General features: G+C 32.1%; 4 protein-coding genes and 2 long non-coding RNA genes across 7 annotated transcripts in view; 3 read left to right on the forward strand and 3 right to left on the reverse strand.

The window, feature by feature from the left end:
* The first annotated feature begins 11117 nt into the window (after window positions 1–11117).
* LOC120342333 (heat shock cognate 71 kDa protein-like) lies at window positions 11118–17664 on the forward strand. Its single transcript, XM_078110433.1, has 12 exons — window positions 11118–11208; window positions 11513–11642; window positions 11983–12089; window positions 12926–13171; window positions 13528–13651; window positions 14103–14256; window positions 14552–14699; window positions 14868–15044; window positions 16377–16541; window positions 16831–17061; window positions 17178–17378; window positions 17557–17664. The coding sequence occupies exons 1-12, from the start codon at window positions 11143–11145 to the stop codon at window positions 17662–17664; spliced, it is 1857 nt and encodes a 618-aa protein (XP_077966559.1). The 5' UTR covers window positions 11118–11142.
* A 7336-nt stretch (window positions 17665–25000) lies between these two features.
* Window positions 25001–28278, reverse strand: LOC144420974 (uncharacterized). Its single transcript, XR_013474822.1, has 5 exons — window positions 28156–28278; window positions 27503–27676; window positions 26946–26985; window positions 26427–26493; window positions 25001–25123 (listed from the first exon to the last, which is right to left on the reverse strand). It is a non-coding gene; the product is annotated as an uncharacterized LOC144420974 (long non-coding RNA).
* Window positions 28279–32876: 4598 nt separating this feature from the next.
* On the forward strand, window positions 32877–35268 carry LOC120343298 (uncharacterized). Its single transcript, XM_039412436.2, has 6 exons — window positions 32877–33153; window positions 33489–33619; window positions 33781–33872; window positions 34127–34186; window positions 34545–34619; window positions 35089–35268. The coding sequence occupies exons 1-6, from the start codon at window positions 33049–33051 to the stop codon at window positions 35226–35228; spliced, it is 603 nt and encodes a 200-aa protein (XP_039268370.2). The 5' UTR covers window positions 32877–33048; the 3' UTR covers window positions 35229–35268.
* A 7783-nt stretch (window positions 35269–43051) lies between these two features.
* LOC120343472 (uncharacterized) lies at window positions 43052–46016 on the forward strand. Its single transcript, XM_039412657.2, has 6 exons — window positions 43052–43187; window positions 43480–43610; window positions 43919–44010; window positions 44238–44309; window positions 44598–44672; window positions 45676–46016. Exons 1-6 carry the CDS (start codon window positions 43086–43088, stop codon window positions 45813–45815), a joined length of 612 nt encoding a protein of 203 aa, XP_039268591.2. The 5' UTR covers window positions 43052–43085; the 3' UTR covers window positions 45816–46016.
* An 8202-nt stretch (window positions 46017–54218) lies between these two features.
* On the reverse strand, window positions 54219–55980 carry LOC120342910 (uncharacterized). The gene is made up of 2 exons (XR_013474884.1): window positions 55719–55980; window positions 54219–55305 (listed from the first exon to the last, which is right to left on the reverse strand). It is a non-coding gene; the product is annotated as an uncharacterized LOC120342910 (long non-coding RNA).
* Window positions 55981–67864: 11884 nt separating this feature from the next.
* LOC120342406 (uncharacterized) overlaps window positions 67865–72089 on the reverse strand; it is an 8466-nt gene continuing 4241 nt past the window's right edge. The window contains exons 6-11 of one of the 2 annotated variants that reach the window (XM_078111164.1): window positions 71258–71391; window positions 70633–70805; window positions 70060–70180; window positions 69473–69569; window positions 68411–68532; window positions 67865–67995 (exon numbers count right to left, since the gene is read on the reverse strand). In XM_078111164.1, coding sequence (XP_077967290.1) covers window positions 67904–67995; window positions 68411–68532; window positions 69473–69569; window positions 70060–70180; window positions 70633–70805; window positions 71258–71391 — 739 coding nt within the window. In that variant the 3' untranslated portion in view covers window positions 67865–67903. Of the gene's footprint in view, window positions 67996–68410; window positions 68536–69472; window positions 69570–70059; window positions 70181–70632; window positions 70806–71257; window positions 71392–72089 lie in introns of both variants that reach the window. The other variant, XM_078111163.1, reaches the window with a different exon arrangement.

Consider the following 72089-nt stretch of genomic DNA (forward strand, 5'->3'; position numbering starts at 1 on the left):
GCTATGGGGTGAAATTGGTTTTGGGAAGTTGAAAAAAAAATTTCACCGTTCCAGTTTTTTCTTTTTTTTAGTTTATCCTTTCCAATGAGACAAACCATCGTCTGATATTCTTTAGCGTCAGTCCACTGTAAAATATTCCTAACGTTAGCGATTGGCTGTGCCTTCCGAATTTTGCCGTGGGATGGTCTGAAAGTATTTGTTTCCTATGGGGAACAATGGACCGGGGTTCAGTGGGACATGCTCTACAGGGCACAATTCGACAGTGTTTGATTCAATAAGTGCTTAGAGACTTAGAGATGCGTCATATTTTGTGTAATATAATGGTTTCTTTCGACCCATGGCCCAATATGGAATATATTCGAGAATCAATAATATTATATATAAGGAAATAATCAAATTTTTTTGCAAAATGTTTTGTCAAAATATCTGAACTATTTTAGTTGAACATTGATTTTAAAAATATTAAATCTTCAAATTTGAAGTCTCCCCGTACTTTAGACGATTATGCTGATTAATTGCTTATTTTTAAGGGCATACTTCGTTGAATTTTGACAGACTGACCCATTGTGCCCCAGGGTCTGTCCGATTGTGCCCCACAAGTGGGGTACAGTGGGACACTTGACAGACGTTTTTCAAAGCATTTTGGTAGTAAGATGTGTGTCGCAAAGAATTTTCTTTGTTGCTGAATAAAAACTACATTTACCCCTCTATGCATTAGTCCCGCAAACTTAAGAGAATATGCAGAATTAACGGCTCAAAATATGCAAAAGAAAAAAAGTGTCCCAACCTTCCCCACTTTCCCCTACTGTCGGATTAAAATTTTAGGCTTGATGGTGAAAGTTCTTGGTGTTGACAAGCGCCACACTAAATGGCTTGGTGGCCGAGTTGTATAGCCAGATGGCCGTCTGTTGCACATCTCTGGTATAGTTCGTTCATATTTAATTTTACCAGTAGCCATAATGATTTTGCATTCTATTGTGCATTCTACATTACTACTCTACTCATTCGTTTATAACTAGCTTGGACTGAAGTACTTTAGCATGTGAGAGTGTTTGTATGCGACAAAGAATGTAACAATAGCAAGCGGCTGTGCAAACAGGACTGAGTAATTAACTCTAGTGACTGTATCATATTTATCACATAAAAGCATTCACAAAACTAACAATCGCTCTGATAAGAGTTCAATTTGGTGAATAAAAAATCCGTTTGCGATTGAAACGTTTCACTATTATATTGACTGTATCAGTATCCAAGCAAGGACATATTTTTTGGCCTTAGAAGTTTATATCTTTGGGTCAAGACGTATCAAATACACAGGATTTTAAACTACAATACATTATGCAATTTGCTGAAGAATACTTTTAAAATTATATGCTATTAAATGCCAATGCAATCTAAAAAAAACTAAATAAATAAATATTATAATCCCGCTTCCTTGAAAATTGGTAGCGTGTATATTCCGTGAGGAAAAAAATACATCAGTGAACAATTCTGGATTGCATCCTTTAACGCTAGATTTTCTTATTGAGTACACACACACGTTCATTACAGATATCTTAAATTATATATATTTGGTGAGGAAAGTATACATTTTTGATCTTTCAGGACCTTCCCCGAAGCCGTGACTAAACAAAAAATGCTTTTAACAAATGCTTATGCTTATTTTGTACCTGTTTTCAAATTTGAGGCGAACTTTCTGGCACAAATCGCCTCATTTGTAATTACCAATCATCGAATTAGTCAAATTACATTTGAAACATGACTACTTAGCTTGAATCGCTTGGAATGTCAATCGACAAACAACATATAGTTTATTAGTTTACCCTCGTGATATAGCCCACTCTTCTTTAAATTAATTGTTTATTATCTGGCTCTGATGTCGCAATTTGATATTGAAGTCTCGATTTTAAGAATAATCTGCATCAACGTCTTAAGAAGGGAAGTATAAAGCTAATTTGATTGAACATTACAAAATGTATTAATGTTTGTTTATGGGGCCAGTCTCGCTGATTTTAAAATTGTGCGTCCTAAATTTATTCATATGTTATGACTGTTATTACTCATACTGACCTCTGGCACCGAGTGGATAATGAGTCGACAAATTTTATCTGAATTTTATCTTTGCCATCTCAAAATAAATATAATAAAACTTCAATTAAGTTCTAGATATTTATTTCTCCTATGAATAAAACATCTTGCAAATCACTGACTCTATCTTTTCAGAGTAAGCTCTGCTTCATTATGGACAGAGATTCGTACATAATCTGAACCTTGTTTAAAAATCTAATTAAAAGGGAAAATAAGTTAAAAGTTGATACCTCGCTCTTTTCGTCAACAAAACATTGTCATAGGCAGAATGTAACTCTATGGTAATCCTGCTTTCATGATGTCGAATTAGCATTTATAAACTGTTCGTTCATATTTCATTCACTGGTACTCATAACGGTATTGTGCTTTCAATTGAGCACCCTATACTATTACTCTGCTAATTAGCTAATACATGGTTTGGTCAGAAGTACTATAGTCTTGCATACCTTACTCGTCAAACAATGTAACGATGACAGGCGTTTGGGCCAACAAATGTTTGTCATAATATATTTAAAATCTAGACTCGTAGACAAGAAGCAAACAATCCAGCTGACGAATTGTATTGATTGTATAAACATCCCACAAACATATTTTGGTAGTTGAATTCTATATTTTTGTGCCATTCGGAATCAAGCACTCAGAAATCTTCAACTACGTTGAAAAATTTTATTTTATGCAACTTCTGCAGAACTTCAATAAAGTATAAACTACAATTAAATCAGCATTTTACAATTCATCTGATATAGAGATCATTAACACATATTATAAAATCCCACTTACTCAAATATTGATTGAGAGCAATCTCAGAAGAAAACTATATCAATGAATTGTCAGAATATTAAATCTTTCTGGAAGGTTAAATTGTTGGGTATACGGGCAACATACCTATATACGGGCAATATACCTATAAAGTTAATTACATACGCACAAACAGCCAATTTTTGAGAATAAATTGCCCGATCATATATATATTTAGTTTTGATACATATTTTTTGCGATCTTGCAAATTTATTAACGCCGTTAAAAAAATCCTAGTATCTCTTATAAATTTCCAGGAAGTACAACTTGATTTAGTACTTATTAAAATATATATAAAGGATATTAGTAAATCAAAAATACATATTCATTGCCCTGCTTTATTATTAATTTAACTGTGATCTTTTTAATCTGCGGTTGTGTTGACGGAATAAAAGCAATACTACTCAGAAAATATGATGACAATCCGTGAACACAAAAATGCGTGGTAAAGTGTCCGATTATATTTTGTTTTGATTCGCATTTTTGTGAATTCGACAAATCTGAGCTGTTCGCACAACACATACGGCAGTACTGTCCGTACCAATGTGGAGGCAGTAAAGCAAAGATGTCCTGGTACGGTAGCATCCAAAATTTTGGATTTGCAATGTCTAAAAAAGCGCTTTTAATCGGTCGGACCATCATAAAACAGAACTTATGGTGTTCTCCGTATTATTTTTATTAAAAAAAAAATTTATTTCTCGTTGTTCGAACTCGCAAGAAACACCACTTCGGTATCTATCGAACAGTGTGCAAACTCGTGTTTTCGTCGGTGAGTTGTGAAATCCAATCATCTGATTTAAGCGCAAGTGATCTGTCGCCTGTTACCTGTTGCCAAATTTTCGAATAGTAAACTGCTATTCTAATAGTTGAATATTCGAATATTAGCCTAGCTCTACTCAGAAACCAGTGAATATTGACTCAATGGATGTTATGTGAATAAATTTGCCTTTTATGTTTTATTTAAATTCTAACGTAAATCGTGACTGATGAAGTTTCGCAAAAACGTTTGAATTTCTGTTGCGGACTCATTCAAACGCTCCGCGGACTCATTTGAGACCGCGGACTCGGGTTGGAAAACACTGGCATATATATCAAACTCAATAAGCACATACGACCATTAACGCACATTAAGTGATGTACCTACATATACAAAAGTCAACGCCATATGCATATACAGGTAACTAATATATATACATAATCTGCAGCGAAATCATACACATTTAGGGCTGAACACATATGCATATACATCCAACTCGTAGACATATCGAGTATAGACATATGGAAACTAATGTTATATGTGCAGCATATATACAGTACAGCCAAAAAGAGTTTGTTAATATCTTAAAATTGCCACATTGTAAATGAACATTTTTGAGATGAGAAAAGCATGGCCTCAAGATGACACTGCAATGCATTTCAATATTCTTTTTCAAATAAGGGAATTCGCCTGTGTTTGTTTTGATGCATGTTGTTCTGAAGGTTTTAGCTTAGATTATCGTAGATTCTTCTGATAGACTAAAATGTAGAGTAAAAAATAGATGCCGATATTGGTAGATTATGTAAAAAAGAGTGTGTAAAATCCCATTTTTAATTATTTGCTTTGAGAATTGCTCGTTACTATAGAATGTCAAAAACATCATTGTGCTTGTTTGTGGGTAAACACACAGCTGTTTAGAATGCTTGAGTATATTTATGAATTTAACATATAGACATCATAGATCACAGCACTTAGCAACATGCTGTACAAGCAAGAGAGAGCGTAAGCAAGCAAGGTCAAAGGTGACAAGTAAAGCATTAATAATGATGTCATAAATTCCATCTTACAAGCAGTGGTCGGCAAAGTTTTTCAAGTGAGGCCCAACAAAAAAATTGTACGTAATGTTGGATTTATAAAACTTTTTCGTGTTTTACTGCCCATAATTGAAATTCATTGCAGGCTCACTAAATGCTCGACGGCACATATTTCACAATATTCCTTTTACGCAAGATTCAATATCGGCACCTATCTTTTACTCTATATTTTAGTTTATTGAAATAATTTAGGATTATTAGTACGCATACCTTCAACCTAATAAGTAGTGTTCAATTGAACTCTCTTTCCAATAAGTCCAAGCTATAACCTTCAGAACAGCATGCATCAAAACAAAACACAGGTGAATTCCCTTATTTGACAAAGCATAATTAAATGCAATGCAGCGCCATCTTGAGGTCATGCTTTTTTCGTCACAAAAATGTTCATTTACACGGTGGTAATTTTGACAAGTTAACAAAACTGAAACACGTCATATTACTGCGCCAATTTTAATATTTTTAATTTGGCGGAATGGTATCATTAAATAAATTTAATTTGGGGACCGGCGACAAAATATTCAAATTAATGAAACATAAAATAAATTATGATTTAGGATTCAAAGAAGCAACCAAATCGTACTTTTCATTGCAAGCCTTAGTGATGATGCTGAATAACATGGCCCAATTTTATTGTAATTGTATATCGTAAATTACTCTTATCAATACAATGGGACAAACATAGCATCCACAAAAAGCAAAACGTTGTATACTCTCTTATTGAAGATTTCCGCTGGTAGTGGAAAAAATTAGAAGAATAATATTACGACGACGGTATGCATCGAACACTAAAATCTGATGCTTTTTATTGTCCGGCACAACGATGTCTATTCCCCTGCGTTCATTCTAACAACTGCTAGAATAATAAATATGCAATATTAACATACATTGACCGAATTGCTTAAAATTGACCAAGGCACAACTAACAGGAAAGAGACAGGATACCACTGTTTGTATTTTGCAAACCATCTTTGTTTTCGTATCATCGCATCCACGACTGTATATTTTGAAATGTTTTTCATCATTTTCTGTGAACATTACTAACATATACAAACTATAATGTGTGGAACTGTTTTCAATCCTACCGGCCATATACAACAATTGCGTCCCTTTATACTTCTATGTTTTCATCAACTAATGATTGATGAAGTAATTGTTTAATTTATTACCGACATGGGGGAGATGGTAAATAGTGGCACGGATACATTCAAATATACATTAATAAAATCATTCAAATTATTACAATAATTTATCAATTGTTATCTAGGCAGCTTTAGTCAAGCAGTTATAAGAATTGAATTCATATCAAATAATTCAGCATATAGCTCTAAAAATTAGAACTCTGCCGATGATGTAGATTCAATGTTATTTTTACTACTAAGATACAAATGCTTGCAATTAATGTTTTTAATATTATTTCAAACTTTGGTAATTCACGCCCCAATCATTTTCTTGATAAAAGAAGGGTTAAAAATGCGATAAAAATGTCTGAATTAGCTTAGTCAGTAACTAAAAAGAGCTGAAATGCAAGAATTCATATCTATGTCTCTTTTCAAAATTTATTAAATATTTAATGAAAGTTCAAAAATCGGCCAGGAAAAAAGAAATGTAATAGAATCCGATCCTAATCCTCTAAATATTTGAATATATATATATATATATATATATAGGTATATATATATTTATAGGTTAATTTTAAACCCAAATTTAAAAATTAATATTTAACTGATAAACACAAAACAAATTGATTATTTTCGCCGATTTATTTTATGTGCGAAATGATAAGCAACTAACCATGTAATTAAATTTTTAAATGAATGTAAGCGAAAATGAATTTTTGTCAAAACGAACGCGAAATATAATTGCATGATAATATGGAAATATGAAAATATTTGTGAGATATTTATGGACAAAATTAAAATTTGAAGGTCATATATGCTTCCAGTGCTTCCCAATGTAGTCCGGGTGAAACAACATGGGTCCACAGCGCGACCACAGAGGGTTCACATATAAGGTGACACGGTGACAAAACCGCCTCAATCTGAATTAAACCTAAGATTCAAGGGAAACAATAAAATATTTCAATAAACCATAGCGTTATAACTACACCAATTAAAGTGCTTTGATCATGGAATATTTGAAAGAATCGAAAGGAAAATGCAAACTTAGTATAACCAGAACCAAATGAAATGAAACGTTCCGACTTGACTAGACGAACAAGGGTCACATGCATACCTTCTTGGCATTCTAAAATTGAAAATGGTAATAATACCGAGTACACTAAAATTAGGTAGATTTATTAAGATGGCAAGGGATTTAATGCACATATAGCTAGGTTTTGAAAAAAAAAACTAGATTACAATGCAAGATCGCAAGTGATGCATAAACGTTTATATGAAATAAAAATGAAAATAATGTTTTAACTCTAACTAATTGCCCTCATTCATTTTGACAAATTATTCATACGTTTTTCTCCTGATTGTACTCGCTTTTAAATTGTTAGCAAGTTGGTTTTCTTAATAGCATGAATATGAATTCTATAATGGTGATTGAATTAGACCTTTAATATTGGTAAAGTTCTGCCACAGAGTGCATAATATAAAACTTTCAACTGTAGTTAAGAGTTCTGAGTATTTGATATATCGCTTGGCACAAGGACAAAATGCTACGACGAAGAAGATGCCGCCTTTTAAAGTCAATACATTTGTGACACATTTTATTGGTACATCGATAAGTTTGTCCTATATCTGTTGAGTTGTCTGCCTGTTGTGCAGTAGTCTAGGTAATGAATATATATGACAGTACAAACACAGAGATACTGCCCTATTTACTCCGTCCTGTTGGTCCCACATCTTGTCATCGTTACATTGTTTGACGGGTAATGTATGCTAGAGTACTGCAGAACAAACCAGGTATTTAACTAAAGAGCAGAGTAGTAGTAGAGGCAGATCAATAGAATGCATATCATACTATCATAAGTACTGGTAAAATGAAATATGAACAAACAGTTTAGAGATTATAATTCAACATCAATGAGGCAGCTTAGAGTCACATTCTGTCTATGAGTTAGATTTTATGTCGAATCGAATTATGTATAAATCTCCATAAAAAATGAAGCAGAGCTTATTCTGAAAAGATAGAGTCAACGATTTGTATGATGACTCATTCACAAGAAAATGAATATCTAGTTTTCCGTTAAGATTGAATTAAGTTTTATTATATTTATTCGGAGGTGACAAAGATAAAATGTAGATGAAATTCGTTAACTCCTTATCTACTAGGTGCCACAGGTCAGTTCGAGTAATATAAAATAAAATTCAGAACCACATTTTTAACCTCAGCTAGACCAGTCACTGGCCCAATTACTAGCTCCATAAACAAACATTAAAATAATTTGTAATGTTCGACGCTAAGACGCTAATGCTGATAATCTAGACTTTAGTATTAAATAGCGCCATTACAGCTAGATAATAACCAATCATTAAAGAAGATTGGGTTATATCACAAAAGTAGACTATACCTTGTTTATCTATTGACATTCCAATTGATTCGAGCTAAGTAGCCTATTCATGTTTCAAATGTAATTTGAGTACTGATTGCTTGGTAAATACAAATGAGGAGATTTGTGACAGAACGCTCGCCACAAATTTAAAAACGGGTACAAACTAGAGATGTACCGATACCACTTTTGTCGCCGATACCGATACCGATCCGATACCAGCTAAAAACGCCGATACCGATACCGATACGCCGATGCTACAAAAAGGCCGATATTCCGATACTGATACTATGTAATTATTACTTAATTAGGTATGCTGTGTAGGGCAGACGGGTTAAAAAAATGGTCTTTGGGCGTTGTTCATAGTACACATTATTTCAGATCGAAAAAAAATATATATCACATAATATGAAATTATTGTTTGGTATCAATATGCTGTAACTGATTAAGATACATCGTACAGTAACGCTAGTAATCTCGGTGTTCAATTAGAAAACTCATAAGCCGGGATGTACAATTTGAATTTAATGTTAATATCGCGAGCTTCGAATATCGTTATTCGTGTTTAAAAGAATATCGAATATCACCCACACATTCTAGCGCCGCCGTCCTACGTTCAAATTAAAAGCATTTTACAAATATTCTATTTAGTGGCTAATCGTAATCGTCGACGCAATAAGTCGTAAGTAAATATATTTTGAGACAGTCTAGGGCTAGGCGGTCAAGTCAATATATCTATAAAGAAATCGTGTAGTTAAGCAGAATTAAAATTAATACCTGTGTAGTGGGATAATTGTGTCGGAATTTAGTTTATCGATGTCGACGGACTAAATGACACTCGTACTTGACGACAAACAGTCTATATAAACAGAATTTATACCCGTGCCAAAAGTCCATGTGCCGTTGACCCTTTCCGTGCGGTGGGCACGAATACGTACCCACGACAAAAGTCGCTAGATTGTGGCGGGTACGTTGCTGTACTCCACTGTTTTATTTAGCAATCGGTCGCAAACTGTTGGTCTAGTTTTTCCGGGTTTTAGTTTATTGATAAGAAGTCTTCTTCGAGATTAACATAAGCGACGGTAAATCTCGCTTTTGTTTAGACGGGAATTTTATTTTCGGCGGAACGAGGGAAATTTATGCAAATTTCGGTGTGTTTTTGGGTGGTAATAGAAGACATATTATCCTTTCCATCGACCAAAGTATTTTGAATTGGATCACGAAATTGCTACAGCAATATTATGCTATTGTTTGCCAACCACGAAGCGGTAACAGTAAAGGATTTAGCGAACATTTCTATTTTTTTATCACGGTTTGAAGTTTCAACTCTCAAGAAAAAAAATGCCTTCTTTCTATCCGGTTTGTGACTCAGACCACCCCTTTAAAAAAAACTTTTTTTTACTCGCCAATTGTAAGCTCTTTAAATAAGCTTTCCAACGAGCCGTCAGTGGGCAGCAGAGGATCATTAGTTTTTTGTTAGTAGATCGATTAGTTGTGGGGGTACAAATGTATAAAATCGGCGTAGCAAATACGATTATTTAATAAAAAATAAAAATCGCATGGAAAGGGTTAATAAGGAAGGACCCCAATTCCACTGTATGATTTAAAACTGGGCGCCTAGTTGCTTTTTGTTATGTGCTATGTTGATATATTTCTTCATAAAAACTATGTAATATTAAAAGTGTCAATATATAAATTTGACAGCGAAAATAGCCAAATTAGTTGAGTTAGTTTAGCTGATAAATCTAAGCCTTAATCTAACCGATACCGATACATGGCCGATACCGAAAAAATGGCCGATATTGCCGATACCGATACCGATACATCGGTACATCTCTAGTACAAACTAGGCTTACTAGGGTGATTTAATTAGCATTGAACACTACGTTCGGTAATATTCTCCAGTACAGTTCATAATGTCATTGTATCTGACATATTCTGTGTATTTGGACCGCTTGGCCTAAAAATATAAATCTCCAGGACCAAACGGCTGATCTTGCTGGTACGTTGATGCATTTAATACAATAGTGAAACATGTTAATAGCTCTCAATCAGCATAATGAACTTTTATCAGAGCAATTGTTTGCTTTGTAGATACGTTTACTTAATCAACATGGCAGTAGAGTAAGCAAGACACACGATAATTTACTCCGCCCTATTTGCACAACAGCCTGCCATCGTTACATTCTTCATCGCATACAAATACTTATGCATATAATGTATGCTAAAGTACTTCAGTCCAAGCCAGGTATAAACGAATGTGCAGTGTAGTAGTAGAAAGGGCACATCATATCATTATGAACACTTGTAAAATTTAATATAAACGAACTAGAGTAGCATTCTACTCGTGACAAAGAATTGCAGGAAAGAGCGAGGTTTAATCAAATTATAGTTATTCCTCCTTAAATTGGTTTTTCTAACGGGTATAGATTATGTAAAAATCTCTATATTTTTAAAAGTTTTTTGTGCATTAAAAGCGTGCAATTTCAATAAATCTAGGTTGCATTGGTGAAAAAAGCACTTTGTCTATAGTACAATAAAACAATATTAGGACTTACAGAATCTTATTAAATATAACAATATAGAAAATATTTCTAAGCCTGAAATTTCAGATTTGATTATCGAGAGCGGTTTAAACTGAAAGTTTCACTCTTCTATAATTTAAAAAAAAATCGAGTGGTAAATTTCAAATAGCTGAAGCTACTTTTTATGTTATTCATACACATTCATTGGTTCAGAACCAAACTTTGGATATCATTTATTCTTTAACCCTGCTAAAACGCTTAACTCAATTACTTGATTACTTTTTGTAGATAATGATGTATCAACCGTCATTGATTTACAAATATTTACCAACTTGTTTTTTTTTTAATATGTTTTTTTCAAGTTTTGTAAATTAAAAATATCCAATGCCAGCCATAGGAATTGACCTCGGAACATCAAACTCCTGCGTTGCCGTTTACAGGAATGGACAGGTATTTTTGTTAAACCTATTCATTAATACACTTTTTCAATATTAATAAAGTACAAAGACACGTTAGATCCCAATCAGCAGACATGAGTATGTTCACGTTTAATGCACTCCACATTCTCACTCACATAAGAGGGGACCAAATATAAGCGCAGTATTTAACCCATATCAGTGATGAGAGTAGTATACAATGTGTGGCAAGGTCATTAACTTTTATTTCTTGTTTGAGGTCGGTCGAATGGTTCAACGATCATTTTCTTCAAATAATTGATTATCAGAAAACTGTTAAATTTAATTTTTGTACGCAGACCCACATCATTCAAAACGATCAAGGAAGTAGACTTACTCCGTCTTTAGTGCAATTCACAGAACATGATCGTCTCATAGGCGATGCTGCTAAATCATCATTGTCATCCGATTTTGAGGATACAATTTATCGTAAGATATTGTATATACGCTTATTCATGCCTTCCGCCTGAACCTAGGCCATGTGCAATGTATACTCGTAATTTTTATCGGATATACTTATATGTTCATATTGATATTTGTTATCCATTTGTTGAAATGTAAAATTTACATAAATTTGTTGTTGAATTTTGGAATACACAGATTACGTCAATGTTACTAAAACTTGTAAAAATTGTAAAATTTTGAAGAATTTTCATGCTAATTTAAATTTACGTGTGTAAAGCTGGGAATATTTTCTACAATTATCATACAGAATTATGTAAACCTAGATAGCATAACGATGACTCTACTTTTTTCATCATTTATTCAGAGATTAAAAGGCTAATTGGAAGAACATATGATGACCCTGTGGTGCAAGATGATATAAAGACATTGGGTTATAAAGTCATCAATGACAAAAACAAACCTCTTGTTCGCGTAAGTTGCTGTATTCAATTTCTAATGGCTAGAAGGGCTTTCTAACGTGTTTCCGGTGGACCCCCAAGGGTCCACAGCGCTAGTTGCTGAATTTCTGCTCTTTTCATATGTTGTTGAATAAACTGAAATAAACTAAATAGCACCTGCTAGATTAGTGCTTGGATTAGTAATGAGCATGCATTTGAACAATAATGCCGAAATGAAGCTCCATATGAGTGACTTGACCTCACGGATCTCGATGCGTGTGAATAAAAACCAGCCGCGAGGTTCTAATGAAACATTTCCTGGTCGTTTAATTAAAATCTTTCATTTTATTTAGTTAAGAAAAAACTTTTTCTTCCGTATACTGGTACAAGAGACCAGCGGACAGCACAGTGATTGCTAAATCAAATAAAGTGTCTTGCTTATAGAATATTTAAATTGGAATGCAATGAATATGCAGACTTAATTCACAAACAAAACAAAATAAAATTTAATGATTCTATTATAGCTATATCATTTAAAGTGCTTTGCTCATAGATTATTCAAAATTAGAATTGAAATGACTTGCGAACTTAATAAACGAACCTAACGAAATGAAACGCTCAAACTCGACAAGCAAGGTTGCCCAAAATTGAATATGGTAATAAAACCGAGTCGAATAAAATAAATAGTTTTATCAAGGCAGCAAGTGATTTAATTTTATATCTCCATCAATGAATACTCGAGGTCAATACGACTTTGAATAGAAATGTTGGCGCCCAAGCAAAAAAAAAGTTGGGAAGCTTTGATTTAAATAGTTAGCTCTAACTTCATTATTATTACTTATTCATAATGCACTTATACATATATCACAGGTGTCATACAAAAAGAAAGTAAAATCATTTACTCCCGAAGCGATCAGCGCAATGATTCTAGAATCTCTCAAGCAAACAGCTGAAGATTTTATGGGCAAGCCAGTTACCGATGCCATCATTACAGTCCCAGCTCATTTCAATGATGCACAGCGTAGTGCAACAAGAGATGCAGGAAAAATAGCAGGCTTGAATGTTTTACGAATGATCAACGAACCCACTGCTGCGGCTATAGCATACGGAATAGAGGTATTTTAATTTTTTTTGTTTTCAAGCACCTCCGGTATTTATATTTTCAAAATACTATGTTGGAAACATTCTGAAAAGAAATGCTAGTATGTATCTATTCATTTTGTCATCAGGGTTATGTTCTGAGAACAATGACAGAAACACGAGCAAATTTTTAGATTCGAATTTTAAATTATATAAGAACCATATTTTGTTTAGAATATGACTCTAAATCAGCAAGTGGCATAAAAATGTTCGTAAGGAAAGTTATTGAAAATAAATTTCAAAATAGTTTGCTTTGGTTGGACTTTTCATATCATCTATCCATCCAATAGTCAAACAACGTTTTAATTTTATTAAAACATCATCTTATTCAGACCAAAGAAAAACAAAACATTCTAATATTTGATCTTGGGGGAGGAACTTTTGATGTCACAATTGTAAACATTGAAGATAATATATTCGATGTTAAAGCCACAGGGGGTGACACACATTTGGGAGGTAAACTTAAATACACGCAGCTTCGTAAATAAAATATGTGACCATAGCGGAAAAATTAAATTTCTAGCATTGGCGCACGTGTTCCATTTTTGAAAAATATATTAACTGATATAGTAAATTGATCGTTGCTCCGAACATTCACTCATACAGTATGCTCATACTTTTTTTATGTATAAATGAACAAGTTATCTTAAACTATTTCTATATATTATTTAATGGCTAGTGACGAATATTTCGGAACTATCTAAAAAGCACATTATGTTCTTCCCAAACAAAGATAAGGAACTAAAACCATAATCTTCAATTTAAAAATTACAAATATTGAGGCCGCAACTTATTGCCTGAAAAGATGTAAAAATTCCAATTATTTTCGCCTAAAGATATTTGCCGAAAAATCTTTTCGGAACATTAAGGCAAGATTGTAACATTCCTTTTACTTTCTCATTTTCAGGAAATGATTTTGACAATCGATTGACTGATTATTTTATCAAAGAATTCAACAAAGCAAACAAATGCGACATGTCGGAAGACAAACATGCTTTGAGTCGGCTGCGTGTTCAATGTGAAATAATCAAAAAACAACTTTCATCTGGGACATCGGCAAAGTACACAATTTTATATGTATTTATTTAAAACCATGGCTTTTGAATGGTGGAACTGTATATAGAAATGAAGAAGTCTCAATACGTTATCAATATTTTGAATTATGTCTAGAGCAACATTTTTTATTCATAATTACGTCAATGAAACAAATAGCTGACACAAATTACAATGATAAATTTTTGTTTGCAATACTTGAAAATCTAATTGTAGAATTTACTAAATCATTTCGAAGCATTTGCCTATAGCTAATTTCAAAATAATCTAAACCATTTTTATTCGCTTTATTTTTAATTATAGACTCAATATTGATGGACTTTATAAAGGCAAGGATCTGAAAAGCACTATCATGCGAGTCAAATTTGAAGAACTTAATAGTGATTTGTTTAAAAATACAATTAAGATTGTTAAAAAGACGCTTTCAGATGCAGGGATGAAAGCTAAGAATGTATGCTTATATTTTATTTATTTGATGTTGGTGTCTTGTTTTTATTTTTTTCTTACCAACTAGAGTCATAATGTTATGAAAAAATTCTTCTGAAATTCAGTGTCTAACTGCAACCAAAATCACAGAATGTAGCACCCAATATTTTTATAAACATTTTGTTTTTTGTAGATTTCCAAGGTTGTACTTGTGGGTGGATCAACAAGAATTCCAAAAATTCAGCAACTTTTGAAGAAGCATTTCGAAGGCAAAATCCTATCTAAAACGATCAATGTCGATGAAGCCGTAGCTTATGGCGCAGGAGTTTTGGCAGCTAAACTGTCTGGTGATACAGAAATCATGTCTGACGTAGGTTGTTTGATTACATTAATTTCATGTTGCAAATTATTCTCATTTCACGTTCAAAGCAAAATATTGGTTGATTAAACAAGAAGGTTGAGGTTGTTTTAAGACGTTTTTTGTGCGAGCAATATATTGTTACGATTGCAACTACTTTGTGTCTTTCTACAGGCATTCTACGTAGTATAAAGATAAAGCAGATGATAAAGAGCCACGTTCCGAAAATACTCAACTAACCCCGAATATTAACACTAATTGACTTGCCAGATATATTTTTTCTTTTTCTCAAGCTACCATATGTCAAAATTGCAATTACGGTAATATATTGGCGTAATGAAGTTTGCCCAGCTTTACACGACGCATCTTGAGCAATTCTTTCTACCCAGCTAGATTCGTGAATTTGGACGGTATTTGTTGTTTTGAAAGACAGCCTTTTGGGGTTGGTGACGTAGCGTATATATTATATACACTCGATAACTCTCTAGCACATATAAATATCGTTCTATTCGAGTTATGTACATACACAGTAGATCGATTCTGTGGCATGTTTGCACTTGAAAATTAACGCGAGCAATTATAGTTTTCAGGGAATTTTTAATATTTCAGCGACTGAATCTGTATCTTTAACAAGGTAGGCAAACGCTGAATGTTGCATATCATTGATTATACATTTTCTTTACACTTGTCATTTGTCACATAGATAGCTTGCATTTGCAGAATGGGTGGCTTCTCACCCATTTTAGTATTTGCCTACAATTATCAAGCTTCAAACCAGTTTTTCGCAATAACGTTTATCCATCCACTGGATTTCAATTTCAACTAAATACTACACAACATTTGGTCAAAGCATTCCCTGATTTCAACATATTTAATATTGATATGAGTCAAAGCAAGGTCACAGATCAGCTGAATAAACGAATAACATAACATACTTATGAAATGCGAGTTACAAGCGTTAGTGTTATGTCAATAATTTAGTTCTAAGTAAATAGAGGTCGATGGCTCGCTATTGTGGTTACGGAGGTGTTTTTGTATATAGGAGTTAGAATATGATTTAACAAAAACTTGTAGAAATATCAATTATTTCGTGGAAAGATAATGTGTTTCTCTTAATTGTCCATCTACTTTTAAATTCAATGCTTGTTAAAAACCGGGTCAAATATCCCGGACGTAACTGTACGCCCCACGTCTTGACCGACTATTGTGAATAGACGCAATTCAGACGCAAACAAAGGGGTGAGTGACGAGTGTAGCCAGGGTGTCAGCGAATACTAACAAACATTGTTAAATAAAGTTCCCGCACTTCATTAGGATTCCTAATCTATACAGTATTATTTTTAGGTCAAAGAAATAGATCTTCGGGACGTGTTGCCGCTGTCAGTTGGTTGGAGAAGTCGTGGGGACAGAATGAATATAGTACTTCGAAAAAATACCAAAATACCCATCACTGACACAGACCTAACACCGGCAACAACTGTAGATAATCAGACAAAAGCTACATTTTATGTAAGAAGAAACATTTTTAAAATGTTTTTGAAATATTCTTGTTTTGCGTTGCTATGAAATCATGAGGCAAGATTCTTTTGATTGATCATGATTATACTATTATTATGTATTATGTAGAATTAAATCTACATGTCGTAAGTGAAAATGGTATGATCAAAATTGCCGTTTATACCTTCCACGAGTTTTTTTAAATATACCCCTTTTAGTTATGAAATTGTAATAAAACTAAAATATTCTATCATTTTTCACAACATTAAACAATAATAATCTACAGTTTGTTTTATTCTAGATTTACGAAGGAGAAAGAGCATGTGTTAAACATAATCACCTCCTTGGCAGTTTCAGTCTTCATAATATTCCACCAAAGCCAAAAAATCAAGAGAAGTTTTCTTTGTGCTTCGCAATTGATGAAAGTGGAATACTTACTGTAAGCGCCCGTAACACCAGTAGCGGCGAGGAAAATCAAATCGTGATTTCGAATAACAGAGGAAGATTGAGTGCAAAAGAAATTGATCAAATGGTATATCACTATTTTGATAATTTTTGTCCATTTTACCAAATTCTTCAAAGTGACAAATTTAGTTGTTTATATTTGAAATTTGTTTGAATTACTAGTTGCTTTGCTATTATTAACAGAGAGAAGAAGCCGAAAAATTCAGAAAAGAGGATGAAGAGTTTAAAGCACGGAATAAAGCTAGAAATATTCTTGAAGATTACGTGTATGCAATTAAGCATTCAGTCGATAATCCTGATTTTCAAGGAAAAATGTCAGAGCAACACAAAATAAATATTTTCGAAAAATGTACGGAAATATTGAACTGGGCTAAAATACAAGAAGTAAGTCCATATTGCCTCATGTAATGTAATTCAACATGATTTAATATCTGATTATACTTTTTCTTAGGATTTTACAAAAAAGAACAAAAGTTTGTTATGTTATCTCATCCTTTTTACAAAACATAAATACCAAAAAAAAATTATTGACTTCTACTACCTATTTCTTACTTGTTTTTAGGATCCCGAAATCGATGAATGCGAAAAGAAGAAGATAGAACTTAAAAACTTATGTCGTCCAATCTTTGCAAAGTTACCTGGTGGAGAAGCCCATTTACAGACACTATAAAACTGATATCAATTAACTTCAATTATATGTTATAATCAACTTCAGTTATTAATTATATATCAAATTAAACGTTAAAAACATATAAATTAAGTTGTAAAGTGTGTCGTAGTGTATATTAGATTGATTCTTACATACAAATTTGTTTAATTTGCTGCAAGATTATATTATAAGACAGTTCAATATTTATAGTTATTGTATACTTTGTAGAAGTCAATAAAATAACATAAAAAATGAAAATAAATAATATAATAATCAGATTGAGAGAAGAGATAAAAACAATTAGATTTGCTTACTTGCTAAATTTCAAATCAAATAGATCGTAAGAATAAAGCAACCTGATTACCAAACATAAATTTAGCTAGTTCTTTATAAAAATTCTAACCAATCACAGTACATGAATATTTTAACTGTTTGAATGAAACTAAAATTTACAACAATTAGGATCTCTGAGTGTGCTCTTGATTAAATCAGATTTTTGTTATACACAGAGTGTCCATAAAGTCTTAATAAATTTTAAAATTGCAAAGAAATTTATCGATAACATATATTGTTTTGGCTCTCACAGATGTATTAAATAAATTATAAATACATAAACACTAATTGATTAATATACAACAAACCTGGTTAATATATATTGAAAACTGACGTCATAACAAAATTGAAATTGTAAACAGACTTTATGAACCCTGTACTGAAATAGCGTCTCTGCTTGTGAATGTATATACTACAAGATTTAAAAATGAATATTTATAGCTTTTAGCACACTGATCTATCTTCATGAAATCATGAATATATTAACTTTAGAAAATTCTGATTGAAGTTTGATCATTCAAGTGAGAAAATATGAAATGACAACATTTTTTTACTTAGCCACAACCGTATATAGCCTTATCGTTCTGTATGTTTTCGAGAAATCTGCTAACGACTGTTCTCTATATGAGTCGCCTATTCACTATAACAATATATATATTCATCTCTGACATTTGACTAAGCAGCTTCGGTTTTAAACAACAAGAAAGCATAATTATGCCTAATTTCATTCAATAATTCAATTAGGTCGATAATTGCCAAATTTTTGGGTTTTCTGTTCGATAACATTTCTTTGAATTACTCATAAAATAAACCTCAATCTGCCAATAAAATTTCTCAAATCCAATTTTATGATTGAAATTACATTCAAAATGAACTCAAGCTTATTTATTTACAGTGATATAGCTACCACTGTATGAATAAAAAAGCTCGTTGGTAATGCAGATGAATGTAATTCAGAAGACATAGTGTGATGTGTATTATTAAATATTCAACCTGAATCTTTATACTCAAAAATAAAAAGAATAGAATGAGAAATTCCTTTTACTTATAAAATAATATTGTACTTTATTATTAGAGCTAGAGCTTGATTGTGCTTTTTCTTCAGTAACAAACCTGGCATCTAATTAATGTTTGCAAATATATGAATATTGTTAATTGTATATGCAACTATCTATGGGATCCCATTCTATCGTAATATTTTCCCTTATGGACTGACTGTAAACCTTCCTTGTATAGGTAATGATTTTTAGAATAAAACTTTTGCCTAGGAATTTTTACATTCAAGCATTATACTTTTGGTTATTGACTAAGCGCGAATAAGATATTTTTGGAAAAAATGTAACCGCTTTTTACCCACAAAATTTATGGGTCGTCACTTTCCAGAGTTTGAAATGTATATTGGAAATTAGAGTTGCAAAGATCCATTGCTTGATAGTTTATGAAATAAAATTCAATCTACTTTACCATGAGAATTTTAAGCTTTCACAGTTTTTGCCGAATATCTTGATTTTAACAAAATCGGTATGAGTGATTATTAAACTAGTATATTAATTTGAATATTTTATTAATGTATATTCGAAAATATTTGTGAAACCAATTTCCATCTCCGGTAATAAATATAATAATTACATCAATCCCTCATTTATGTCTGCATTAATGTGAGGGGTCGCATTTTTGTATATGGACCGTATGGATATAACAGCGCTATACATGTCAAGTTGTTTACTATAGTAATAGTCATAGAAAATAGTGAAGAATATATTAATAATGTACTAAAGTAGTGTTATTTCAAACAAATGAAGTAACTTGCCTTTATTGTCCAAAATATTACACGTAATTTATACGGCATGATATTCTCTATTAAAAATTATTATAATTCCAACTATGTTTATAATTTTTACCTTTTATTAAATTGAGTTCTTAGAAATTGCACAAAGTTTACGCACAAGACTTATCTGCCATCTATATCTTGTCCTATACGTAGGCACATAAATATCTCGTAATTTTTGACATATTTTAACATCAAAGATGAAACAATGATTTTTAGTGTTGCAATTTATACAACAAACATTACCTCAACTTGTTTGTTATTACCGAAGCATGAGTGAACGTTTGAAAAAATATTGTTTAACTAGGGATTTCGCAGTTATTCGAAATAATACTACACAAAACTATCACACGATCCGTTCATTACAATCAGTAAAACTATTTATTGAATGAAATGCTTTATTGCCCAAGAAAACAAAAAATACACGGAGATATAAAATGGTGTATGAGAGTTTTATACTTAGTCTACGTCGTTAACTTTGGGTTTTTGTTTCATTGTCCCTTGATAACCTCTCATCTAAAACAATCTTTTATGTTCTATATACCAAGCATTTTAAATTTTCTCGATAAACCGAAACTTGTTCTTTTTGTTTAGAAATAAAAATGCATTAAATAGATCAAAATCTTGAAATTATATTATATTACCAGTCTATAGATCAGTCATTCTCATACTAGGCTTTGATAGCCGCATGCGGCTCTTAACAACCTTTCCAGCGGCTCTAGTTGATGCTTTAAAAATCAATTACTTTCGGAGAAACTTTTTCATTGAAAACTAATCATTGACTTGAAATTAAAATGCTATTAGTTAGTCTATTAGTTAGTCGATTGGATTCCGCCATGTTTATTTGCGTAACGTTGACTAACTTATCTGCAAGATGCAATAGTGACGCCACAGTACGCGTTTCCGCACTCACTTGGACACTTTTCGCTTGGAGAGATTTTAGACATGGCTCACTTTCGTGGATTTGTTTTTGTCGCATTTCCAAATATTATGTATAAATCGAATAAATCAATGATTATTTTAATTTCTGGAGCATTTTAATTTCGTTTCAGTAATTAGAATAGAAATCAAAGCCAAATTAAATGGCTGTTAGTCTGGGGTGGGCAAAATCGAATATTTTTTCGAATCGAATGATTCGAATATTTTTAACGAATACCGAATAGTCGAATAATGAATACTTTTATACATAACAGGGATCCAGAACGTCGGAGGTCGATACTCCCTTTGAAAATTAATAGAAATATTGAAAAGTCGGCAATAAAGCGTTTTTTTATACAGAGTAATGGTTAATTTCATCATATTATCGAAGTTTTATATTTCTAGTATACCCGTGCGTTCACATCAGCAACAGTTGTTGAAGACATTAAGGGATGATTTCAAAACCAAAATAATTTTATTCTCAGTTTTATCCTCTGTATTGGCTTTGATCTTACTTATCACCGCTTGTAAATTAACCGTGACTATTTAAAGTGAACGGTAACCGAGATGCACATATTTATTAAAATTCTAATTGAGTTCCTCACGCTTTTCTGTGGTGTTCGTGTTATTTTAGTATTAAATTGATGAACCTCGCAAATTTGCGATTGCGTGAATCCTGAATGTTGATTTAAACTAGCGATTAGATAAATTGGCCATATAGGCATTTCTAGACCTGTGTGCCTGATGAGGGTCAGACGCTAATTATAACTAATTCCTTCATGTTTTAACGCCCCGACGGGTATTATAGCTAAAATAGTTACTGAGTAATGCTCAATTTTAATCACGGAATTTGGTACTCAAACTCAGCACTTCACTTATTGATTTTGAAAAGGTCATGCCTTAATTATTACAGCCCAAATGTTTCAAAATTTAACACTTATAATCATTTTCGATGATAATAGACGCAACAATTCGTGAACGAGTCAGTGTGCATTGTTACAACAAAATTCACGATTGATTTTACGTTCTACTCTTGGCTCCACGCCCATGCATGGTCGAGTAAAATGTTTACATATTCGAAACTCACTTGGCCAAGGATGGAAGAGATCACTGTAGAGCTAATACAAAGTGCTTTAAAAAGGTAGCACATGACATTTTCTGTCTGGTTACAACTTAATGAGTGTTTTTCATACAAGTAACTCATACCAGCTTTTGGAAGAACTTTTGCTAGTCATTTTTAAATCCATGTTATTTATATAACTCGAGTTTTCTAAGGATCCAAAATCACATTTTTCACAATGAAACGCCGAAAAGTCATTATAACGTCATTCAATTTTAATCAATTTTATGTTCGAGTCATGCAAGAAATGTCACCAAACATGCGGAGTTTAAAATGTGGAAAATTTATTACAAATACTTAATCTGGTTCGACGTTTGTAACTTTACGGAACGGTCGGTACGTTTTTTTTTTGCAAAATATAGAATTGAAACGATACGTTAAGTGCAAAGAAAAGCACATAACAACCACAACGCAAAGACAACGACTTTTTAAATTTGTCGTTTTTTTTTTGATAGCAAGTGCCGTGGGGAAATTTTGCACAATTCACGATTGAGTTGGAGACTCGCGAGTTTGGTGTCCAAGCAGAGCGGCGCAGGTCACGTGGTACCGGATATTCGAATAGTAAAATGCCATTCGAATATTTTATCATTCGATCGTTATTCAAATATTTTGCTCAGCCCTAGTTGTTACGTGTGTTGTTGTTAAGATGACTTGGTATTTTAAATACGTGCTTAAGTTTGGTTGCTATTTTAACTTGCCTTGTTTGTGTGCGCTCTTCACAACATGTTCAAAATTTGGCTGTGGGACTAGAAAAGTTTGAGAACCACTGCTGTAAATCATTCAGGAGCATTTTGTTTTACATTTTTATTGTGTCTTTATTAATGTCTTGTTTTATATATTTAATGAGTTGAAAATGTATAGAGTTAATCAAATGTATAAAGTTGGTCAAATTAATTCCATGATCTAAAGTATCATTCAAAAATTTTGTAAATAAAAATTAAAAAAAATTAAAGCAATGTGTTTCCCGCTTTGAATTTTTGTTAATGATTGTAAAATATTGACAATGATATTTAGGTAGATAGTACAAACAAAGGACACCTATAGCAAGGCGGGATTAAAATGTCATTGGGGATCATATAATCCGTCAGTATACCAGTTGCTAGTTTTTTATCTGTCTGCGCCATTTTCTGATTTCACCGAGATTTGAGTCACAAAATTTACGTAAAACAAGATTATTACATTTTTTTATTGAAATTTTGACTTGTTATGGATCAGAAATATTACACGGAATGTACGTTGTTATAAAAATAACTTAATCTCTACGGCATTTTATTAATTCTTTACATTAATCATAAATAAATATTCTGACAACATATCTATTTTGGATCTTGATTATTCAAGACTATTTGTTGTTAGTTAATTAAGATACGCCCTTGTTATGAAGCACCAAATCATTAATGAACTATTACGTATACTCTGATCATAAATGACACGCCATTTTGTTTTATATACTAAAAAGCTCACGTAACATATTTTTGAAAAGCATTAGAAACAATTAATATATTTTTACTTTATTTTTTGTAAATTAGTATTCTGTTTGAATTTTGATGATGCATTAATGATACCGTAGCTTACGACAGTGGCTTGTTTTACATTTCATCAATTTATCTTTGCATTGAGTTATTCAATAACTAAATATATCACTTACAATGTAGATTTTTTTGTTTTGTTTTAGAAGAACGTGTTTTATTGTTTAAAGATTTGGTTTGATGTGTTGCTTCATGCAGGCATATCGCTATTCTCTGTTATCGAAATAAATTTACCAGGTCAATGAGTCATAAGAGATGAGAGATTATTATGGTGTCGTATTTCATAGCTCAATAAATTATTGTTGTGTTTGTAAGATATCACGGAAAGCAGGTGTATATGATTAAGAATCGAATTACAGCAATTCAAGATAAACTTCCAAGAAGAGTACATTTGTTTCGTTCCCGACTAAACATTTGATTCGCAAGATGTAGGTTGTGCAGTGACCATAAATAAGTCATTGGCATTTTCATGCTTTGAAATTTTCAATTTAATTCTGCTTCAATGATTTAAAACATTGGCACAGAATTTTGCTAATTATTGCATATTAAATTATCTAGGTGTAAGAAGAGGCTTGATAACTTGCGTTAATTTGTTATTACTTCCGATATATATTCGCTGATTTTCATTCAATACATGAATAAAAAAAAATGTAAATTGAACTGAAAATTTCGTAAATTTATTCTCATGAGAGTGAGAATCGCAATCATCTATTTTCAAGTAAACAAATTTCCTATCAAGTAAATGGCCAAGTTAGCAGTCGTGGGGAAAAGATGCAGTGGCATTAACAAGTATTTACCTAGCTTTTACCAGATTCTGTTTGATGCGATATGGACAGGAGAAATAAACATTAAACTACTAACCGAATTCTTTAGTAACGTATCCGCATATTTGGTTTATATCTAGACCTTATTTTGGTTTTACTAAAGGTTGTGAAAATGTCAAAGATATGAGATATGATTTCTCGAAATTCAAAACGAACAAACATACTTTGACCATATTGAATTTCATTTATTTTGCGCCCTCATATATAGCAACCATAAGTGACGCCGCTCAATATTGTATGATGAAAATTTTGGACTACACTTTCTAAATTAAAAAAAATATATATCCCAATACTATGTGCTCTGTCTTAAACTATAGAGTTTTCTGAGTTTTTGTTCATCTGATAATCCAGCAGAAAGCCAGAATAAGCTTAATCCCGCCACTTCGGCAGATTTAGTCATTTATTTAATTTGATGCATTCCAACATTGAAGACGGACTAACGAGAGACGATAAAACTTGCTTGCTGAGACCATTGCCCAGATAGGTTTACGCATTCTACAAAGTATTAAAAAAATCGTTTATACGGTGGATCCCGTGTTTGATTCAAGAATAGGATCATTACCTGCGAGAGGATTGCTGTACTGCGCAATTCCCGTTATTACTAATATGATCCTACTTTTGTCTAAATCCATAAATACGTGTTGCTGTATACATTTTCGGTGCGCTAGGTAACTAGATTACTCGGTGCGCCATTGTCAGACACTAGTAGCAGGCAGAAGGTCCCTGTTTGTTTACGAAACTAATAGGTTTTTAGTTTTCCATTCCTCCAAAACATCCACCCTAAATATACGTTTAAAAATCACACTCGATTTTTTGCATAATATATTTAGGTAACTTCAGGGGAGAAATTCCGTTTAATATGAGAAAATGTAATTCTGGTTAATATATAAATTCATCCATCCAGTTTGTCTCCACCATCTTTAAGCCCCTAAAATATAAATATCATAATTTAAACATTGTTATATAAAAGTAATAAATTTATAGATAAAGTAATTAGCAATAGATAATTAGATAAGTAACACGAAATGAACGGAAAAGATTATATCATACCATTGCCTTCTTTGCACATAGGCTTATATAAGTTTAGACAAGTGTATCTGTGTTTTCTAGTTAATTTGATTAATAATCTTAAAATTATTTAAACTATTTCAATGGAGTACATTTAAAAAATTTAAATTGTGGAGTTGATAATACCTAATGTAGCCCACACGATTTTGTAAGATAAGAATTAAAGTTACACCCATGATGCTGTATTAGGGCAAATTGCATATTTCATCTCCTAATTTGAAATATATTTTTTCGTATGCCGAATCCGATTGAAATTATACCCAATAAAATCAATTTACATTTGATGAGTAATATAAGTGTTTTTCTTATTATTCTGTCAATTAAATTTATTTTAATGTTATTAATTAAGGCTTAGAAAATAGGAAAAATTTTGCGTTTAGGCAAAAAAATTATTTTTTTTGAATTATTGAGTTCTTGGTATCTGTAAACGTCAAATAAGCGCAGTGTTTTTTATCATAAAATTTATGTTATTATTATGAACCAATATTGAAATATTATCTGAGAGTCAGATCCGGAGTAGAAATCGGACTCAAGTATTGGCTTTTTTATGGTTTGAATCGGAGTCGTATCGACAAACGCTCCAGTGTCGGAACTCGAGGTCGGTGTCAGAATTTTATATTTTTCAAAGTCCAGGACAGGTCAAAAAAACAGTTTAAAAATCTCTACAGTACTCAATAGGCATCAACTTGACTTGGCATTCTTAACAGTATATTAAAGTATAGGCTTGCGTAATCAAAATTTTTGTCATCAAAATTTTCTCGGAGTTCGAAGTCGTGGTCAAAATTTTTTACAAGTCGGGAGTTTCAGACTAAAGTGAATTTTTCCCGACTTAACTTACGCACCTGACCAGTGAGTTGTATAAAACGCTACAGGAAACATTTCTGGGAAAAACAACAATAACCTTTGATACGATTACGGCTCCCTCCACTATCAAGTCCAGGAATTTGAAATAAATACCTGGCTAAGTAATCCCATACTCGACATGAATTGGTAACCGAACGAGAGGCCGTTGTTCGCCCTATAAAGAAAACATCTTATCGGCTTCCCTTCTCCCCCGGAATGAATATGTAAATCATATCCTATTTACTACAAATATATTCTCAAGTTGGAATGCTTGAATAGACAAAAAAAATAAAATATTAATAATATAATATTGATCCTACTCTTTTATTGTGCGTCTCGCATGTCCGCTTCGAAAGCTTTCACGAAGTCTTCCAGCTCAGCAAGGTCCTGTGTATAAAAATCACGATTGAACGATAGCTTGTCGAATTATTGATAACGTCGACACAAGTACAGTTTATTTTATAACCATGGTCAGATCAATTAAATTCCTAAAACAAATTTTGCTAGACACCTATTATGGGGTTTTTAGTCATCAAACATTTCTTTATGCAACTCCAAGTTACTTTTTTGAAAGTTTTTTTGTTTTCATGGCTCGTGATTCCACATATTCGATATCATGACTACAACTTAACATTTTGATAAGAGTTAGTGTTGACACTTTCCACATTAATTCGTTTTCAATTAACAATATTTTTTGTCAAAGGATGGCTGATTCAGATTATGCTTTTATACTATTGTAGTATCATTTACAAAGTTGAGTCTTGTTTTTGCTGAGAATAAATTATACTTAAAACACATAAATTATCATAAGATATTAAAAGGCAATAGTGCAAATTTACCGCGTCTCCGTAAGATGTTAAGCGCCCATGTAGGATTCCCCTGTGTAGTATAAAAATATTTTTTATTAAATCAATCAAAAGATTAATGTAGTACAACTCAACAATTTTTCATTCATTGATAATTCATGGATGCCTAGTTGTGAAACACTAATCAGAATAAAATAGGAATACCACAAACGACGCTGCAAAGACAGTAATTAATTGTTTAAGGTAGTGTGGTTGTTTATGATTTATTTTTGTATGTTGCACAGGTTAGAGAAACACAGGTTAGTAATAAATTATCTGCTATTAATATTCTTGTAATATTTCAGCACAATTATCTATAAACAGTTTTTATTATAAACAATTTCTTAATGTATTCATATTTGTTTTTTATCACTAATTTAAAGGCATTCAATTATTTCAAAACACTACATTGCCATTTTTATTTATAAACAAGTTTTGACTGAAAAACGGATTATTTATTATGTTTCACCTTTCCAATTTTCCCATGTTTAAATGTACATATGTTTTGATTGGAATGAAACAAAAAAATAATTTTTTTGAATAAATCTTACCATAGTTTCCAATACAGGTTGATGATGTAGTTTGAGTATGTATGGAGGGTAGTAGCATAACTGTTGAACGGGGATAGCATTGAGAGCAGGGAATTTGTTGTGTAATAGTATGCACCGTGACACTGCTGTGCCAGAAGCACAACAAGAATCGCTAAAGCTGCGTTGACTTTCATTCTGTAATGTAAGATTGAAATCAAGTTAAAAGAGACAAATATGGAATTAAAATCCCTAATTTTCAAAATAAGATGGAAGTGTTATTAGATAAGCAGATTCAACACCGATCGTTCGACGATACTATATTTTTAACGTTGATTATGGCAGTTTCCTAAATAAACGTTGTTGTTTTTTAAACCGTCAGAAAAATAAGCGTATTAAAAAAATTATAAACAACATTCACTATCAAGACATAATATAAACTTTAAAAAGTCTGAAATTTTATTCTCTAAAATACCAAAATATATTGAATACTCTTACTCTTAATGAGTTTTGTTGGATGCTCACGTGACTCAGGTGGGTAAAATGTAAAGATATTTTCTTCCTGATAATATTGATTTCTCATTCATTTTATATTTATTTTATACTCCTAAACATTTTCCTAACCAAATATATTAGATTCAAAATTGAAAATTAACTAAACCCTCAAAATGACTTACGTCTTCCACTGTCAACTTCCGAATCTGAGATAATCTCTCCACAACGTTGCAAAGAATATGCCAGAATTGTGTGCAGTGTTAACCAATTTAAAATAAATTTTTCTATAAAATGGTTTTTAAAAAAAAGGTTTCGTATTACAAAATGTTTTAGTATAATTTAACCTTGGTACAAACGTGACTGGCTTTGACAATACTACTGAAATACCATAAAACATGTGTGGACCTCATTGTTTGACTGGAACGTAAATTTTAAAATTCAGCAATTGTGAGTAAAACGTGTTACAATACGTTGTGCTACTTTCAGGATGTAATTATATTTTTATGTCAAATTCATGACAGCAATTTCCTACTTTTTAAAAATATGTGGAAGACCCGATAGAATTTTGCAACAGTTTTTTTTCAATTTCACTTGATAACGAGCTATTTAGAAAATAATACAATAACAGCCACACTAATGATCTATTCAATTCATGCAGCGACCCTCATCCAAAATAGTCGTAATCTCACTAATCATGGTGTCTAGAAATAATGAATGAATGCATTGAAAACTGATTTCTCCATATGGATGGTTTTCAATAACTTCGTCAGGATTAATATGAGCATAGATGAGTTCTGAACATTAAAGCTCATGGAAACTTCCGTGGTATAAGTTATTTTTGATTGACAGGTAATTTAACTTTCAACGTAACATTTCGACATACTAGGACCAGTAATATTGCGTACATTTTGTCTCATTCAATTTGCGGGGCATTAGGCCAATTTCTTTTTAGTTCTTTATTTAATATATGAAACAAATCAAATGCAATTCCTGAACAAACCGTATGTAAATTTTCAAACGAAAAACCTGTAAAGTATCACAACAGTTTTCAGTGAAAAGGCATCGAATAAAATACAAAATACCAAATGCTACATTATTTCGAAACTTTCAAATTCATATTGTGGTTAACTTATTTTTGCAGTAAGCAATTGGTTGCTGAATATTATAAAAAACAAACTATAGATAATGTAAAGATAAATCTCTTCAAATTCCATACTGGTAAGTGGTAATTTAATTAACTTCTCAGTGGCAGACAGCGTATGTTATTGCCAAAATAATACTTTGACAGTTGAAATAAGGTTCATGACTATAAATTTTCAAACATACAGTGCTTTCCAAAATTTAACGGTCAACAAACAGAGGAACCATCTTTCAATTTATCCTATATTTAATTTGATTCTGCGTTTTATTTGGTCGTTTAATTTCACATTAGCCGAAATATTGTTGTGACATGTAATTGAATGGTTTCGACAAATATTTTACCACGATTGGTGTACAACACGAGCGATTTTATGACATGTAAAATTAAAAATTATTTTAGGACTGACATGTTGTGATATTTTTGCTTCGTAAAAATAATCCATTTTTCTAAAAAATACATCAATCAACATTTCAATAATTTTATTGTTTCCCTGTCATTTCAAAATTAATTTGAAAATCACAGACCTCTCAAACCACATACTGCTTTGAAATTAAGTATACTTTGTAATTTGCAATGAAACTTAAGCTTTTTCAAAACATGTTGTTGAAATGTAACTTCAAAAGTATGAATACAAATTCAATATTTGTATTTAACATTGAATAATATTTTTACTTATTTATTGAATCACATTTAACTAGTGCTGCCCGCTAGATGGTGCTGGATTTCAAATATTCGATTGTTGATTAAAATATATATACTGTATTCAATGTAGCATATAGTAATTACATAATTAAATTCAAAACTTAGTAATTTTGTTGATTTCTGCAAAAAAATTCGTTATCATAAAGCAAAAATGCTCTTTTGTTAAACTTTGAAATTTGGATCTCATTTACTCGTAGTTACTAAACAGTAACGTTTATTTTAAGTCCATCTTGATATCAAATTATGTCAATTATAAAGCTCGTAATATATCAAACAGGATATATTTCAGATTAGAAATATGACTTCAACTGTCAGATATTACAAATTTCCCCCATTTTTTTAAAAGAGCGATAAAATATGTGACATATTTTCTGTAATGATAAGATATAGGTTAACCACATAAATTATTGTTATCATTTTCCATCTATTATTCGACACAGAGTGGACATACAGATATTGTTGTCAGTATGTTGTTGTTGTTAGACTTTTTGTTGTTGTTTTTCGCTAGAAGGATTTTGCTTTTATTTTTAGGCTCTACGTGATTCGTTTTTTGTGCGATGACGTCATCAAAATTAAAATTGCGCACCATGCGGTTCCGCGTTCGCATTAGTGGTCTGACGACTGCGATAATAATCGGTATTCTACTGTGATCGATTGCATACTCGTACTACTAAGTTTTGGGTTTCGTGTCCATATTTTTGAGCATCCCTCTCTTGTTTATTATGGTAATTGAAAAAATCATGTAGAATTAATATTAAAATTTTTTACTTCAAAGTAATCAAGCAATGAATTGAAATTTAAAGCACAAACATACATGTAAATATGCAATGTGCATACCTCAATAATTCTTATAACATTTTATTTAGTATGATAAAATTAACCTACAATGCTCGATTACTTATAATTGATGCTATATGAATGTGTAGTCACAATAAATTTCGTATCAGAACATGCTCGTCATACACAACTTTATTTTTTATTGACGTTGCACGTTTTCTTGTCCCAAATATTTTTTATGCGAAATATACAAAACAAAATATCAATTCAAACCTGAATAAACCTGTTTGTAAAAACTGTCAGCTTTTTACGTCAGTTTAGTCTTAATATATCCGTTTTAAGGCCAGAATGATTGATGCAAAGAAAATATCATGAGCCAGAAAGCCTTGATGATTAAGCACTCAAACTTTTAAATTTGTTTTTGTGAAAGCGCGTTTTTTGAAAATATTAGTTTATATATAAAAAAATATAATTTTCATTTCGCAATTTTTTTTGTTGTCACTATTTGTATGTATTGGACGTATTCAAATGATCATAATACGTTGAATTGTACATAAAATTCGATTGCAATAGCAATTATTTGTTTTGTGCTAATACGAGTTAACAGAAATAATTGACAATCTAGTATCTTCTTTAAACCTGTAAAACCTGTCGAAATCGAAAACGATGGATCAACATATTTGCTTAAAAAAATTCCTAGAAATACAAGATAGCAATACTAAAATATATGGTCTCGAACGCAAAAACGAAGTAGGGTATGCAGTCCATCACATTAGATAACCGCCACAAAGCGCGCAATTTTTAATTTTGATGACGTCATCAAGCACAAAAAAGAATCCCATAGAGTCCACAGAAAGTTTTTAAATTGCAAAAAATAAATAAATAAAAGAAAAACAAATCATTAAGTACTGAAAACTTGAAAATAAAAAATTGGTCCACTAGTTAATCAAAAAATAAACATTTTTTCAGAACAAGAACAGCAACATAATATTAATAAAACGATCAACATGTCCACTTAGTTTGCAAAAAAAAACATTATTAGATACACAGAATTAAACAAACATTTAGGCATTATCAATAGAAAATAGAAATGCAATAATGCAATAAAAACCAAAAAAAAAGGAAAATTTAACTTAGTTTATCTGTTCTGTGCATAAATTTGTCTTGTATTAATATTTTTGAAAATTTTGATCGAGATATGGCCATTTGCAGTCAAAAATATACAAAACGATCAATAAAATGAAACTTTTGATTAGTAATTCATATTGAGATATTGAGCCTACCTATTGCGTTGGAAGCTGTATACAATATCTACTTAACTTTAGCAAGATGAAAATTAAAGAAATATATAATGAATGACTGACAGCTTTGTGACAAGTACTAATCTTTACAAATATGATAAAGATTTTATTTAAGCTTTGTTAAATATACATTGAAACGCTAAGAGCAGAGGTGACAAAACGTATTATGTTTTGGAAATATTATCGCCAGTGTAAGACTTCTGACAGTAGATACAAACATACTTCATATAAAGATACACAATGTCAGCTACACGGCGTCGTGTGTCATTGTTTTATCTTGACATTCTCAATGAAATTAAAAAAATGTTGGTATGTGAATATTGCTTTCTGATATTTCGTTTAGTTTAAATCTCGCGGTCGTTATTTATATCATACAATAAATCAGAATTACTAACTATGAAGACGGTGGAAATCAATGCAGGTTGAATATTTGACGAAGCATCGAACAGGGCAAGGATATATATATATATATATATTTAAATTGTACAAGTTTTTGTTTATAATATATAAGTTTTATCAAAGCAATGCCCCAAGCCTTCACCAAAAAGTGGAAACAATACTCATAGAAAGTAGCAAACGGCACGCACGTAAGGTATAAATATATGTATATATATAAATATATTGGTTCCAACGATAGTTGAATACAAATTTGATACAAATTTGATTTGATAGTTTGATACAAATTTGCTGTTCAATCGAGGTAAATGTGGATTCATATATAAATACCTTGAATCAATCTGGCAAGGACGCCAAATTGGTATAAAATATTGAGAAAAAATGTTTAAACAAACGACAATAAAACCGCGCCCTCGCATAATAAAAAGAAGAAAAGTACATGTGCATAGACAAACATTAGCCGTCCGTGATTCCTAAAAATGTAAGGTTTATTTAGATAGCTATTTCTGAAGTATTTTATTGTTGAATATGCTTCAATATGATAGCATACAGTATTAATATTTTGAATCTATTGTTTTCTATTTCATCCAAATTTTAGAAAATATTAACAAGACCTTTAATATCATATTTTGAGTTAATTATATTTTGATTGCAAATGTTTATAGTAAAAATAAAATTCAGCTTACATAAGCTTACATAAACCTTAACCATTTTTATTTTAAATATATTAGAGGCATATTTACAACGTTAATATAAAAATGCATACTATTTATGTTGTGATGTTGTTAATTGCAATCTCAGTAAGAGGAGAACCAAGAAGCTGTAATAAAATCTCGCCTTACAAAAACACAGACTGGACCGAAGTAAGTTTGTTGCGAACGTTTGACTACGTATTTCCCGCAAAAAAAAATGTTATCACCGATGTATTCAGATTTCGATTATAGATGTGCATTATTAAATCGAAACTGTTCAATACAGCTCATATATTTGGAATAAAAAGTAGAAAAGGGGGTTTGAAGTTCGAAATTGAAGATCTTTCAACGGATTGGCGCTCTGATGCTAAGTTAGAAGAATTTTAATCTTAGGCACTCATACACATTGATATTAGCAGATTGATTTATAACAAGTTTGGCCTTTGTTTATGCATTATAATTATAAAAGTATGAACGAGGTAATTAAATCAATAAATAATTTTCAGTTGCTTGGATCATGGTATCACCTGCTGCACATTCCTGGTGCAAGTTTTTTCTTGACATGCAAGCATATGTCAATTAACGATGTAGATCTTGATTCAAAGATTGTGAACGTCGAGTTTTCTAGCATGGGAACGTAAGAAATTTTTATACATATAATACATTTTTCAACTTAACTTTGAGATAATGAAGTGATTTATTTTGAGTTCCCAATATCTTTGTGCTTGATTCAAGTTTCATGATGTATTTACTCATTCAGCTTTGCCAGTATGTTCATATGATAGTTTATAATTGCAGATACAACAACAATCCTCGTTTATTACAGCACAATTCTGTTTATTTTAAATGGGAAACAAACAAAGCTGTTATTTATACTGGATTAAATACAGGTAATATTATTAATTTATTCGGTTAAATTATCAATTAATTTAGTTATTTGTTTAAATACCTGTTCAACAGAAATAAATTTTTAATTTATAACACTATTACAATCTACAAAATATATGGTTTGGATTGTTATGTTCTTTTCTATTTACTACAAAAACAAATATTATATATTTGTCATTATTTTTGTTGTTCTATTTTCATTTATTTATTTCTATATTAATTTTGGTATGTTTACATCAAAAAATTTAATTGTCAGATCGAAGAAAACAAAAGATTTCAAGTAAATTCTCACTGATAAGAAAATTGTGGAAAACAGGTGAAATTAATTACTGGAGCATTTCAATCTAAATAAAATATTAAAAAAAAAAAATCTCGATGCGCAATAGATAATGTAATGGACCCGGCCAATCAAACTTTAGTACTCGGAGAGTGAAGGGTTCTACATTCAGATCATGCGAGCACCCTCCAATTTTACGTGTACAATTAATATAAATTATTGTGAGAAAATATTTAAACATATTATTAAATTACTTGTTAAATGTTGCTCATGATAATTTTCAGTAATATAAGGTGACTGGATATATTGATTAAAACTTATTTAAATATTATCATTTATAGTTTTATTTTTGAAAGTGAAATGTAATATTAAAACAAAACATTTTTTTATGTTACAGAACTAAAATCAATTTATACTCTCATATCTACGGATTACAAAAATTATATGATTATGGTTCAATGTACAAATTATGGTAAGAGAAGCATTAATTCATTTGAAAAATGTTTTTTTCTTTATCATAACATGTAAAGAAATGCAACTGATTTAAAGCGTTTATTTCAACATATCCCATATGTTAACTGATTCTGTATATCAGATATTGATAATGATAATTGATAAATAAAATAAAAAAGTTGAAATATAAATAGTTTTTAAAGGATTGATATTGCCAATTTAACTAAGTTTTTTTTTAAATAATTCCACAAAACAGTGCATGCAGAGAGAGAAATATAATTCCACTTTATCACATATACAAATATTACTGAAAATTGACATCAACTTTTATAAAATGTCAGCGGAGCATTTGCCTTCGACAAATTATTTTACACCTTTAAATAAATAGTGTCCATATCAGCGGTTTATCATTTTATAGCTATTTTCTCGAATCAAAAATATGTCTTTGAATTCTGTACCTGATTTTAAAATTATTTAATTTAATTTAGCTATTCCAAACGTCTGGATTTCGATTAAAAACCTCGATGTTGATGATCGTTTGGCGGACAGTATTCTTCGAAGTCTTTCATCAGCTGGATTAAATGCTAGCAATTTGAATTTCAATTCAACAGAAATATGTTCTTATTGAATTTTCGTATATTTTTACCTATGGTATGTCTATCAATTTGTTCTCGCATTTTCAGTATTGACAATAAAATTAAAAGCAGGTATATTTTCAATTATTCTATTCAATTTGGAGGGTTAAGCGCGGTGCTAGTTTGTTGCGTAACACTCATCTATTGTTACATGAAGGGTGGCTGCATTGCAGGACTATTGCCTGTTACACATTGTTTTATTGAAGTTTAAAAAAAGGCAGTTTATGCAAATGGCCAGTTTTGTATTCATATATTATGGTTATGTATTGCTTGGTTTTCTATATAAGGAAACGCATATGTGTCTCAATAACAGTGTTTTTTTTTATTATTTTTCTTGTTATTACTAATTCTAGTCGAAAAATAACAAAAAGTGAAAATAAACATTGAAAACGCGCCAAAAAGGAAAACAGCAGTATGTCCTTTAGGTCATGTTGTGTTTTTCATTGGGCTGTATCAAACTTGACCAATAGTCAGACTTCCTTACACACGCAGTTTGTTGTAAATCAAGACTCTTGAATTGCATAGTACAGTCTCTATTGTAGGAATTTATTTTACAGGACCGCTAAAATTCAAATCTTTTTGCTAATAACACAAATTAAAACTCATTATTTTTCAAATATATTTACAAAAAATCACATTCTTATTTTTACTGGTAAATATTTGAAATTCTTGAAATGACCTCACACCTGTTGACTACTCGATACTTATAACACTGATATCAGAAAATTGGTGTCATGTTACAGCCATTTAAACGGGCAAATGTGATGTGATATTTCACATCTGTTCTAGTTAAACCGCTAATGATTGACAGATTCCGGAACTTAATCAACACTATAAAAATTTAAAATCACGTACATTCTATGTTGGTGAAAACAACCTTTAGATGCCACAGTGTTTCCTATATTTCTTACATGTAATCATGTTTAATAAAGCAAGAAAAAATATATTGAAATAGGGCAGATGAACGGCCTAAAGACATGAAAAAAACATGAAAGAATTTACTCAGCCCAAAATAAGTGGGTGGCACATTTTTAGGAGTGGGCAGCATGGCATGTCAGTGTCTTCCTTTTTTTAACTTCCCCAGGAACAAAATCAAAATAATGATAACACTACAATATAATAAAAATGAATTCCAAATAATCTGGCTCATTATATTGTCCCATATTACATCTCAACCAATTACTGATTGTATAAAGGGCAGGAGCAATATGTAGGAAATATGTACAAAATGGGTAAAATCATAATTGTAAAATAAAAAATACGAAAGTACTAAATAGAGCTTTATTATCAAGGTGCACCAAATTGCCAGATGCAAATACCTAGCCCCCACAAATATATAATTTATTTAAAAAAAAAAGTGTTGCTATATTGATCCGCTCATAAATGAATGAAATATGAGATCTAGTTTTAACATCTGGGATTTATCATTCTACACCTGGGAAATTAGACTATTTTTATACGCACTCAATGCCTTATTTCAAGGGGTGAGATTAACTGATATGAATATGTTTTACAAACCGGCCGCAAGAGTCGGTCTTTGCATTCTATATGTCATAGACTTGATTATCCTGGCCATATGTTGTCAGACAGAATAAATTATAATCAGACATTAGACAGCGTTGTTAAAAAAAATTTGAAAAAAAACAACAACTCAAATAATAAATTATTATTCTAGCAATAAATTCTTTACGCCAAAATCGTTCGAACTGTTACATGTTTGCCCGTGTATTTTATATGTAACAGTTTTGATCATTTTTACTGTGAGTTGTCTTTACATAGAGTGGATGCAAAAAACATATTATATATAATATTTAAATAGAAATGACAATAAACACGCCACGCCAAAATATTTCAAACTCGATATCTAAAGTCAATTATGTACTGATTTAAAAAAATGTTATTAACCGAGAAACCGAGTAACATGAATACGCTAAGACTAATTCACAATTCGATTCTTTGTTCTAAATTAGCGACCTCGTGATTGCATTCAACCTTGATCACCTACGGTTTGTGTATACTAGCCGGAGGCAGGAATTGGGATTCTAGACATCAATCATACGAATACTACAGTGATTAATTAGAAAATATCAAAAAAAATTCGAAGTCTTATTCGTTTTACAAGTTATATTTCATATTTATAAGTTTTTTTCATAATACTTTACTCGAAATTTAATGTCATTATAAATTAGAGCCCACCATAAATACTTAATGTGCATATTTGAAATTTGAAATTATTTTTTTCTAAACGGCAAAATACAATTTTCTCATATTCTAAACAGCGATTCAAAACTAAGCATTAAATAAATTATTTATATGTTTCAAATATATGTTTCGTGATTTTGATTTCCATGAACAATTTGCCACATCAATTCCAAGAAATTTATTCAAAAATACACTAAAACGACATAAAGTTGTCAGATATTATCAGTACAGATTTTAATCTATTCATCAAAACGTAGCATCAAAAACAAAATAGTTTTCACAAAATGGCGCCGAAATATATCAGTCCAAACTTAAACTGTATTTGACTTTCAATTTATTTAGATTATGTCTGCGTAGGTAGATTTTCTGCAATTTATCTTGTGTTTTCTGCTTCTGTAATCTAATGATATTATCGTGAAAAAGAGCCGTGAAATTGAAACAAAGTGCGCGAGTCAGACATCAAAATTGTATCTCGTATTATCTCAAATTTGGTTTTAAATGAGTTTCAATATTATTTAAAGAAGTAATGAGAATAGCATTCCAGGATGCTGATCATATCAAATTTTAAGACTTGTTCAATATCTCAATTATTTGGTTATATTTGAACGTTCTTCGTTTATTTAAATTTTCAATTCTAATATGTAAAGCAGTGAGCAATCTGATAAAGAAAAGTTCGATAAACATGGTCAATGAATTCATGATTGTTTTTGATTCCTGCATGAATTTTGGGCTGAAAGTTTTGGGCTGGTAATTAACATAGGCATGACAAACCTGTATTATTCATTATACTACAGCTATAGCTATATAATAAGCAATATTATATTCCATGAAATTATTACACGCAAATAACATGAGAAATCCACCAGTTCAGAGCGATTCTATTCGCACCTTACTCCACCGTTGAGTTCACTCAATTTAACTTGATGAGTATAATCGTTATCGAGATTTGACTTGATAGATTATCTTTCGTTTATTGATTTTAATTCAATGTTAAATATTCTGAATATTCAACGTTTTACACACCCGTGACGTATTACTTCCTGCTCTTGTTTAAGTTTATCATTAATCGAAAAGGTATTTGTTGATAACAGTACTAACATTCTTAATAAGTAACTACATGAAAGGCTAATAACAAAAACGTATGAATATCAAAAAGTTAATATTGTGTCGATAATTTGTGAAGTATGATAATTTGGGCTGGGAATTTCAGGGAAAACACCTTAACCGTTGACCGGGTAAAATTAACCGGTTAACCGCCGCGTGACTTTTGACGTAATAATTTATAATTTCAGCTTGTTACGTCACAATGCTTATAAAGCATTTTTGCGTGTTCTTATCATCCCGGTATCGCTTCTTAAAATTATTCACGAATCGAGATAGTTTCATGATTGTTCTGCTGCAATAGATAGGCAGCGTGGTTCGGGCGTGTTGAAGTATTTTAGATATTGATTTCGTTGTTAAACGTCATTTATGTGACAAATTATCAGTGTTCGATGTGCAAATTTTACTTCGAGATATATATCATAAAGAAAAACGGCATCAACTGCGCACCTGTTGTATGACGTTGAATATCCGATTTTGCAATGAAATCGAGAACCATATATTTCGAAATCGACCGAAAACTGATTCTGAATTCATCATTGTCAAATTCCCATAATCAACTATCTTGGTACTTTCATTATTTTTCACGTTTATTGAGTCCTTACCCACACAGTTAGTAATATTCTTTTGAATTAAATGCCACAAGAGATAAATTTGCGATGACGTAATCATATTTGAAGAAATTGTACGGTATGAAGATGATTTGTACCTGAGATGTCAGTTAACGGTTAAAATAAATCGTAACCGTTAACCATCTGAAATCGGTTAACCGAATAACCATTCCCAGCCCTAATGATAATATAGTCCAATTTAAGAATTTAGAAACAGCTTCAGCGTTCAATGTTATTGAACAGCATTTCAGATATTGTCGGCAGTGATATTATTTGTGACACTCGTAACAACAAAAGATTCATTCATCATCTATGACGTGCTTTCATGCATATTTTACTGACACCCAAAATAAATTAAAAATATTTTCAATTTGTCAATTTGTTATTAGTTATGTTGAAAAATTGTAATAAATATTAAGAAAAATAAAAGTGGGATGTTCATTGTTAAGTTATATCTGTAGTAGTGCAGTCGAATAGGAAATTATTTTGATAAACAAATGATTAGTTATGTGTACGAGTATATGCCAGACAAAAAGTGTATAAGTGTATTTATTGCAAACAAGCTCAAATGATACAAAATAAATATTCTCGTTTACATATATCATTCGTATCGAAACTGACAATTCTATTTTTAGATTCTAATCCGATGGGAATTTTTCATAGATTGTCTTTGACCGGAACGATTTAACGCGTAAAAATGTGAGACTGGCCCATTAAATTAAAATTGCTGTATTCCTCAAATGCAACGAAAATTATTTTATTGTCTTGTTCTAAACCTTGTACCCATCTATTATATGAGTTTCAAGATCTCTTTTATATTTATGATTGATAAATTATTTATTTGGCGATGACTTAGTTTTTAATGTTTTAATAATCTTTTCTATGTATAAAATCAATTATGCAATCAATGATTTTATAGGTTATTTAACATGCGCCCATGGTATGACACGTATTGTTTAAATGAGCATGCGATTTCTTTACCTGTTGTAGTTGAATAATGTATGTATATCTGATGAAGTCTGACCGTGGTCAAAATAAACTGTACAGAAATAAATTTGTGTTTGTGTGCATCCAAACTCTTGAATCACTTTATAAAACAAAATAAGACATGAAAAATGTCAATAATTGCTTTGTGTAAATTGACTTCAATGTTTTGAGCGATTAAATAGTTGTGGGTACATATTACAAGGAATATCTAAACAAACATACAATGTACATTTTTTTAATTTTCAGTGGCACAATCGAAGTTTTATTTTAGGTGAAATTTCTCTGGGATAAGTAAGTTTTTGAACAACAAAGGCTTACTCACAAATTTGTTAATTTGTGAACTTTATCATTTCAGATTATAAATTGTGTATATTGCAACTTACAAAGCAATGAAAACAAATTATAAAATGTCATTATGAATTACAGAGTAAAAATAATTTAAATTTGTTTTAAAACAGAATGTATTGTTATAACTTCTTTAACTACAGCAAATTCCATATAATTGTGACGTAGTAGATTATAAAGTTTCTTAGTTCATCTTGCGGTTTGATGTATTTGTTTTTGGTGCATCTACGTTGACGCCCCTTCCTAATATTTGATAGTTTGCATAAATTTGCGGTTTTGGCGTTTCAAACAATCTAATTAACGATATCGTTCGACGAAAAAGATTTGTGCTGAAGCATGTATCTACAAATTGATTTCACCTTTGTACTTAGTGAACACGAAGTGTACATAGAGCCTTTCGCGAAATTCGTGTTGTTGTCGTTGCTGTTGTATAGAAAAATAGACGTATAATACTGCGTATAATTAATACAGCAATCGATTACAAAATTTTGTGCTTGGAAATAGTAGAAGCCGCTAGAAAACTATTACTTTTTTGAGTCTAAACCAGGGTGGTCCAAGGTTGTCGGCTCCGCGGGCCACAAAAATATTGTTGCATTGTTCGCGGGCCACAATAGTACCAAGAATAGGTAAACAGTGCAATACAAAACAAATACTTTTATTGTGCAATCACATAGTTATCATGCATAGCCATTCTAGGCTAATAGAATCCGCATTGGATTTTTAGTTTTCTATTATGCCTATATTGTTGGAATATATTCCAGACCAAAAAGTTAGAAAGCCAGATAACAATTTAGACTGCCAAGCACATCATTCAACTTTGCTAGTTTCCCCAGCTAGCCATAAAACTATTTAATTCAGTGACATTAGTGATGGCAATATGTCAAAAGATTTTTTTGATTAATTTCATGGCGAAACAACACGTAATGCGATTTTTTGATTACTCTCCGAATGTGACGCGGGCCACAGATAATGAACCTGCGGGCCACATGTGGCCCGCGGGACTGGGTTTGGACCACCCTGGTCTAAACTATATGATGTAAACATTTTGATTTTGCTACTTTTGTCTATCGATATTTCGATTTTCCCAAACTCGATGTGCGTCGTACTTTACCGGTACCGGTATCTAAAAATTAGTCTAATATATATGATCTTTGTTCTCTTGTTCATTCCTAACTTTTTTTTAGAAATAAAAAGCACTTCGCAAAATACTATTTTGTGCTGAACAATGAAAAATATGTCACTCAAATGTTGTGAAAAAATAACACTTCACACTATTCAATGAACTTTTTTGTATTCACATTGGATGTATTCCAACTGTTCATCGACTAAATTGTCATCACTATTCTTAACTTTGTATTCAATGTTCTTTTATAATTAATTTATAGAGATACAAAGTTCGGTGTTAATTATGACGATATTCTATACAATCTTTAATCTCCAATATGCTTTCAAAGAAAAATCCCGACAAACGTCTGGATATGTGTTTAGTAATTAAAACATAATAATAATATTGAATCTTGAAAATTTATTATTGTTTATTTTCATTCAATATACATTAGATTAATACTATTGGCAGAAAATAACTTTGCGGTATTAATCAGAAACCTTGCTCATGGTATTTTTACTTTAGGTATTAAATTTTCGACGCTGTACAACACAACATTAAAAAGAAAACAGATAAAAAATATTGATATACATATCTTAAAGTTAAACACCAATAAATCGTCCCAAATTTTACTCTACCCTACATCAACACCTGTGACCTATTACAATATGTGGAATATGATATTACAAACAGCTGGCAGTTTGTTAAAGTTTAAACTCTAATTTTAAAGAAATTAGAATATTTAACGTATTATACCATATTCAATTTCAGAAAAAGTTGAATTAATTCTATATTTCAGTATTTTATAGAAGAAGTCATTTCTGCGGAAAGCTTTATTTATTTGAAAGTAAATTTTAAAAATGCAAGACCTGTCTGGTCCGAAAAATATTCATTGTGAGTTTTAATGTAAATACATTATCCTATTGTTGTAAATGAATTTCATGAGTGCTATGTGATATCGTATCATATGATTACGATTTTTTAAATTAACAAGTGAATTATTTAAGAGTCATTTGAAGAAATGTATTCTGCATTGCATGATGTTGCGAAAATGTATACCTACTACCTACCATGATGTATACCTACTACCTACCTAATATTACGATGCTTTGGAATTTCTTAAAATTTGTGAAAAAATGGTGACGCACATCGAGAAAGGAGACAAAGGTTTTCATTCTATGTGAAAGCTCATCAGAAGCAAACCAGTTTGTGCTTTATGAAATGATGTTTAGAGAGTACTTTACATGGCCCTTCAGAATGAATCATAGCATATTATATAACATTGCTTTTGTACTTGTATTATTACTGCCTTTTGATATTGCTATTCCATATTTTTGGCCAGCATATACTGTATAAGTCATAATAAAAACAATGAATGCCGATGGTCAGTTAAATTGCAGATATTATTTTACTATTTGCCCTTATTTCTGTAAATGGTATTTACCACTTATTATTATTTTTATACATTCAGTTTTTAAGATTTACCAACTAAAGATAAGATGACTATAAAATATTGTTTATTATTATTTGTGTTTGCTTCTGTTGATGGAATGCAGAAATGTGATAAAGTGTTGCCTTGTAAAAATACCGATTGGACCAAGGTGAGTGCGTAGTTTTTGCGGAAAAATAAATAAAAATTTTCCCGAAGATAGCCAAAATTTCTCCAATATTCTGCAAAATTTAAAGTTTTTTGTATATAGAAAAGCAATATTCTATACATATTATTTATAGCTAACTGCGAATATATGATATAAAAATAAGTAAACAATATACAGGCTAACAGTAGACATGAAAAGCAAATTAAAATCGATTTGGTTACAATCAGTATTAATTCTAACAGTTAGTTACGTTATATCCTGGTGTCTGCATTTCAAAGTACTGGTTATGTTCTAGTTGCTTGGATCTTGGCACCATCTGATGTATATTCCTGGCGGAAATTCATTCCTGACATGCAGGAAAATGCGGATTAATGATGTCGACCTTGCCTCAAAGACCGTCAGTGTAAATTTTAATGACGGTGCGAAGTAAGAATTTATTCGATTTTGATAAATGTAATAAAAGGTGAAAATTAGATAGTTGTAATCTGTTGATTCAATACTAAAGATTCAAATATGCAGATTTTCAAATGAACATGGTGTTATAAAGATTAAGATATTATAATATATAGACGGTGCAAAATAGGAGGTATTGTGTATTGTCAACTCCAACTCAATCCTGCAATGTTGTATGTTAAACTTACTTCATAAAAATCCCTGTACGTTTTTCGTATGAAATTTTTAAAAAGATATTGTTTTTATGCAGAAAATTAAAATCCTTATTTCTTTGCAAACAGATATACCTGGAATCCAAAACTTGTTCGCCACGACTTTGTTTACTTTAAATGGGCTGATAATCAAGCCGTTATTTCAACCGGAATAAAATCAGGTAGAGTACACGTAAAAATATCATTCTCAAATATTTATAAGCTTTTAGTGTTGGAAAGTAGAAATACATTTTTGCACACAAGATGACATTTGTTGAAATGAAACACTTATTCATGTTAAGATATTTTCAGTTTAAAAACTCTATTTTGACACGTTTTTATGTTATTCATTTGGACTGTTATAAGTTTAAGAAGATAAACAATATAAAAGCATAATTTCGTTTTATAGCATATGGAGGAGACTTCAAGTACTCAAGTAAATTTGCAGCAAAGCGAAAATCCTTGGCAAAAAGTTTAGCAGGTAATATTCACGTTCAAATAAGACCATCTTGTTTGAAACTAACAAAATTACCTATAGCCCTAATGAATACATAAATTGAACACTAAATCACTTTTATTATACCAATAATTTTCTTGTAACTTTATAATTATTGAAGATGAAGGCTTTTCAAATGTTTAAATATTCCTGATTTTTTTTACTTGTTCAACTACCTATTGATCAATATTTATTGAATTGAGCAGTAGATAGAATTGCTTGAATTGTTTGTTATGTTTGCTACATAAATGTTTTTTTTTTTTTTTTTTCCAGAAACGAAATCGAAGTACACAGTGGTTTCAACAAATAACAAAGACTATATCATATTAATACAATGCCAGTACGGAGGTAAGATGATATTTTATATTTTTCGATTTTGCGGCCATACGAGACATACCCAAATATATATAGCGTGATTCTCACATACCACCTTTAATTTATCATGTCATATAACTTATGTGCCTTTTGTGTGGCAAGAATGTCACTTTATAGTTTTAATTAATTAAAACAGCGTCAAACTTCTCCATTCGGCAGAGAATATAGTAAACCAGTCTTTACGTACATATATATTAATCACATTTTATTTAAAATGCATAAACACATTTGAACATATAAATACCTTGTAGGCGAGGTGAAAATACCACACAGTGGCGTGTTTTAGTTTCCGCCACGAGTACTCGTGACTGCTCGAATAACCGAAACAAATAACACAATACACGGTACACAGTAAAGCATCTTCCTGCACAATTGGCGACATTGTTTGGTCGAAAACATTCAACATCTTGCTATTTACTCTTTATAGAATAACACACACGGTTGATCCTAAACGAACAAGCAGACTTTTAACTGAAAGCCGCTTTAATCTATGAGAAGGCAAACATTTGGTTCGCTAGAGCCCACCAGTTTAACAACGCCCGGATTAAGTTGTCCGTAGGGGTGAAAATGCCAAGCAGTGTCAACTGAGGCATCGGGTTTTTGCCTAATATAACATCATTTATGGTCTAATAAGCATATAATACCAGAAGCAGATAATGTTTACCCGGATTGTTATTAATAAATATTATTCCAAACTAGGCAATCATGATTTCCGATTTTAAACGATTCATTCAATGGTCATCACATGTCACAAATGCATTATAAACTCCAAAATTAGTATATTAAAAATGGAAGGCTAAGTCAGACTACAGATTTCGATTATGCTGTGTCTTCATGGTGCGATGCTTTGAATCCTATTTTCAATTTTTAGAAAAACACTAAGGCAGTTTTACAAACATGTTTTTAGATTTATGTAATAGGATTTGTAAAACGCTTGTCATTATCAATTTATATACAACAAAACTTTTGTTTTTAGTGCTTCCGAATGTCTGGATTTCGATTAAAAATCTTTACGTTGATGACGAACGAGCTGACATGATACGAAACGAGCTGATATCATCGGGAATCGACGCAAGCAATCTAAGCTTCAACGAAACCAATTTGTGCATGCAGTGATCAATGCTTCTTGTTGACGTTTCTTGTTTTGCATTTTTGCTGCCAATATGTTTCTCTCTTTTTTGGTTTAAATATTTTCTTACTTTTTCTTTAATTTATTCAGCTTTGTTTGTTCAAAACATGAGCTCGAAAACGCTAACTTTAAAAATAAAATAAAATACCTGAATCAAAAAGTCATAATTTCAAGAAAAAATGTTTTTAGGAAAATCAGTGTTTGTTATTTATGATAAATTTTAAAGAAGAATGAATTGCTAAAACACAGATTCAAATAGTCTCTTAAATAATGTTAGTTAAGTTTTTAGAGTATATATATATGATAATAATCTTAATGAGTCGTAGCATGTATTGTTTATCCACAAAATAGAAATGGAAAGTAGATTTCTGAGATGTAGGATTGTGGCTACGAAACCGAAACTCATATACATGGCTGCATGATGACCCATGTCTTCATCAATATTGGGAAGTGTCTCTTTGTTTGTGTTAAATACATTGCCTTGTTGAAATGTATGAAACTCTTGAATCTGCAAAAAAATTGTGATACTACGGAAAATTATTAAAAATGTCAGGTATTAGAAATTTATGGCTTATATGAGTGGGAAAATATTGCAATTTCGAATATTGTAACTAAACCCTTATTTACACGAAAATGCATACATGCTCAAATGCATTTTAAACACCAACATGGGAATTCTAAAAACGGATGGCTAAGTCGGACTATAGATTCAGATTATGTTGTGTCTTCATGGTGCGATGCGGTGAGGCATATATTTTAATTTTAAGAAAAACACCAAGGCAGTTTTACAAACAGGTTATTGGATTAATGTAATAGGATTTGTAAAACGCTTGTCATTATCAATTTTACATAAAACAACACTTTTGTTTCGAGTGCTTCCGAGTGTCCGGATTATACATCTGCGATAAATATACAATAAATTGTGATGACCACTCCGGAAATATATTAAAATTGTCAGGTATTAGAAATCTAACGAATATTGATGCCTAATTTCTACAGCAGCAACTATTCTTACGAAAAGAGAAAAAAACAAGATGCGTAGATACAAAACCGTTTTATTTTTCAAATATGAACTTAAGAGTTGTTGATACAATTTCCGATTACAAGATACGCACAGTTTTATTAGAATAATGATGTAATTATAAATGATAAATGTTTAATATATTCATATCTTGGATTTGATCTTTGATATGATTAATTTCCATTAGTGGTAACTGTGGGCTGACGACAAGACATGTTTTTTGTCAACATACCTTTGATCGCTTTTGTGGCTCCAGTTACAAGAAAGAGCAAAATAGATAGAAGATGGGGAATACTTATCATGGCAAATTAGTTTAAAAAGTAATTGATGATAAGACAAATTGAGTGACTTTGAAATACAATTCGCATTTCCTTACATATGTATGTTAATTCACTTTCTCAAAAAAGGTGTTGCACGACTGCGGCAAAAGGTGAACTCGGTTTTAATAAAATTTCCTAAATCGTAGCCACTGATAGAGCTAAAGCCTTTGTTTGTTGTTATTGACTATAGGAAGACGCCCGTGCCTTTAATCTGATGTGGTTTCATAATTTTGGGGTTTCACATCGAAAGATAACGTTCCGTTGTCGTATGCAGAATGCAAAAATCTCATTTAAAAAGTTCAACTTGAGTTACAGTTTGTATACTGTAGAACAACATCAAAACATGATCTCAGATATGGGATCAATACATGGCGATGTTATCGTAAATCCAAACGCTGAGGCAAGTATTGAAACAAATCATTTATGAACTACCGAAAAAACTCTTGGGGCAAATTGGCGTAACTGCAAAAAAATTACGCTGTGACATAATACTTTTTTTTATTTTGTTAAACTTTAATTAATAGACCATTTTCTGTGTTACATTAGATCGAATCATAGCAATGTAAGATGTAGTTGAACAAAAACATAGATACTTCTATGCAGAGAGTTTAAATTTTTATATATATGAAAATATTGGAAATAATACCCATGCAAGTTTATCTATTCCAATAGCTTTCAAAAAAAATATTTCCTTCTTGAGAAACAAAAAAATGACTAACGACCCAGAACAGTATCTCATTTAACTCTTTTTATAGAATACGTAACGTGGATTGAATTACTCACAAAAAAAATCCGGTTTTCCAAATATATATAGTAGACATATATAGTATATAGTAGAGAATGTTTTAAAGTAAATACATTACGACCATCTTAAGCTTGACATAAAATAGGTTTTTTCAAGTGATTTAATTGATGTTTTTTGTATATTGGTATGATATGGTTTGTGTGAACGTTTGCTCGCACAGTTGTTGAATATAACAATTTACTTGTCTATGAAACGTTTGTAAATATCCAAGGATTTGGAAGCGTGAGAACTCATTGTTGTTCACATATATCTGATTTCCCTCCTCATTCTAGTGAGCATCACTACCTCACAAGATATGTCATGGAATAAATTGTGTATTTTGGGAGGAAACTACAACAATGTCGCGCCGCTTTCCCTCGTATATAAACTACCTGTCCCTTGAATGCATTGTCAACATTTGCATATGCGTGATGTAGAGTAATGTTACATCTTGGTCTGCGGTTCTCTTCCAACTTCGACGGCGTTCAGGTTCATATTATATTATATCGAAGAGAAAGAGGGTGTAAGATATATCATATTATTTACTAATTTCAGGTCTTTCACTGCAAATATATATGAAGCAATAACGTCTCGGGTTGTATAAACGCCGTCATTATTAACAGAAAACAAGCTGAAATGAAGGCTTCACTGGGAAGAATCAGAGGGAAGTGCAAAACGCACATTATCATAAATAGCAGCCCAGTAAAAATACCAAACCTTTGAATCCCAACTTCCGTAGTACCTGTAATTGGCCGCTACATATCGCGCCGCATTTGTCTCCGAGATGACGTTAATAGCAATTAAATTATCAGCTTGTGTGATACCATCTTGAAATTCCGTCAACACTCATTCGGTTTGCATTAGAAAATTCAACTTTTCAAACGAATTTTCATGCTTCTCGAAAATCCACGAAACAAATGTATTTTAACAAATACACACAGTAATCCACTGCAGTTTAAAATAAAATATACACAAACGATATTATCAAACAACAAAAAGCAGCACTTACCTAGCGACAGGGAGTATATGAATTTCGGCGGAAAAGATTGAAAGTTAAACAGCACCTTCCATTTAATGTGGGTCAAATTGGTGAATTTGTCGAAGAGTTTGGCTAATTATAGCTAAATGTCTTTCCATCGTTCCGGTGTGAGGCTGGTGTCATAGGTATAAATCAAGACTTGTAACAAACCGATTCTAATGAACTGACTAGAATGTACTTTGCAGAAAGCTTAATGTACAACCAGATGGGGTAATGTGAAATAACCCGCCGGATGTGTCCTTAGAAAATTGTGAACCCAAATCAGGCAGTTCTCCGACTTCGAATTTCTTCTTATTTCCTCTATGCATTTTTTACCGTACATTTTATTTTAGAAGGCGATATTTACTTATTCCCAACGGGGGATTTGTTGTTCTCTTTGCCATACGGCGAGATTCTAGAAACTAGATTATTATGGAGGTAATCAGCCGACTCGATGACGATAGTCGAAGTGTCACTCAGTTTGCCTGGCGTGTGTTGTGAGGTAGTGATCGTTCAAAAAAGAAGCTTTTGTTTACATAGCCTTTCCAAAGCAATCGCATGCTTTTAATATGTTAGCATTGAGATACAGATGGGAAAGTGGAACAGTTTTCTTTTATATTGATATTTTCCTCGATTTGAGTGAGAATCGCCATACCTTTAAATAGGTTTCACGGAATGAGACTTGCAATGATGCAAAGATGCGGTTGAATTAGTTTGGAGGGTGTGAAATACAGTGAAATGTTAAGGTTCACTTCACGTTACTTTATTAGAAGATAGATAAAAGACAATACAAGATACGACGTATCGGAGATATATAAAATTTGTGCATTTTTTATTGTGTGAACATATGATTATTCTGTCATATATATTCTAAACTGTCTAAATTGTAATATTTTGAGAAGACGACATTGATTCAGGGAACTTGGTATTGCAATACGAATAAACGTCGTTTCGCGGATTCTGGATGAACCAGGAAATTTACAGAAAAGCCGCCATAAGGATAACGACAAATCCAAGAAACCATCTCGAAAAAGTGACGACGAACTCTAATCGTGGATGATAAATTAAATTGGACATTAAAGCGTGTATTCAGAATGATACACATGAAATAAACTAATTAAAGGCTTACCTATCAAGCTACTGTCAAATGTATCATGAAAATATAGAGTTCCATTTGTGATAGATCGGAAATAACAAAGCTCAATCATAATAAACCTTTTCTTGGAGGCCTATGATCTGTATAAAAATCTCAATATTATATTCGATACACAAATCGCGAAGTGGAAAATGTGCGTCATCTTTGCAATTAAACCTTATATAACATGTATGTATGTATGTTTATCCGTCTCGTAAAAGCAAAAACACAGGAGTTAGTAAATATCAACATTGAAGACGGGATGTATACACAAGACTATACTGGCCTAAAACACATGAACGTGCGGCATACACCCCTTATGATAATATGGTCCTTCATACAGACAGTTGTGCGAGGAGGGTGGATTAGGCAACATGGGTAACGGTGGAGTATGCCCAACTGTTTGTACAAAGGAGTTGGTAGGACAAGACAACATCAATAAATAGAGACAATACAACATGAAATATAATACATAATATATATACATAAGAATAAAATTTGGACATATAGCACCCTCGAATAATGATACCACATACTATAAATGGGAGAAATAGTCAAGTTTATAGGAGAATGTGCATATATGGTATGTACCACTCAAAGGCGAGTGTCTTAAGTAATAAATGGCTAATCTAGCAAATATGCGTTCCTTCCAGGCTTGGGGAAATGCAATGTAATAAGTTCTGTCTAGTTATACGCTTTTTCAAGGTACTTTGTATTTTATAGTTCTGAATACCGCTAAAAAAGATCAGGATTCAAAAAAAGGATATTCAGGTTGCATTTCCATAAAACCTATCACGATCGCATTTCAGCCAGACAATTCAAAGGTATAAAAGTATATTGAAATAGAGAACAATAAATTATAAAGAATATCATTTTGCCATGTCATGGAATTTCCAAATTGAATTAAAATAATAATAAAATATGGTATACTGTGATGAAGAAATGGTTAGGATTGTTCGATTTAGTGCTGATAATAAAATAAAAACAATAATATAATTGAATAATATGATATCCTAGAATAAAGAAAAGATTGAGATTGTTTAATTTGGTGCTGGGCAAAAATAATGGAATGAAGTTAAATAAAGCAGCATGCTACTTTAACAGTGATCATTGTCCCTATTGTTTGCTACATTTAAATTTAAATTTTGTTTCTTTGTCTGAATATTTAAGCATGGTGATGAAATTAGAATGGTGTGCTAGTTATTGAAACAGTCCATTGTTTCATGTTGAATCCGGGTGAAGTATCCTGTGGAGTTATTGAAATTGCCACCTGTTCTATGGCGACTGAAGATTTCGACCGGTTCCTGATAGTTGTCCAATCAAAATCATGTACGGTTCTTCTTTTCAGTGTTGAATTCACCTTAAAAAATAATCTCAAAGACAGTAAAATGTTAAAAGCAGAGAAATTTGCTAATATGACGATAATATATATTGTTTAAGTTTGGAACGAAATTCTGAGTTAGATTTTGACTTTGTGATGTCATTAGGTAGGGAATTCCAAGCTTTTGGCCCACATACTACAATTGATTCTTGTGAAATACTTTTACTGACGAATGGAATAAAAAAATTATCTTTATTTCTGTTGTTTGAATTTGGGTTTGCTCGGAACAAGCTGTTCAGACTGGACGGGAGTTCTCCAATGTAGCAAGAGAACATCATAGTACATAGTTCGAAGTTACTAAATCATCTACTCGTAGTAGCCCATACTCTTTGAATAGGTCATTGACTTTTTCTCGATTTCCTCTATGGAAAACTCTTCTAATAAAACGATTACAAACACTTTGAATTTTTTTTAGAATGGAAGATTGGCGATGAACATAAGCTCGAATATGGCTTTCTATTAGAGAGTGGTATAGGGATATTAAACAGGAATTGTTCAAATTGTTGGCTATTTTTGTAATGGCACTAAGAGACGATCTTGTTTTCGATAGCACCAGATTTGTGTGTTGTTTCCAAGACAATTTATCATCGATCGTTACACCCAGAAAGCGAGTCTGGTTAACCCTTTCTATATTTATTCCATTCAATTTCAGATTTTGTTGCGGTGTTGGACACTTTTGCTTTGGCGCGCTAAATACCATATATTTTGTCTTGTCTACAATAATAGTAAGTTTGTTAGCAGACAACCAAGTTTGAATATTTTCTAAGTCAGTATTTGCTTTGGTCAAAAGTTCAGGCAAGTCTTTGCCTCGAAGATATGTTGTTGAGTCATCGTCAAACAGTATGATATCAGAGTGAAGAAGAGAATTTGGAAAGTCGTTAATAATGACTGAAAAGCACAATGGAGCCAAAATAGAACCTTGTAATGTGCCTACATTCAAATTACAATATGTGCTAGATGCTACATCATTATATATTACGACTTGTTTCCTTCCTGATAAATAGCTTTTGAACCAATTATAGCTCTGACCTCTCACACCAATATGGTGCAATTTGGCTAGTAATATGTCATGGTCAATACTATCAAATGCCTTGGAAAGGTCCAAGAACATACTAAGAGTATACTCATTCTTATCAAATCCCTCTAAAATTTTACTGACAAGTAGAGATGTTGCATGGCATGTAGAGAGACATTTCTAATCGTTAGTGGGCGATGGTGATGTAAAAATAACAAACAGTTCTTGGAGACAATGAATAAAATTACTAAATTATTTTTGAGTGAAGAGTATACTGTTGTTTTGATTTCACTGACCTGTGACATTTTCATGCGTGATGATACGACTACATAATAAACTTACGATATAGCTTGAATAACGTATTGATCCTCGGAAAAACGCTGAATTTTTTGAACTCTTGGAATGAAATGCACCAGTCTCCAATTTCTATAAACATGCCATTGCAGAGTTTATCAATGCAGTGGCACAAAGTCGTATTGCATCTTTTATTGAACACTAAGTGTCCATACGGATCGTTCTGGATCACGGATCACTGTTGTGAATGACTGTTTCAACACTTGAAGGTGGTTGTTGTCAAAATGTTTGACCATTGAACTTTTGTTTATTTATATATTTGTACACGCGATATATGCATTCAGGCAAAACATTGTTTATTAATATATGATAAAAAGATTGGAATACGAGCTTTTCAAACTTTTATTATACATTCAGTAAATATACGTTGATTGAAAGGGTGCCACCTTTGGAAAAAAGACTCTGATATTCTCAACTGTGAATGTGTGAAAGCGATTGATAAAATCTAGAGCAATTTCTAGATTCTATAGAGTTTCCATTTGATGAGATTTTCCGAATTCAGCAACTGGATCGTATTTTGAAACTTATTTAAATTTTTATTACACCGTGGCGAGAATATGGTGCGAAGCAACTACATTCCAACTAAAGAACTGCCTGCGTGGTTTATTCTTTGCATTAGAACGATTTATACTTAGATATATCACAAATTAAAATGTTGAGTCAATGTCTGAAAAAAATGTTGACTTGTTATCACACGCTCCCGTTTTCTGTTAAGGCTTACATGCCATCCTAGAAGTACCCCTGGCTATTTCACAAAACTATTTTTAGAATCAAATCGAAAACTTTTTTCTGGTCGGTCGAATCTAATCTCGAATACGTGGAAGATATTTTACTTAATACGAAACTATGTGATGGGGTTTTTAATATATTTTGAATTTAGAAAGCAGAACAACAATCCACAAATATATGTAAACATAACTACATCAACCTCCGCGTACGCTGTTCTGTGAGCATAAAATGTCGAAATTAAACAGTTTAAATCCGCGTGATGACGCTCGTGCAACCTAAAACACAACAACCTTTTTTAAAATCCCATGTAATCCCATAATGTAGTAAAGAATGTCAATTGAGAAGAAGCATTGAATGACCGTCAACGCTCAGTCAGCTAAGGGATAAATTCAAGCGACGTTTTATCATCACAATAATAACAATATCGTTGTTCCTTTTATCAAGCTGATCTCTATTTTGATAAAAGTCAGATCCTTGCCGCACGATGGCTTGCTGTATCTACGAATTTTGCTTTACCACGGTGTAAAATATATTATTTGTGCAAAGCATAGTCTTAGAAACACAGGGATGGGGGTGGGGGGTGTACAACCCTTCGATTAAATTGTCGGTTTACAACTGCAAACTCAGAATCTGAAATAAAGCAACACATTTATTTTGTCCCACTCCATTATATTTCAATTTCATCTATCACTTATTTCCATTTCAAATGTAAGAGAAAAATATAATTTTCATGAGGCACGAATGAGGATTTTGAAACAAATTGTAATACACACTATTTGTCGCTCGTGTAGTATGTGTACCAAGATGACGCACAACCTGAACATAGTATAGGTACCAGGTTTGGGTTATCGGGTTGTGCGCCATCTTGGTACATATACTACGGGAGCGCCCACTATATTTCACTAAAATAGTTACCAGTCAAATTTAACATCAGTCATATGGTCAAGCAATTTCATCAAGATGTATTGCATATTTGACCACCCTTTCATAAATTTCAAATTTTTACTCTTTAAACGGTAATCCCGCAGTGTGTGTACCAGGTTAGGATTAGACCATAATTTTATTCCGATTTTCCTTTTTTTAGGTCTATTACGAGTTTGGGGACTGTTTGTGTTAGGCAAGTGAATATACCCCCTGCCCATGGGTTTCAGTCTCTTTACACAACTTGATGTAAATAGGAGAACAAAATCAGTTACTTTTATATTGGTACACACACTTCTGGAGCGCTTCAAATAATATTACCAAAATTTGTTGACAGAAAATAGAAATCACATTTGGCTTTTATTTGATTTTTAAATACTAATTTTATGTTACTCTTAGGTGCAAAATAATCAACCAATAAAAATCTCCTTTGGATACAGATTTTACCCCAATATTAGTGTTTTTCAATGTGGTAAAGAAGTAAAGCTTTTAATTGCATGGGCAACATAATATAAGTTTTGTGTTGGCACAACATAATTAGAAATAAAACACAGGAAAGTAAGATTTATCAAATATCTAATAACTAATAATGATAGTTGTATTGTTAATGTTATCATAATCAACTAATATAATTAAACTGAAATAAAAAGGTATAATTGTTAAAATGTGATCGTTTCAATTCAGTTCTTTAATTTGTGAATTTTGATCTCTTCTTGCTTGTAGAGTTTTTTCAAAAGCGGAACGCCAAAGAAGTTTGGCACGATTAGCATTGCCGAACGGATTGATATTTCTTTTGTCACTAAAAACAAAACGAGCAAGTCTTACATGAAGCGTTTGATATAAAGCAAACAAGTTAGATCAGATTATCAGAGAGCGTTTGGCTCGATGCAATATAAAAGTTTAGTGATAGTTTCAATTGTTATTTCAAATAACTATCATGCCCCACATATATACAAAACAAGCAACTAAGATTTTACAGAATAACGAAAACGGGCTCAGCTTTGGTGCAATTATTTTTGTGTAAAATGTATTTTTAGCCACGGCCTTCAAACACATTGAATATCGAAATTACTTCACGCAAGCATCTAAAAAATACTTGCTTGAATGATAATATCTCAGAGCAATTGAAGGGATTAAAAATTTTACAAATACAAAACACGTTAAACTATATTGAAATAAAATGCATATTGCATAAGGATAAGCCATACATACCAATCTAAAATTAGCTCAACAATCGCTTCTGTTGAGACTTCTGTCATTTCTGTTTGGCTGCAATCGTCTGCTTCGATTTGTCGCCCCCTTCTTTGCGAACATTCTGCTTCGTTTTTTCTCATCTCTGCTATCACAATTTGGCGTAATTCTTCCTTTGTCAAAGGCGATTTGTCTTTCTTTCGTTCTTCGTACCACTTCGCGTACGTCACTTGGATATTAACTACAAACAGAAAGAATCGAAGTAATGATTTTATCTAACCGTTCAATACATAGATCTTAGAGTGTGTCAACCTAGAATACAGAGAGTGTGTCAACCTGTATGAATACTCTATCTACTTTTACTTGAAAACAAGATGCCATGAAAATTTACACAAACGCATTTATTGCAACAAACAAGCTTAGATTTATTTAAATTATAACTTCAAACTTGATAGATGATATATAACAATACAGATTTTCCCATTGGATTATATTTTTATTACATATATCTTTTATTTCCATTTCGAATGTAAGATAAAAATATGATTTTCATGAAGAACGAATGAGGAAACACGAAGAAAGTCACTATCATTCACTATATTTCACTAAAATAATTATCAAACGAAAAAACATGTCAAATTTAACACCATTCATGATCCAATAGAAATGTAATCGAATGGGACAAAATACATGTGTTTATTTCAGATTCTGAGTTTGCAGTTATATAATTTACGTGTTGTACACCCCCCATGTGTTTCTAAGACTATGCTTCGCTCTAATTGTATTTTTTATTCTATGATAAAGCAAAATTTGTAAAAAGAACAGCAAGCCTTAATGTGGCGAGGACCTGACTTTCTAGCAAAATATAGATCAACTCGATAAAAGAAACAACGATATTGTTAGTATTATAATGATAAAGTTTTGCTTAAATTTAACTCGTAGCCGACTGATCGTTGAAGGTCATCGAAAAAGGTTTGCACGAGCGCCATCATGCGGATTTCAAACTTTTTTTTTTTTCGGCATCGCATGTTCGCAGAACAGCGTACGCGAATGGTTGCGGAAGAGGTAATTATGTTAACATATGTTTGTGGATAGTTGAACCGCTTTCTATATCAAAAATTCATTAAAAACACCATCATATAGTATGTGACCTTTGAATTCTGTCGCTAAAAGGCTATTGCATATCAAGTGCGTCACCCGAATCTCTCGACAAACACAATAATATCTGAATAGTATTGATATGCATTGCTACAGTAGTTAAACAAGAAATCTTCTATTTTAAGTTAACGCTATCCAATATTATATAGTATATATGCTCTGTGTGCAACTTCTGATGTCGATTAAAATTTAATTTTTACCAAATAACGTATAAAAATATGTAGCACGTTTAAATCCTCATTCTTTATCTTGTTGAAAATATAGCTTGAATAACCCTACCACATACCACTGTTAGACGCTCCCAAGCCCTTACGTCGTTCTGTAAAACGCTACTGGTTTGTAATCTTATAGTTGGGTCCGGGCATTTTAAATAATAACAAATTATTCGAATTTGATCCGACGAAAATTTCGAATCACCGCCATCTTGCTTTTTTGTCCGCCCGAGGTCTAGGTAAATTCTACAATTTTCTTTTTCATTTCATTATTCATTTTTGTCATATTGAAAATTTGCAATTCTGATATATGACTATTGATAAAACATGTTTCTTATAGAGTGCTACAACTCCGCGAACTGACTGAATGATAAATTCTATGTTTTTAATTAGGGTCACATACAATTATGTCGTCGTATTAAGTCAAATATCTTCCACGTATTCGAGTTTAGATTCTACTCGAAAAAAGCATTGGATTTGATCCTGAAATAATTGGTTTTTTGAAAATGCCTAGGCCTACTTCTCGTATGGCATGTCAGCCTTAACAAGTTTTTATCTATCACTTTTACACATTCACAGTAGAGAATATCAAAGTCCTTTTTTCCAAAGGTGGCACACTTTCAATCAATATATACTTACTGAATGTAAAGTAAAGGTTTGGAAAGCTCGTATTCTAATCTTTTTATTGTATATGAATAAACAATGTTTTGCCGGAATGCATATACCACGTGTACAATTGTATATTTAAACGAGAGATCAATTGTCAAACATTTTGACAATAACCACCTTCCAAGCGCTGCAACAGTCATTCACACATCAGGTACAACAACAGTGATGCATGATCCAGAACGATCCGTATGAACACTCTGTATTCAATAAAAGATACAATACAACTTTGTGCCACTGCATTGATAAACTCTGTAATTGCATGTTTATGGAAACTTGAGACTTCTGTATTAGAATCACGCATGCGTATACGACAATGTTGAACACTGTGCATTTTGTTCCAACACTTCAGCGTTGTAGAAATGTTATCTTAGGTTTAATTACAAAGATGACGCACATTTTTCACTTGGCGATTTGTGTATAACTATAATATCTTGAGTGTAATATTGAGATTGTTACATAGATCACAGGCCTCCAATGAAAGGTTATAATTATGATTGGGCTTTGTTATTTGCAATCTATTAGAAATGAAACTTTATATTATTTATAATAAGATTGGCGGTAGCTCAGTAGGTAAGTCTCTAATTGAGTTTATATAATTTAGATGCACAATTCTAAATACACGTGCTCGTTGAATTGGCGTTTGGTACGTTCCGGCTCCGTCGATCAGTTGTGTCGCACTTCTTCATTATATCGGAGCCTTGAACATTTGCAACCACAGTCCGACTACCTCCAGCTGTTTCCATAGCACAATATGCAAATATTATCGTGTATCGAAAGTTTTGGTGTAAAAACAAATAAGAAGAGAGATAGCGGTTAAAAACCTCAGAGAAATCGAATATTTTTAGTTTAGCTAGCATAACAATAAACCAAGCCTAATGGTGACATTTTCCATATGTCCCGATTTTTTTGAAGGTCGTGTTACAAGGGGACCAAGATAAAGTACGAAGACAGATGCAAATGTCCACAGCCAATAACTGTGCAAGACCGGAGATTTTGAGTGGGGTTGGTAACGTGATATACATATACAACCAAAAATATACATATAGCGCAAACTAAATATACATATAGCGCCAACTAAATATCCATATACAGCCAAGGTCATATCCATATACAGCCAATTAATATCCAAATACAGCCATTTAGGTGATGTTCAAATACTGCCAAGTCATATGCATTTACAGCCAATTGGATATACATAAGATATAATAAGTGTGTTAGGGTTAGGGTTTTAAAAATAACTCTCAGAAACTCTAAAACGGCTTTTGATGAAGCTACTTACAATAAGTGTAAAATATATGTAATAAAATATTGTGATATTAGCATGATTTAGTCTCTAGTGACAAGTAATCTCTACATGTTATTTGTTCGAAGCTTACAATCCCAACCTCTCGTGGTGCATGAATACATACAATAAGTTGCAATCCATAATGCCATAAGATAAAGCCCCACAACAACTGATTGTGATAACATGAGAAATGTGTCGCTGCCAACGAAGACATTGAAAATCTCTTTTGATTATTCGTTTTTTATTTATTTGGTTTTCTTTGGTTATTTTGTCAACAAACTAATCAAATTAAAGTTTGGTGCAAACTATCATTACTCACATTACATATTGATTATTCGAAAAAGCATCGCCAGATTCATGTTTATATGAGGAGACCATACTAGTTGACGCATTGGAGTAGTGTGTTTACGCTTACAGAAACTTCATAACGGCTATTGATTGAAATATAAAAAATTACTTGCAACTAGCGTAAAGTAGATATAATATTGATATGAGCATCATTCCATGATATGAACATCATTCAGCATTAGCCTTTACAATTTTCCTGTGCATAATAAGACATGAAGTTGCCGGTGCATGTGGTTGAGAAAGAAATTAAATTAAAAAATTGAATCCAAGATATCAGGTTGTTAAATAAAAAAACGATTCAACTGAAAATGTCATTTATTATATGCAAAGACCAGAAAAATATGGAAATGCCATTGACATGAGAATGAAACGGTAGTAATGCTGAAATAGGTTAGATATACAATTCTGGCAAATAAAAAGCATAGTAATTTAGATGTCGTAAAGCAGTGGTTCTTAAATCTTTGTGATAAGACGCCTTTGTAAAAACTCCCCGCGCATGCAACGCACTTGTGAGAAAATACTTGAAAACAAAATGATAAAAACACTGAAAATCAAGTTTGGTTAGCTTTATGAGACGTGAGGACTTAGCAATGTTATGATATAGCTCTTGGATGAACCGATTGTAATGTTTTTAGCACAAGCTGAATATTCGTTATTCAAGAAAATTCACAAAATTCTCGGATTCACTAAATTGAACTAATCTTACACTGAACTCAGAAAGTAATATTGTGGTTTGATTTTATCAGTAATTATTGACTACAGTTATGTAATAGTTTATTCAAATATGCATACCTATAGTCAGTAGAGCATGACTTGCCAATTAAATATTTGTTAAATATTTGTTATATTAAATATTAAAATGACTCGTCAGTGCGCCGTGTCGCACCATTCGAAAACTTCTGTTGTAAATAAGATAATATTTTAGAGCATTAAAATGGCACAACATTATATTCTACGAAATAAATGACGACAAGATTGTATAATTACACCATTTAATTGACAGCTTGTACTTGCAACTTGATTTCGAGAAAGGTATTTTCATTACATGTGAAAATATTAAATTTCCCATCATACTGACTTATTAAGAACTGACTTGTAAATTATTGGAAAAGACTGCCACTGGTCGGGTAACATTTTTCGATTCAATTTACCATGCCTTAGAATGAATCTCCAACATTTTTTTAATTCTTTTGCATGTGCTTGGCTGGCTACTTTTACCGGCACCATGACATGGGCCATTTCATGCATAATTGTGTGAAAGATTACTGAAATATCTAGCTTATCCGGCTCCAAAATTAAAATTAGGAATTTGTCCAGGTCGATTTTATACGTAACGCCCGTCGAAATTTTGGATGTGTTGCCGCTTAATTTGCAATATGTTTCATTGGAAACACATTCAATTTTATTGTCAACAGTGGACAAGGTTGTATATGGAAATAGGTCACGGATGCTACTGTAGATTGACACTACCATCGATGTGTCATGGTGGGATGATATGGCATCTTGCCAAGTTTTCAATTCCGCAATTTTTTTTTGAATCTTCAACTGAATAAGTACGACAATTCCGACATTTTCAGGTCTGGTTCCGGAATTCGTCAGTTTCGCATTTTTTATGAAACATTTTCTCACACACTGTGCACTGCAATGTTTCAGATCCATCACAAGACATCCTGCAATGGCAAAATACTTTGCAAGTCCACCGAAGGCATGTTTTGGGTACTTGGGTAGAATGTATTTCAGGTTTAATGTGACTCCAAAAAACGTCAATATCATTTTGAATACATGCCATTTCGAGCCCTTCATTAAATTTATTGCTATACGTCAGTAAACAGGGATCCATATTTTTGCAAATCGCTAGGGCGTTGGCTATAGCGAAATAAATACATTCATTTCCTCGCTGCTGTTGAACAGCCATCACTTCAATTGTGATGCTGTCACTATTGGTCCCATTGAGCTGACAAACTGCTGTTTGCACGATTTCAGGATAATTACTCGGGAAGGACTGACATACACTGATGCATGATTTTATTCAGGAAACTGATCCGAAATAGTTATCCAGTGATTTTTTCTGATGTTTATTATTTGAACAAAGGTATTACAGGATTTTATCGGGAATCCTTCCACTGTCGATATTATTACATCCTTCAGTCCTGATAAATGACGATATTTTATTTTCATTAACACCATTGCTGCATTTATAATTCTATCATTTAAAAATAATTCATCCCGTATAATTTGTTGGTCAATCAAATCCAAATGAAGACATTCCAACCAATGGTTACTAAGAAATGGATTTTTTTCCAACAGAGAATCCTCTGGGGGTTTATCTAATTTTGTGCAGTCAAATCCGTTATCGATGAAATTTAATAAATGTTTTTTATTTGGTCTTCCTATTTGTTTAGTTTCACCCAAAAGACTATCGTCATCTGTTGAGTACATTTTTGTGTTGTTTTCAACTTCGTGTTTTTCTTGCTCGGTTGGAGACACATCATGCCATGACGATTATATAATATGGTATTAACACTGGCAGTTTACGCGGTGTGACTCATCGTACTGAGCGTTAGGAATACGCTCCCCACCTCATCTCTGATTAATCTGCGTGGGTTCGCAGTTTCGAATCCAAAGCAGGGATGGTTATGTGCAAAAGAATTTCTGGCCTCCTTGCTGCCGTAGGGTGGTTCAAGTAACTGCTTGCCGGTTACAGCTTCATCCACCATCAAGTTCATGCTTCCGAAAACAAATAACTAGCTAATCCCATACCCGACATGAAATGGTAACTGGACGAGCGGCCGTGGTTCGCCATATGGTTAAGTCGTCTTATCGGCTTTCTGCTCTCCCGGTATCAAAAGATAAATCTATCTTATTTTGATTTTTTTTTATATATTGATTTGGCTATATATGCATATGACTTGGCAGTAATTGTACATCACCAAAATGACTGTGTTTGGATATTAATTGGCTGTATATGGATATTCAGTTGGCGCTATTTGTATATTTAATTGGCGCTATATGTATATTTTTGGCAGTATATGTATGGCACGTTACCAACCCTATCGGAGATTTTCAGGTAACTCTAAGCTAACATTAAGTCAGCTATACACATATTACCTAAAACTGTAATAAATATTTCAAATATTTCAAGGGTTTGTTTTCCTTCCCACTTTAACTAATATACCGTTTTAAGTATCTTTAATATACATGTCTTTTAGGTAAACATAGGTTGCGAAATGTCTGGGAACGCCGACAATGAGACTAATGCAATGTGATTGAAGCACAGCCTAGACCAGGGGTGGGCAACTCCTGTCACGCGTGCCAAACTTGTCACGCGAGCCCATTTTTTTCGGCACGCGAGCGAATTCTCGGAAACGAGATCATCTCCTTCAGGAAAAAAGTTTAAAGACTGTGAATTATTTGATGAAACTAGTTGTTCATTTATTCATTATCGTATGTTAACAATCCGTTATTTATTCAAACTCTTTTTTCCCTTTCATGACATATGGCTACGAAAAATATATTATGGCGTTATAAATGAGTGAGCTCTCGAGAAATTTTGTCGAGAAGAGCGCAGCATTCATTTGGCTGCATTCTTACGTAATATAGTTTGTCTGTGCCATCCTTTTCTTCATTTCGGCTTGATTTATAATGTACAGCTGTACAGCTCATGTTAGTTAGAGTTATTTGCTAACTTACTGTTATAAATTGATTTCAAGAGAAATAAAAACGATTAGTGAAGGGAATACAAGAGAGAAGTGCAGAAAATCAAATATTGCGTGATTGGGATGCCATTCCCGAAAAATTTTCGTGTCCTAAAAACTTTGCAACTGCATTACTCTCCATGTTTTTTTTACATATGCTTGTGAATCTCTGTTCTCAGTTATTATGAACTTTATTAAGTCTCGTAACAGAAGTAGCTTAAAAGATGAAACCAGTAGTTTGTGTATTTCTTTGAAAGTTACAAAATATAAACCCAATGTAAAATCTCAATCATTGGTAATGCAGCAGCAGAAGTCTTACTGATATTTTCTTGAATTGTGAATAGTGATGGCGGAATCGACTCCGGCCGAATTTGATTCCAAAATCGATTTTTTGTGGAATCGATCCCAGTGCATTGGATTCGATAATTAGGATTAAAACCTAGATTGCAAACAAGGTATAATGTTTTGTGACAATTCATTCACATATATATATATGTACAAACTGATATGTTGAGTTGCTACAACGCCGCAAACTTAACTATATTTCTACAGTGTCCTTCTCGCTTGTTTGGGCGGGTTGAGGGCAAATGCAACATTTGGACCATTTCTGTATATTTTCTCTTATTTATTGCGTTCATTACTCTTATTTACTTGAAGCAAGGGGCATCAAGAAAAGTAAAAAACTTGTTGCGGTATGAAGTAGAAAATTTAACACTTCAGAGTTGGAACAGTCTGCAGTCTTACAGACCAGAATAGTAAAAGAAATAATGAAGCATGTACTGGAAATCTGATCAGTGATGGTATGGGCAGCTCTGAAGTGGCTGGTGGTGATATTGATGAATTGACCAGGGAGGTAGGGGCTTCAGCTGAGATATCGAAATATTTGAATGGCAGAACTCTTGTCATATCTGCGACCCACGATGAAATGTTTCAATGGTGGCAACAAAGCCAAAACGTATCCAAACATCGCAGTTGTCGTCCAAAAGTACCTCTGTGTCCCAGCAACATCCGCTGCATCAGAAAGAGCATTTATCTCGGAGGAGCTTTCCGAATCCAAATTCCGATCGAACTTACAGGAAAACGAATTGAACTTTTTAACATGACAGTAGGCTAATTGTTGGACACAAAGTGGACATTCAAATCGTTTTTATATTATATTTTTGTTAGAATTCAATTTTTTGTTCTTGTTATGAAAAAATATATTTTATCATTACCTACTGCACCAATTGCAATTATACTATAACTATACTAGAAAAGCTATCTTAAAGAAACGTTCGGCCAGCGGCTTCATCCAGATACTTGTATCTGGCCCGCCTGTAAAAAAAAGTTGCACACCCCTGCTCTAAGGGATTCGCTTTTTTGTGTGTGATTTTGTCTACTGTGACAGATTGAATACCCATACTACTTAGTTGAGGCTTTCGTGTCCATATATTCGCTCACTTGTCGCTCACTCGGAAGAATTTTGTCGTTAAATTTAGCCGATTTCGGCACGCGAGCCGAACAAGGTTGCCCACCCCTGGCCTAGACGAAACACAAATGATAAATTAAATTCAAATTTTTCTGATCTTTAGTAGTAAATCAAAAAATACAACACGAGAGTAATGAGAAAATATATATAATTGCTGTAATCCGTACACAGAGCTGGTCAAGTTTCTTTTAAAAGTTGAAAACAATTTTGTTGAAAAATTAAAAAACCAAATGTGTGGTTGTGTGATGTGATGTGTAATACAGCAGGTAATCAAACAAACGTACATAGTTTGTCAACATAGTTCACTTCGACAACACAAATGCTTAAAAACATTTTTATAGTTACAATTTGGTTAAAAAGAAGTGCAATGCGGCTGAAATAACTAAACATAAATAGCGACAACAAGCATCTTGAAATAGTATACAGATATATCTACAAAATATTCCAAAAACACAAAGAACAATTTCCCCAAAACAAAGAACAGATTATAAAATAAACGATCGCTAATGCAGAAGTATTCAAAATTCAAAAAGAAATAATTGCAAACGATACAGGTTCTATTATATTATTTAGCCTATATAGGCGTTACTTTTACAACATTTCATTTCCAATTTTAACGAAATAAATACGCAGAAAAAATTGATGTGAACGATACAGAGTTAATATTTCAATGAATTACGCTTAGGTAAATTTCAAATTTATCTCCGCCCAGCTTTGAATTAATACCCCATTCCTACCCCACAAATAATTATCAGCATCCGCCCCCAGCTTTGTGTGAATACTTCACCCCGACCCAACAACAATTTCAATAATGACGAAAATCTAATTGTACAAGCTCGGCCATGAAGCTAGATCAGTGCTCTTCAACCTTTTTGTTATTGCGGAACCCCTGATATCATTTTTCGTTTTTTATGGACCCCAAATACCAAATATAGAAATAAAACATGAAATACTCGTAACACGAAATATTTGTAATTTAAATATTTCTACTTCAACAACAAAACAGAAAGAAGGTAACAAGCGTAAAATTCAATGACTATGTTGTTCTTGCATTGCCTTTGCAATCTACTTAAATCGTGGCTCCGCGACGCTCAAAGCAGTTCTCATGTTAATGTCTACACTCTTTAAAAACTTTTTTTTTGTTTTTATTAGTTGTTAAAGCAGAAAATGCTGATTTACACAAATAGGTATTGGGAAATTGACACAGAAGTTTTAATGCTTCTTTTGCTATGGCTGTACCCTCTTTGTGAAGAGAAATCCAAAAATATTCCTTCCCATGTTTTTCAAAGGTTTCCTCCGAATTAATATCATTACGGATATCTAAGTGTCCTTCTTGCTGCATGTGTTGCGGAACCCTAGGGTTCCGCGGAACCCCTGTTGAAGAGCACTGAGCTAGATCATAATTGTCGGACAAATCAAAAACATTACCTTATATGGTTTATATGTAATATGGTTTCATATTGTTCCGCTAATAAATATGTAATTGTGATGTTTGATGAAGACTTTAATTTCCAGCATTAATTGCTTTCATTTTAATCAGTTAATTGTATCGACACGAATGACATTAGAATATGAGAGCTAGTAATAACATTATAAATACATGGTACTGACAAAAATGTATTCTTCATCCACGTTTGCGCTTCTTGTGCTAGTTTTCTAGCAACACTTGAACAAACATATACCAAAGATGATTACGAAATCTCTCTGAAATTATAAATAGGTACAGATAAGTAATTATTGTAATTTTTAGCATTCGATTATCTGATACAACTCAGAATATACAGGAAAAAATAAGTTGTTTTTCAAGCGACTTTCAAGCTTCGAGTACAAGGTTAGCAAAATTGAGCAAATTTTTTTCTCTTTTTTGAATTTATCAGAAATTGCACGTATTTCTCCCACTCAAAGCACTAACTAAGTATTGAAAACTTGGAATAACCATTCTACTGAGATCATATCTAGAATACCATTTATGTTAATTTTTTATACTAGTCTGTATCAGAATTGTAAAACTCGCTGCTTGAATACCTCCGTAGGTCTCTCGCGACTCCGGTCCCACAAATAACATAATTAATATATTTATTTATTGTATCAGTTTTCTATACACTTGTTTTTAATGATGACAACTAAACGATTGACTGACTGACTGACTGACTATCAGACTGGAAAAGACGGTTCAATAAATGACACCAAACTATACTATTTGAAAGGTATATTTATGGTTTGAAGTTGCCTCCCAATTGAAATTCAGCAATTGGCGTGAATATTCATAGAAAAATGTTATCACAACAAAGTCTAAAGTTTGGGTCATATTATACGACTGTTCAATCAGTTTTAGAATTGACATTTCAACATTTTTCTCTGGTGATAAATTGAATTGAGGTATCTAGAGTCATTTAACAAACAATGAGAAAAAGAGTGAAAATACCTATTACGACTGATAAAAGATGCTTCCTTGAACAAAAAAACGTCTGCTTTTCATGTTTGCCTTGCTTTGCCATCATTTTTAACTTTTAACTGCTGTTCAATGCGCATTAATTTCATTGCGTTGTTAATACATAGTAACAGGTATATTATGTTTCAGTGATGCCGATATGAGGTGAATTAAATAATAATTCATTGTTCCGTTTTGTTCTCCAACTCGGCAAAAAGTCATTTATTATGGTTCTTTTCAGGCTTGAAATTTACTCCGCTGTCGGCCTCACTATCGTCGAATTATTCATAATCTTTCTTTATTCTCTGTCTGTTTTAATTCGTGTCTCCCGTTTTCAACCGTATACACTAAAACAAAATGATCAAATAGATGTGATCCCGAAGTATGCGAACCAAGATGGCGGACATCGGAACGTAACATGGGTAACAGGTTAGGGTTAGGCGATAATTTTTTTCCAATTTTCCTTATTTTAGTCATATTATCCGTTCGAAGACTAGCCAAGAGCCTCCCGTAGTATTTATACCTAAAATTATGGCCTAACCCTAACCTAGTACACATATTACATTCCGATGTCCGCCATCTTGGTTCGCATACTTCGGGAGCCCCCAAATAGATTATATTTCTGCACTGTGACACATATTACACAACACGCTAAACAATTATATCAAGCAAAATGTTTTTTATAAAGTATCGAATAATGTATTAGTATTGTAAATTGTATTTTTTTTAACTTTAAATATATCATAAGTATTGCATATCTTTGGAATGCCATTGCAACTTGAATGTGTCAGATTTGAACGAAATCGAAAATTTTTACCTGCATGTCTTTCCTGGCCAGTGTTGTTATTCTTGATTGCTTTTCTGACAATCAATCTTAAAAAAAAAAAAATTTGAAAGATTCAAATAAGTCAAGTTCTAATATTCAAATCAAAAATGCTACTTACAATTTATAAATGACGTATCCCAATAATATCAACCAAAGCACTCCAAGTATAAAACACAATACAAGTAAAAACATGTTGGTCTGACAATCTAAAAAGAAATGAAAAAACTGGTTTTTTTTATTACAAGTAGTTTAAAATTGTCTGTTTGGTATTTTTAAGTCAATATTATGTGATTGAGAAGGTTTGTTCGACAATCTAGCGTTTCTTTTATTTGTTAATATTTAATAATGCCAATTGACTTATTTCTCTTCTCATCCAGAAATTCCTATCCACACTTTAAAATTTTCAGTAAAATATAACGATTTTTGTGATTAAACATTGGCATTAAAAACCTCAAATTCGTCGAATTTATTTGTAAGCTCAGATTCTCTCGATGAAATCATACAGCATATTTCAACTTTTTGTCACCTGAATGAATTCGTATTTTTAAGATATCAAAATGAATAAATAGTTATTTTTTAGTAAATATTTCTATTGACACGAACTCGGCCCTTAGGTATTACCTGTTGAAGTTGTCTTGAGACTTTTTGTTTTTGATGTTCCAATAGATATATGACTAGTGTTTTCTGATTTTAAATCAGATGATGATGGTGTGCTTGAAATGGAGGGCGTAGTGAATGAAGGACTACTGATGGAAAATATAATTAATATGAAAAACAACATACAATAACTTTAGCAAGCTGGATATTTAATAAGAAAGTACATTTGTTGTTTATTACAAACACTGAGAAACAAAATGACAGAAATGTTTTTTTTCGGGGTTTCGTTTCAAATTTTTGTAACACAGTTCTAAAGTAAATAAAAAATAGAAAAAAGAATATCACAATATGAAATATTGTATGGTAGGAATATTAAATATTAAACATACGAACTGAATTTATATTTTAGTAATACAGTTATTAAGTTATCCTGTTTTTTTCAAGCAACCCAAAATTTTTGAAAAATTAATTTTGTAAAATCCCACGACCCAAGGATAATTCTAAATACTAAACGACATGTAGTTCTTTTATGGCCCCAAAATTGAATTACTGACACAAAACAATCATTTTTGGCCTGTCAGCCATTAGCGAGTTTTCATGGCATGGCATTTTCGCGCCGTGATGCTTCCCATATATATATAATGAGCAACGCACCAATACCAAATAAAAGATTAACAAGGAAAATTACTAGAAAATGAAATTAGTAACTTCTAGAATTTTGAAAAAAAAAAGGCGACCCCAGAATATTTTCAAGTGACCCTGTTTTGGATCGCGACATGGTTGACAAGGTTGACATGGAATGTTGACATTGAATAAAACATTCGTTAGAAGTCAGTGAGGAAATAGAAAAGGTTAGAATAAGATAAATTCGTAAAACAATATGGAGTTACATTGGAAGTTAAAATAATTAATCCTGATAACATTTTTATCCTTTTTACAAACTAAACATAAATAAAATAATTAACTTTTTTATTGCGAGTGGAATGCTCCCAAATAAATATATTTTTTTCAATTTTGCTTTTGTTAATTATAGGAATAATTGTTCTTGGGTCAGTTGATCGTCATAAATAGAAATAAGGTACTTACGATTCATCCTGATATTGCTTTAAACTAGAAAAATGCTGATGATTCTGATCTGGATGTAATGTTGGGATTGTGCTCGGATATACACCATACGGCAGTACTAAAATTCAAAACAAACAAAAGAAAATATTGAGGAGATTAGTTTCGGTGCTTCAAAGTATATTTCTATTACTGCCTTTTGTCTCTAATATGATTTAAAAAAGCAAGACAGAATCTATTAGCTTATCGCAATTTCTTTTCGGGCAAAACTATGGAAGTTACAATTAGATAAGATAACATATACGTTCTAACATCGACTATTGCTTTTAGAACAACAATCAATAGCTGATAATGGTGGATTTTAATTTCGATTTTTCTTTTTTGTCTCATGTAATTCGGTTTCAGTGAATTTGCATTAGGCTTTTTACCACATCTGTTTTTTAACTGCCTGGGGTTTGCAACTTTTAGAATATGGCGTCACCGAACGGATGTTTTGTTGAGAGATCCGTCACTCCGAGTCTGTTCGTTTGTTTGTGGTTCTATTCTTTGTATTAACTTTTCAGTTATTCATCAAATATTTTTAATAAAGAAGTGATGTTTCTGATATTAACCTGAAAGATCCAGAAATCCTTTCACTGTATGTTCAGTTCCATTGAAATAATTAGTAGCGTGACAACGATATCTACCGGTGTCATCTAACACGGCGTTATTTAGAACAAGAGTAGAGGCACCCTAAAATAATATAAAATAAAATATAGTCATTGATATTAATGATAATCAGGAAAAGTGAATTATGAATGGATCTGGATAATTCCAACACCAAACGAAGATTTATAAGCTTTTCACTATGTACAGGGAATTGTACAACCAGTCACTGCTTTGTAATAAGATACTATAATTTGAAAAACCGGAATATGTCCTGATCGACATTGACTACTCAGTATACCACACCCTAGTTGAGATTGTGGACATAGGATTTAAACAGCCTGTGATGCAAACTTGGTTACGTCCACCGCTTCAATTACTGGGTCATTTCGCCACCCATAAAAATTAGTTTCTGAATAATTTCATAAGAAATAATAAGATCATATGAAATTACACTACTAACCTGTTATGTATTGAAGACAAACTAGCAATGGCAAGGTCGGCCAATAAATACGACCATAAAATAACAAACATCTTACATTTTCGAGAATTTGATGCAAGCTGTGGTCTGTGTTTTCTTCAATTATTCGTTCATACCTTCCCCATCTAACTTCTGGTGTAGGGTAACCAGACGCGGAACATTTAATACGGAGGTTGCCAGTAACTGCAATGATCGGTCGTTCGTTTTCTATCTTCAACTCGTGAGGTAGTACTAAAGTTGGAAAAATGCTAGTGTTCAAATGGCTTTATATGCAGATACAGCATCTTTAATGCCAGAAAGAGCACATCTTTATCAGACAATTATTCTCAAGTTTAGCTCAGAACAAAGTTTTGTACTGCCAACACAACTCAATGCACTCTGTGTGTGTGTAAGAATGGGAATTGAATTCAAGATGGGTAACCTGCGATACCACAATTTTAAGGCCGACGCTTAAAATCTGAAAAAGGGGAGTTAAAGTACTCCTGTATATAAGTATATAAGGTTATCATCGGCAACTTTATGAACCTGATATGCTCAGAGTAAACAGATACCGGGCTGACGTAATGACAGGAAAAGTAAAGAAAAACACAGTGATTACGATGTTAATAAGAGTTCAAAAAAGTTTTGATATACGTTTTCCATAAAAGCACAAGCATATTAACAAAAAGATAAAATTTTCTCACTCGATTCGCACACGTAATGCAATGAAGAATTACAGTCGTATTCATCCCAGCCGTTGTATCCCAACCCCAAACATTTATTTGAAGAATTGCTGAATGAGTTTTTCCCGCCTATCCAGTATACGGTAGAGTCAGATCTGAAAAAATCAATCGAAATTTAACAACCCAAAAGTTATAGTCAAACATTGTTTTTTAATATTAATGTTAAATAATATCTGAATTTTAAAGGGCGCTCCCGTAGTATTCGTACCAAGATGGCGCACAATCTGCTAACCCTAACCTGGTACAAATACTATGTTCAGTTTGTGCGCCATCCTAGTACGAATACTACGGGAGCACCTATTAACATGCGCTCAAGTTTATCTGTATATGAAAATTAGTCTAATTCGGAAAGTTTTGCCTAGGAAGGTATAGTAAAAATCAGTTTTCGACTGATTGGCATGATTGACTACTGATTCGCTCTTGCTCCGTATATAATTTTTATACGCTTGATGGATTAAACAGTATTGATGTATGCGATATAAGTCAGTACCAGGGTTGCATTCATATTTAAATCCATTTGGGCATATCATCACCTGTAGATTGCTAATCGCAGTAACAAAATTTAAAATTGAATGTTCATAAATACTAATTATTTTATCAATTATGCATATCATTCACAGATTTTATTCTTTTATTAAGTTTTGTATGACCAAAACCACACTTTCTTAGAAAAGCAGTTTACAACCACGAGAAAGCGCTTTTCAGAGGAATCTTGAATTTAGTCTGCTGACCAAAAGCTACAGAATAAAATTTGTGAAAGTGGGATGTAAGAACTTCAACCAGTTAATACGGT

The sequence above is a fragment of the Styela clava genome, chromosome 3 (genome assembly GCF_964204865.1).
Source record: "Styela clava chromosome 3, kaStyClav1.hap1.2, whole genome shotgun sequence".
Classification (NCBI taxonomy): Eukaryota; Metazoa; Chordata; class Ascidiacea; order Stolidobranchia; family Styelidae; genus Styela; species Styela clava.

Bases quoted from the DNA above. Each gene is read 5' to 3' on its own strand.
- LOC120342333 (XM_078110433.1), top strand. From the start codon at position 11,143: ATGCCAGCCATAGGAATTGACCTCGGAACATCAAACTCCTGCGTTGCC. The intron at 11,209-11,512 runs GTATTTTTGTTA...TTTTGTACGCAG, and splicing joins CCGTTTACAGGAATGGACAG to ACCCACATCATTCAAAACGA. The intron at 12,090-12,925 runs GTAAGTTGCTGT...CATATATCACAG, and splicing joins AAAACAAACCTCTTGTTCGC to GTGTCATACAAAAAGAAAGT.
- LOC120343298 (XM_039412436.2), top strand. From the start codon at position 33,049: ATGCATACTATTTATGTTGTGATGTTGTTAATTGCAATCTCAGTAAGA. The intron at 33,620-33,780 runs GTAAGAAATTTT...TTATAATTGCAG, and splicing joins GAGTTTTCTAGCATGGGAAC to ATACAACAACAATCCTCGTT. The intron at 34,620-35,088 runs GTAAGAGAAGCA...AATTTAATTTAG, and splicing joins GGTTCAATGTACAAATTATG to CTATTCCAAACGTCTGGATT.
- LOC120343472 (XM_039412657.2), top strand. From the start codon at position 43,086: ATGACTATAAAATATTGTTTATTATTATTTGTGTTTGCTTCTGTTGAT. The intron at 43,188-43,479 runs GTGAGTGCGTAG...GTTATGTTCTAG, and splicing joins AAAATACCGATTGGACCAAG to TTGCTTGGATCTTGGCACCA. The intron at 44,310-44,597 runs GTAATATTCACG...TTTTTTTTCCAG, and splicing joins CTTGGCAAAAAGTTTAGCAG to AAACGAAATCGAAGTACACA.